Source organism: Quercus robur, chromosome 4, assembly GCF_932294415.1.
Source record: "Quercus robur chromosome 4, dhQueRobu3.1, whole genome shotgun sequence".
Classification (NCBI taxonomy): Eukaryota; Viridiplantae; Streptophyta; class Magnoliopsida; order Fagales; family Fagaceae; genus Quercus; species Quercus robur.
This window is the reverse complement of record NC_065537.1, coordinates 50,558,427-50,630,515: the sequence shown is the minus strand read 5'-3', so window position 1 is coordinate 50,630,515 and position 72,089 is coordinate 50,558,427. Positions and strand designations below refer to the sequence as shown.

The 72,089-nt window shown below is 39.8% G+C and overlaps 5 protein-coding genes and 1 pseudogene across 5 annotated transcripts in view; 5 read left to right on the top strand and 1 right to left on the bottom strand.

Moving 5' to 3' along the window:
• The window catches only part of LOC126722864 (receptor-like protein 13), a 4,284-nt gene extending 2,602 nt beyond the window's left edge, over positions 1-1,682 (top strand). Inside the window, exon 5 of the mRNA XM_050426008.1 lies at positions 1-1,682. This exon is cut by the window's left edge and continues 576 nt beyond it. Coding sequence (XP_050281965.1) covers positions 1-1,571 — 1,571 coding nt within the window. The 3' untranslated portion in view covers positions 1,572-1,682.
• Positions 1,683-21,410: 19,728 nt separating this feature from the next.
• On the top strand, positions 21,411-21,956 carry LOC126722122 (uncharacterized). Its single transcript, XM_050425276.1, has one exon. The coding sequence runs from the start codon at positions 21,411-21,413 to the stop codon at positions 21,954-21,956; it is 546 nt and encodes a 181-aa protein (XP_050281233.1).
• Positions 21,957-45,672: 23,716 nt separating this feature from the next.
• On the top strand, positions 45,673-52,202 carry LOC126722863 (pleiotropic drug resistance protein 2-like; annotated as a pseudogene).
• Positions 52,203-52,715: 513 nt separating this feature from the next.
• Positions 52,716-53,663, bottom strand: LOC126722121 (F-box/kelch-repeat protein At1g57790-like). Its single transcript, XM_050425274.1, has one exon. The coding sequence runs from the start codon at positions 53,661-53,663 to the stop codon at positions 52,716-52,718; it is 948 nt and encodes a 315-aa protein (XP_050281231.1).
• Positions 53,664-55,168: 1,505 nt separating this feature from the next.
• On the top strand, positions 55,169-56,113 carry LOC126722119 (F-box/kelch-repeat protein At1g57790-like). The gene has a single exon (XM_050425272.1). It carries the CDS (start codon positions 55,169-55,171, stop codon positions 56,111-56,113), a length of 945 nt encoding a protein of 314 aa, XP_050281229.1.
• An 11,333-nt stretch (positions 56,114-67,446) lies between these two features.
• Positions 67,447-68,391, top strand: LOC126722118 (F-box/kelch-repeat protein At1g57790-like). Its single transcript, XM_050425271.1, has one exon. It carries the CDS (start codon positions 67,447-67,449, stop codon positions 68,389-68,391), a length of 945 nt encoding a protein of 314 aa, XP_050281228.1.
• Positions 68,392-72,089: the final 3,698 nt, after the last annotated feature.

Below are 72,089 nucleotides of genomic sequence, written 5' to 3'. Positions count from 1 at the left end.
TACATGGTCCAATTCCCACAAACCTTGGTTTAATTTTTCCAAATTTGAAATTTTTAAATATGTCTAGAAATGAATTTGAAGGCAATATTCCTACTTTTGGGAATTTGGTTTTCTTAACCAGTCTAGACTTGTCTGAGAATCATTTTTCAGGAACAATACCAATGCATTTCATAATGGGTTGCTACCGACTAGAATTTCTCATATTATCAAACAATAGCTTCAATGGCCAAATATTTCCTACCAATTTTAATTTGACTAATCTACATTATTTATATTTGGACAACAATCATTTCTCAGGCATACTTCCAACATGGATTGGGAACATTTCATCTTTAGAGGACATTTTCATGGCAAAAAATCATCTTGAAGGTCCTATTCCAATCGAGTTATGCAAACTCGTTCATCTCACATTTCTTGACCTTTCTGACAACAATCTGTTTGGCTTTATTCCATCTTGCTTCAATTCCTCAAGTATCAACTTTTTTCAATTAAATAAAAATTTCTTGAGTGGTCCAATTCCAAGTGCTTTCCAGAACAACTCCAATCTATTTGCACTGAATCTTCGAGATAACCTTCTAACTGGCAACATTCCCAATTGGATTGGCAGCCTCTCATCATTGAGAATTCTCCTCTTGAAAGGAAATCATTTAGGAGATCAAATTCCAGTTCAATTATGCCTTTTGCAACACTTAAACATTTTGGATCTTTCCTACAATAAATTTTCAGGTCCTATACCTCATTGCTTGAGTAACATTACTTTTGATGCATCCACCCAGGATAATTCCTTCGGAGGTTTGTATTCAAGGGAAACTTATTCAAGTAGTTTGTCACTATATTCAACAATTATTGAAGCTCTATACTATGGCATATTTATGCTTGATCCATCTGTGAATGCTGAAGAAGAAGTACAGTTTGCAACAAAAAGTAGAACTTACACCTACAAGGGTTACATCCTCGAGTACATGTTTGGAATTGACCTCTCGTGCAACAATCTAGAAGGTAATATCCCACCGGAACTCGGTAGGATAAACAGCAGCATTCGTGCATTGAACTTGTCACACAACAATCTATCTGGATCAATCCCTGTAACATTCTCAAATCTAAAGCAAATAGAAAGTCTGGATCTTTCCTACAACAATTTGAAGGGTAAAATTCCACCTCAATTGACTGAAATGACCTCTCTAGCAGTCTTTAGTGTGGCACACAACAACTTATCAGGTGCAACACCCGACAGAAAAAATCAATTCATTACTTTTGATGAAAACAGTTATGAGGGGAACCCTCTCTTGTGTGGACCTCCATTAAAGAATGGTTGCACCAGAATCAGACCACCGTTTACAACTCCAGTGGATAATGAGGGGGAAGAAGGTGATAGTTTGATGGACATGGGTGTCTTCTACATAAGCTTTGCGGTGATTTACATAACAGTCTTGTTGGGAATTGTTGCAGTACTCTACATAAATCCATATTGGCGTAGGGCGTGGTTTAACCTCATTGAAGTGTGTATTGACACTTGCTATTGTTTTGTTGTGATTCATTACCGTAAGTTGTTCAATTTCAAGAGTGCATAGCCTTGCATTGCTACTGTTTTGTGGTGTTTCATCACCATAAGTTGTTCAATTTTATGCTTGCATAGCCTTGCATTTTAATGATTATATGTATGTGTGCCTCTTCTTGCTGGATTTTGATTCCAAAGATTGAATCTTAATTAATATTATGGTGTGCAAAATTTGTATTTGATGTGTAATTTTAATGGATTAAGATTGTGTTTTTTTATTGTTTGCTTTAGTTGAATAAGTGAGTTGTGCAAAAATAGAGAAATGAACCTTCCCCGAGGGGCTAGGAGACTAGCCATGAAGTGGTAGGTAATGGCAAGGAAATCGTAAATCTTGCGAATTCTTTCAAAAAAATTTGTTAACTCTCTTTTTCTTGGAAAAATTTTGGCTCCAAACAAATGGAAACAATTCCACTCAATTTCTTTTTATTAAACTAGCCTCTAACCCCATGCATATATATGGATATACTTAAAAGATACACATTAAGGTGTATAGTATAATTTTTACATATATAATTTAAATATTATTGATAGTCATTTATATATATATATATATATATTTAACTCTTAAAAAAGTCTTTTAAGAATATTATTAGGTAGAAAATGTAAATTGTTCATTTTTTTAAAAATATTTTTATGTTTATTAATTCTAGACTTTTTGGTTTTTGTACACAATAACTCACTTGAATGGATATTTATGATATGGTCCCACATTTGATTCCAAAATTAAGAAATAAAACTCTCTCGAAAAATAAATAATATAGAACGCATGACGCAAAATTGGACTTCAATTGAAGAATCTAATTAGATTTTCTCTAAACTTTACCTTTATATATATATATAGATGACTTATAAATTTGAATTGTTTTTAGTTATAAAAAAAAAAAAAACAAAAGTCTCACAAATATAAAATCATTCAAACTCTTTCTTCCTCTAATCTATATATAAAATAATAGGTGAAACAGAGAGAGTGTAAAATTGAATTCCAAATTAGAACTCTAATTTTGTGCCATGTGTCTAGAATCTGAAATTGAAGTTGAATTTTGCATCATGTGGCTAAATGTATGTGGGCTCATTCTCATTAAAACCACTTCTATGTATCGGGTTAAGTGAGTTATTGTGCTAATTAAGTTTTTTCTTGATTTTGTAGTCAAACGCAAAAACCAAAGAGATTAATATCGGTGATAAGAACTTGGTTTGGGTACATTGCATAATTTCCAAAAAGATAGCAAAGCCAGAGTTTGCATCTTTGTTATAAATTGCTTACAAAGTTTGCATCTTTAAATTTGCATTGAGTTTCGGATTAAAGTGCTTTCTTCTTGGTTCTGACATTGAGTTTTGTTTATTATTCACTTACAAAGTTTGCATCTTTACATTTGTTATAAATTGCTAATATGTGATTAGATGCACATTATGCCTAAAATTCACTATCCTTATATTTGGCTTTTTGTTTAGGTTTGGCACCTATAAAATGAAGAAAACACTGCTGTGGACCGATGGATGATACTTTTTGCAGGCTGCAAAGGAACTTAGTGATCAATGGAATCTCATGCGAATTGGAGAGGACCCGACTTTAGATGTCTGGATGGCAGATGTGAGTCACTATGTTTTTAAAATGTTCAATGAAGGTAAAGGTTATGAACAATGTAAATTTTTCGGAGAGAGATTTATTATTCTATATTTACGCAAGTTTGGTCGCCTTCTTGAAGTGGATCACTCTACCCTGTCTTTCTACTGGATTTTTTATTCAGATTGTTACAATTTAATTTGAAATTTAATTTGAATTTTCCTATTGTTGTTACTATTATATATTATCATTCCAATTGTTCAATTAGAATCTGAAATTGGAGTCCAATTTTACTATACACATGTACAATCTAATTATTTTTAATTTTGCTGTCATGTGCAGAAGCCAATGAGATGAAATTAATAACACATTAAACACTCATGCTTTGGGAATCGGTAATACCAATCTAAATCTATTGGACCTGCTTCGTGATAATACAATTATGAAGGATGTATAAAAACACGCACAAACCCCTCTCTCTATAAAAAGAGATTGGAGAGAATTTCTTTTATCAGCCATGGAACTTCAGAGGTTTTTTCCTCACACAAATGCCCATCATGTTACAAAATGACCCATCGTAAAACTACAAAATGAGTACAACTCTGAGGGGTTTTTTTTTTTTTTTTTAATTTTAAATTTTTTAAGCTGAGAAAATTTCAATCACCAATAGAGATTGAAGATTCAAAAGTGTGAATGGATCTTTTGGATAAACATTGTCACCAAGGTTCATCTTTCTGTGTAAAATATATATACTGCTAAATTTTGTTAATGAAATTTTCTGGTTAGTAATATGAATTTAGACTTAACTGAGCCTTTTAAACATGAATAAACTCATGATTAATAATATATCCATTTCCGTGCGGTAGCACGGGGCTACATACTAGTTTTATATATAGTGTTAGATATATGATTATGTTTTTTATGATTTATTTATATTAGACTCCTCATTTTCTACTCTAAATTAACTCATTTGGCACAAAAATTAAGAAACTTCAATTAGATGGGACATGTGCCGTAAAATAAAACTCTAATTAAAACCCAATTTTTACACTAAACTAACTAACTTGGTTCAAAAAAAATTTAAAATTTTAATTAGATGGGACACGTGGTGCAAAATTATACTCTAATTGAATTCCAATTTGAAATCTAATTGAATTTTTTCTCAGTTTTACCTATATGTTTTTATGATTTACTTATATTGGACTCCTCGTTTTTTATACTAAATTAACTCATTTGTTACAAAAATTTAAAAACTTAAATTAGATGGAACACATGTCACAAAATTAAACTCTAATTGAAATCTAATTTTTACATTGAATTAACTCACTTGGCACAAAAATTTAAAAATTTAGATTAGATGAGATACGTGGCGCAAAATTAGACTTTGATTGAATTTCACTTTGAAATCTAATTGGATTTTCTCTCACCTTTACCTATTATTATATATATATATATATATATATAAAACTCTAATTGAAATCCAATTTTTACACTAAACTAACTGTTGAGGTCTAAAAAAGGGTCATAGTGAAATAAGCCCAAAAAGAACAAGTCAAACCCAAAAGGAAAATTCAAGCTAAGCCCAAAGTAATAGATACAAGAGACCCATGAGGGAATAAAAGAAAGGCCCAGAGGATCCTGAAGCCCAGAAAAAAAGAAGCATCCAAAAAAAGAGGACCACGGCAAAGTATAAGAAGCAAGGATCCTCAGGAACCATCAATAAGCGCGGAGCCCTTCAGGCACAAAGAAAAAGGAAGAATGGGACAAATCGATAGAGAGAAGACAGAAGAAGAAAACAAGAAATAAAAGCAAAACGCGAGCGACCTCTCATGGCACAGACAGAAAAGGCCTCGGGGAACCAGGACAGGGAAGAAGAATGATAACAAACGACTTTCAAAAATGGCAGAACAGGATTCCGCCCAAATAGGAAAGAAAAGGGAAAAGTGGAAGATGCCAGAAATGGGGATGCCGAGAAGGGCATACCTCAGCACGTCCCAAAGAAGATGGCCAACCAGAAGCTTTCAAAAGAATCAGAGCTGAAAGAAGGAAAGAATGAGAAAAAACGGAAAAGGGACTTACCAAGACGATGGGAACAGGACATGCTCTGTTTGCAAAAGAGCAAAACAGGGGAACCAACGGTTCCCCGGGAAGCCCAAAAAACTCCATTATAAAAGGAGGGGATGGGTTGTGAAGAAAGCAACGAAAAAAAAGAAAGAAACACAAGAAAGAAGAAATTCTCTAGGAAAAACTATCAGAAAATCTGTGCAGAAAGGAAAATATTAAGGGAAAAACAAGTATTGCTTTCCGGTATCCTGTAAAAGCCACTATTGCACATACTCGGGTTCAACGAGAATCAAACTTTGCAAGTTTTGAAGGCTGAAATAGTCATTCAAGACTGCAATTTTTGAGCTTGATTGAATCTTGTATCACGTCCTAGTGAGCTTTCTGTAATCAAACAGATAATGTATTAATGAAACATTGCTTCATATTTCCCAGGATCCCCACAACACTAATTTTTATCGCTTTGCTAATCCTGTTTCTTTCCTTCTGAATTTACCTTGTTAATTTTTGGCACTCTTCGATATCCTTGTTTGTCATTTTCTTTATATTGTCAGGAGTATTCTCTGCATCCACTTGATTCTTAAACAGCTCGTTAGCTGCGGTGAGTCAAGGCCCGGTCCACCAAATCCTCCTTTTCATTTAGGCCCGGGATCCTTGGGCCTGAGTGTCACGAAAAAGGCACTCTCACATTTTGGCGACTTCACTGGGGACTGGGCAAAGAAGAAGGAAGAAGCAACCCCTTCACAGAGAATGCCTCCAAGACAAAGAAACAGCAAAGGAACTAATGTGCCACCTACGGCCTCTGAACCCTTAGGAGAAAACGAGGTAGCTTCCAGGCAAGGAGGTGGGATACCCTTGGTAGAACAGGAGGTTGTGTCAGAACAAAGACACGCAAGGCAGGAACCAGACCTTATGGCCAGGATGATAGCAATGTTAAAGGATCTGGAGCAAGAAGTTCGTCTTCTCAAAGAGGGCAGGACACAGGAAATCAGAAACAATGTTCCCCCTACTGGCCACCAAGATGGGACGCAGCCAGAAGGAGGGTCAGCAGTGGGAGGAAGAGCCAACCCTCAGTACTTGACACTGGCAGATGTCAATGCCCTCCTGGAGTAAGAAAGGGAAAAACTCTCAGGGATCCCCAAGCAATTCTCTCGGGATCCCCCGTTCCCTCCAGAACTTCTTGGCAAATCATACCCTAAGGGGTACGAACCCCCAAAGTTCCATCCTTTCGATGGGAGGAACGGAAGTGCCGTGGAACATGTGAGTAGGTTTGTTCACACTATGGGCCCCTATGCAGGAGACAGAGAATTATGTCTGAGGGAATTCGCCAAATCCTTAGTGGATAGGGCATACACTTGGTACACCACGCTGAGACCCGGGTCCATCAAAACCTGGGATGAGATGATGGAAAAATTCTGCGCCAAATATTACCATGGTGAAGACAAAATCACTTTCCAGAATCTGCAAATGGTGAGGCAAAGACCTGGAGAAGATCCTGTTCAATTCATTAAAAGATTTGAAGATGTGTCCCTAGACTGCTATGGGGACCATGAAGAAAAGGAGCTCGTGGAAGCCTGTATAGCCAACATGCTTTTTGATTATAGGCTCAACCTTGAAAATCTATGTATCACGCAGTTTGCTGACTTGCTACAGAGAACCAGAAGGACGGCACAAACCATGAGGACAAAAAGGTTGCCCGTATCCCAAGCTATGACAGCATCAGTAGGAGAGAAAAGGAAGAGACCAGATGGGAAGGTGTTCGAGAAACCACCAGTGATCCCATGTACAACTGAGGAGTTAAGCCATGTCCTAGACAAATGGATTGGAGATGGGGTTGTTAGGCCATTCACTGTGTCTAGGCCACCAACTGAAGAAGAAAGGAAGAACCCTTTATTTTGCAGAATCCATAATTATGTCAAGCACTCCACCAAGGATTGCTGGACCCTTCGCAAACTCTTCCACAAAAAGTTGAGAGAAGGAACCCTGGAGCTCACTCAGAAGGAGCCAGAGGTGCAGAGGAACCCCTTGCCTAACCACAAAGGAAAATGGGTGGTAGCAGTAGTAATACATGGGAACCCGGCAGAAGTAGGAGAATCTGAAGGATCCTTCCACCCGAGCACAGTCAGGACCCTTCAGAAGAATCCTAAGTTCAGGTCACTATTCAATCAATTAGGATTCGGACCAGAAGCAAGAAGAGTGGCCACAGAGTCTCTCATGAGCATAGCAGCAGATTCAGGGATGGAATGCATTACAGCTGAGTCACATGCTAGTCGAGCTTTCCTGGAGACAACCAATGCAATAACCTTCACTGATAAAGACATGGAGATTGAGCACCCAGACCATCGTAGACCCCTTTATCTAATGGCCACCATAAACGGCGTTCAAGTCAGAAGAGCACTGGTGGATACGGGGGCATCACTCAATCTCATAGCCTTGAGTACCCTGGAAGTTGTTGGCTTGGTTGACAGAAGGATCCTGGGGGCTCCCATGGAAATAACAGGATTTGGAGGATCGATGGAATCAACAGAAGGATACGTGCAGCTAGCCTTAAGGGTAGGGCCAATAGTAGCTCTGACAAGGTTTCATGTGATTAATGCAGAAGTTTCTTATCATGTGTTGCTGGGACGCCCGTGGCTTCATAAACATCGCCTTATTCCATCCACGTTCCATCAATGCATTAAAGGGAGACTGAATGGGAGGCCCATAAGGATCCCTGCCAACCATAATCCTTTCAGTCAGGGAGAAGTGAACTTTGCAGAAACGATGTTTTATGATGAGTTGGAGCCAGATGATGAGAACCCCGCCCCGGGGACCCCAGGGGCACCTATCCTAGAAGAAGAAGAAGGAGGGAGGGGCACCCGTGACCTGAGGAACCTTCTAGAAAGAAAAAGACAAAAGAGGGAGCCCAGCTCTTCAGGATCTCGAGAATGTGTGGTGGTGCGGGAACCTGGGGGAAGGCTAATCTATCGTTTGTGAAGGTGCGCGGGACCCGAATGCATTGTGCAGGAAGGTCCCGGACCACCAAGCTGCATGATGGCCCAAGAAGAAATCCCAGAAGAACCAGTTAAGGAGGCCCAGATTCAGCCTGAGGAAGAATTAAAGGAAATAGATTTGGGGACAGAACCAGGATCTCGAAAGCCCGTCTTCATTAGCAGTCAATTGGTGGCGCAAGAAAGAGAACAACTGGTAACCTTGCTTCAAAAAATAGAGATGTGTTTGCATGGACCTATGATGAGATGCCTAGTCTAGACCCAGAGTTGGTAGTCCATTCTCTTAATGTGGACCCAGGGATGAGGCCAGTAGTCCAACCAGCTAGGGTCTTCCACATTGAGGTAAAAGCTCAAATAGTTCAAGAGGTCAAAAAATTGCTAACAGCTGGTTTTATCAAACCCATCCAACACCCAAAATGGCTTTCCAACATTGTACCTGTGAAGAAGAAAAATGGTCAAATCCGTTGTTGTGTAGACTTTCGCAACTTGAACAAGGCATGTCCTAAAGATGAATTCCCCTTGCCCAATATCGACCTCCTTGTAGATTCAGCTGCAGGAAACTCAATGTTCTCATTTATGGATGGGTACAGTGGGTACAACCAAATCCGCATGGCAGCCAAAGATGCAGAGAAGACGGCATTCAGAACTCCAATTGGGAACTTTTACTACACTGTAATGCCCTTTGGCCTCAAAAATGCGGGGGCTACGTATCAGCGAACCATGACAGCCATTTTCCATGACATGATGCATGAGGAGATGGAAGATTATGTAGATGATATTGTGGTCAAGTCAAAAACCAGAACAGGACATTTCCAAGTACTTGAGCAAGTCTTTGAAAGATGCAGGAAGTACAAGTTACAAATGAACCCCATGAAGTGTGCCTTTGGAGTGTCTGCTGGAAAGTTCCTTGGGTTCCTGGTACATCACAAAGGCATAAGCGTGGATCCAGCCAAGGTCACAGCTATCGCCACAATGAGAAGACCAACTACTGTTAGGGAACTCAAAAGCTTCCTGGGAAGGGTCTCCTATATTAGGAGATTTGTGCTTGGTTTAGCCTCAACCACGGCAGGCCTATCCAAACTGTTGAAAAAGGGGAATGAATTTACCTGGGGGACAGAGCAGCAGGAAGCTTTTCAAAGAATTCAGGGCATCATGAGTCATCTGCCCACCCTCCAGGCACCAGTACGTGGGCGACTTCTGTTGCTATACTTAGCATCAAACTCTCAGGCAATAGGAGCTTTGCTGGCACAAGAAGATGACCAAGGAAATGAGCAGCCTGTATATTATGTAAGCAGAACACTCAAGGATATCGAGACCAGGTACCCCAGAATAGAGAAAGCCTGCCTAGTGATCATTTATGCATCCCAAAGGTTGAAGAGGTACTTTTCAGCTCACCAAATCCTCTTGGTAACCAAGTCCCACCCCATAAAAGCACTCCTACACCAGCCCCTTCTCACGGGAAGGATAGCACAATGGCTAGTGTTGCTCTCACAATATGATATAGGTATAAGAACTCCCAAGGGTGTCAAAAGCCAGGCCATAGCAGATTTGCTAGCTCAATTCCCAGGAAAGGAGGAAGGCCCACTGAGCGAAGAAATCCCTGGTGAGGTAGCAGTGATGGAGATCTCGGGGAAGAAATGGACCGTGAGGTTTGACGGGTCGGCTACAGCAACTTCAAATGGGGTAGGAATTGTACTAAGCTGTGAAAATGGGGATATCATGCCCCTGTCTTTCAAGCTTGGTTTCTCATGCTCTAATAATGCAGCTGAATATGAGGCATACTTAACTGGGTTGACTATAGCACTCAGCATAGGAGTGAAACATATGAGAGTGTTGGGAGATTCCAATCTTGTAGTCTCCCAAGTGAAAGGTGACTTTGCATTACGGAAACAAAGCTTAGCAGCCTACAGGACTTGGGCACAAAGGCTGGAGATGGAATTTCAGACCTTCAACATAGAGTACACTCAAAGAAGTGAAAACAGGTTTGCTGATGCGCTCGCCACCCTGGGATCCCAAATACCATTTAATGGGAGGGATACGCTGATAAAAATAGGAAGGCAGGAACATTCTATTGTAAGGATCCTCTAAGGGACGTACCCCGGAGAGTCTAAACAGTGGGATTGGAGGGACGAAGTCAAAGAAAAGATGAAAGAGGTAGGTCCTAGAGGGAACATCAAAGAACTAATGGATTACACTCAGATAGAAGGAGAATTGTATAGAAGGCTGCCAGGAGGAATACTGTCCAGATGTATCACCGAGAAGGAAGGAAAGTCGAAACTAGAAGAATTACACGCCCAAGCATGTGGAGTTGCAGAAAAGGTCAGCCTATACAGAAGGATGCAACGCATGGGATATTACTGGCCAGATATGGACAAGGAAGCAGCAATCATACAGGGGAAATGCCAGGAATGTCGTTTGGCAATTGATAAAGAAGAAAGTTACGCGGTGTTTATTGCAGAAGATTGGCGGGTTCCTTTCATAGGATACCTGGCTCAGGGGATCCTGCCAACCGATAGGAAACTGGCCCACAAGCTCAAAAAGCTAGCGTGCAGGTATTTCCTGCAGAATGACATTTTATTCAAAAAGGGATACCATGGGGATCCCCTCAGGTGCCTGGGACCAAAGGAAGCTAGAGAAGTAGTCAAAGAGGTACACTCTGGAGATTGTGGAAGTCACCCAAGGAAGAGAAGGCTGTACAAGCAGTTACTGTTGTTGGGATATTACTGGCCAACGATGAAAAGAGACTTTGAGGAGCTGGTCAAAACATGTCATGCTTGCCAAGTCCTGGGAGATGCAATTCACACTCACCCAAATGTCCTACAGGATATGACGACGCCATGGCCTTTTCATACTTGGGGGCTTGATCTCATAGGGCCTATAAACCCTTCATCCAATGGTTATATATGGATCCTGGCAGCCACGGAGTACTTTACAAAATGGGTAGAGGCCATCCCTTTGAAAAAAGCTATTGGAGCAGCTATAGCAAATTTCATTCGAGACCACATCATTACAAGGTTCGGGATCCCCAGAAGATTGATCAGTGACAATGGAACCCCATTCATAAACAAAGATATGAAGGGGTTAACTGAAGCATACCACATCAAGCATGGAAGATCTACCCCATACTACCCACAAGGAAACGGCCAAGCTGAAGCTACTAATAGGGTAATGTTGAAGATCCTTAAGAAAATGAAACATGAGTATGGAGGGAAATGGAGTGACCATCTGGCAGATGTGCTTTGGGCATGTAGAAGCTCTATAAAGACAGCCATAGGATTCTCCCCATTCTCCCTGGTCTATGGAACAGAAGCCATCAGCCCCGTGGAGTTAGCCATTCCTACACCAAGGGTAGTTCTGGAGGAAAATCAAGGAGAAAGTGAGGACGCAAACAATGAAAAGAGGCTAGCAAATCTGGAAGGGGTAGAAGAAGAAAGAGAGCTGGCCAAGAAAAGGAGCCAGAGATACCAGCAAAGAATGACCAGAGCATATGCACAAGCAGTACGCCCAAGAGTGTTCACTGAAGGGCAATTAGTACTAAGGATGGCGAAGCACGTGAGGAGGAACCTGCCAGGGCCTTCCAAGTTCACCACAAAATGGGAAAGACCCTACATCATCAATGCAGCTCATGAGAGTGGGTATTATTACCTTGCCAAAGAAGATGGGACAGTCCTGACAGAACCCATAAACGGGAAATGGCTGAAGCAATACTATGCATAAGGACAAGGGGATCCCGGTACCTCAGGGTCCTTTTACCAGCTTCACTATCTGCTAAGTTCTTTTTTATTTTTATCTTTTTTATTTTTCAGCCTTTATCATGAATTCTGGTCTAAGATGATTTTGTTCAGGAACATGTGATAGATTGATACTTTGTGGTCAATACTGCACTAAATGATTTTTCTTTGTTCCTTTAAAATGACCATGTTTTAATGAAGTTCCTGTTTTCTTCAACATTTAAGTCTTTCTTTAAATACTGCAAAGACCAAGTTTGGATAGATTTAAGGAAGGATACCTGAGTCAAATAAAAAAAAAAGGTATGTAATACCCTTTTACATATGGCCTAGGATCCACCTCACAAATAACTTCAGATATCCCACAGACAGTTCCAAGTGCATAAGTCTAGGATCACAGATAAAAGTAAAGTATCTAGGATACCTAGCCTAGCACTTGGCAAAAGGGGAACCTGTCAAAGTTCATGAACTGGGACCGTATCTCAAAAATATGTATAGGAAAAGATACCAGTGTACCCAGTTCAATACTTGCATAATAGATTACCGGGTACCTGGACCAGAACTTACAGTGAAGCTTGTGGAAATCATGGTCCAGGACTTAGGAAAAGAAAAAAAAAAGTCATAGGAAAGAAAAGACAATATATCAAAGAAAAAGGCAGATTCACATGCTAAGAAATGAGAAGCAGTTTTTTTTTTTTTTAAAAAAAAGAAACAAAGAGGAAAGCAATGTTCAAAAAAAAAAAAAACTTATACAACCCCAAATTGTTTATGTAAATTTAAAATAAGCTAAGGAATGAGGCCGGCCAACAGGGAGGCATCCAGAGAAATAACAGGCATAGTCAAAATAGAAAGGATCCTCTACCGCTTGACCTTCAAGTCTTGTAAAACCTTGTGAGCATGAGCCAAAGCTTCCTTAGCAGCAGCTATCTCAGTGTCTATGCTCTTGAATGATTGCCTCACAAACAGCATATGAGCTAGCAGACGCAAGTGATCCAGCAGAAAAGACAAATTGAACTTGGCCTCCAGAAGGTCTTGCACCACCCCTCTCCACTCCAGAAGCTTTTCTTCAGACAAAGAATCTACAGAGGAATTCCTTAGGGAAACCAGCACAGCACACAACAACTCCATCAAAATATTGCCCAGAACAACGCCTCCCCTGAAGCCACTGGTGAAATCCCCATGACTCTTGAGTAGACTCTCTAGCAGCGGCAGGCCTTTCATAGGAACAGAGAAGCGCAGGAAACTGCCATAAGAAGACCCAAAAACATGGAAATGGCTGGCAGGAAGACTGTTAAATTCCAAGAGATCAAAGCGAGCCAAGAAGGAGGAAAGCCTTGAATCAAGATCTGAGGCAGCCACTTTCGAGGCGTCCCCCATCACCGTGTCACCACTTGTAGAGACAGGAGGACTTGTAGCCTTTCGCTCTAGATGAAGGTCAGCAACTTGAACAGGTCTCATGATTCCTTCAGGGATAACAGGCTCAGAACCTGCAAAGCCTGCATCAATATTCAAAAAGAAAAGAAAAGGAAGAACAGATTTATTCTTAAAAAAAAAAAAAAAAGGGAAAAAAGGAGGACAAACCAATTCCGGCTTCTTGGGGCAGAGCCTCTTCTTCCTGATCCCCTGACTTCCCCGAGGATTCTGAGAAAGAACATAAAGCAAGTTGAAGAAAAGGTGAAGGACCAATGGCAAAGTGGCTAAAGGAAGGAATAGATGCAGGGGGCTTCGCCATAAAAAATAAAAAGGGGAAAGAGAAGGGCGAAGGGAAGAAAATAGAAGAAAAAGAAACACAATGGGAGCAGCTCGCACTCACCTTCTGAGCTTTCTGATTCTAGAGAAGAGGCAACACTGGGAGCGGATTTCTCACTGGTTTGACCTAAAAGGAGAAAGAAAAGGAGGAACTCAAAAAAAAAAAAAACTGGAAAAGAAAATAAAGATATAATGCTGTTTCAAGGAAACAAGGCTTACCTGTTTGTTTGGATAAAGGAGTGTCTCCTAAAGTGCCTTTATTTGACAAGGATTGAGGAAACACAGTCCTGATAGGACTAGGAGTACGTTCAAGATGGGGACTTTGAGATAAAGGGATCCTAGAGGCTTTGGGATCCTGAGAATCCTGGGAACCTTGCATCGGTTGCCCAGTTTCCTCAGCTAGACCACCAGTAGGGGGCTCCTCCCCCACAGCAGGAAAAACAACAGAAAGAGCTGTGACAGTTTCCTCTCCCAGAGCCTTGCCAGTCATAGGAGGGGATACCTCCACCTAAAGGAAGAAGAAGAGGAAAAGGCAGCGCCAAGTAAAAAAAAAAAAACAACAACGGGAAATGCTAACAACACAATGTCAGAACAAAAGGGAGAGAACAAAAAAAAGGGGAACACACATACCACGTCGTCACCAGAAGATTGGCTTTTACCCTTCTTGTGATCGGACTTGCGCTTGGACTGCAAAGGAAATCATCACTCGTCAGCGAAATAGAAATAAGTGCAACAAAGTGAACAGGTGAAAAAAAAAAAAGAGAGAAGAAGGAAAGAAGTCTTGCCCTTCTCTCTCTCTCTACAGATTCTCTGGAAGTCTTTTGCTTACTACGAGTATGCCCAGAGGGTCCTAAAGGAGGCTGGGATACCAAACCAGAGGATCCTAAAGAACCATGGACTGAAGCAGTCACAGGAACCTAGGAAAAAGAAGACTCTACCTTGGTCTTCTTCCGAGTCCTTGAAACCAAAGGTTCCCTGACATCCTTGCCTTCCTGAGATGCCAAGTGTGCTTGAGATTTCCTAGTTTTTCTTCTTTTCATCTCAGAACCTATCTCCACACCCCCTGTACTTTCATCAACATCAACAGCTTTCATTTTCTTCGGCCTGACATCCTTACCTTTACTCGGAGCAGTGGCAGCACTTATCGTCTCCACTGCACCTTTCTTGATGGGCACTCCAAAGGAAGCGCCAATGATAAGACTATCACCCAGCCAAGTCTCAGGAAAATCCTGTCCATAAGTCACCCAACCTCCCCTGGAGGCATGCCACTCTGGTAACCCAGTCTTGCTACTTGCAGCAGCAGAAACAATCCCAGCAGTAGGAAGGGATAAACGCCTATTGGATGTCGAAGCAGAAACAACGCTAAGATTCGGGGCTTCCCGAACTGTACCAGAGCCAACATAGTCAACAAAAGACTTTTGTATTCTTCTCCAATAACTGGTGTAGCCACTAGAAGCAAAGACTCCTCTCTGGGAGTTAGGCACTGCAAATTGGGGGCTCCTTCGTGACCAATAAGAAAAGGCCTGCAGCCTCAGGAAAGGATCCAAGGAAGGAAGGGATGGCACCACGTCCTTAAAGACTAGAGGAATGTCTTGGTCAAAACCAAATTGTCGGAGCATCTGGTGTGCTGAATAATGAGTATATTTTGGGCCACTTGAAGAAGGCACAGGAAGCCAGGAGGGGCTAATGCAGGTAAGATAAGCCAGACTGCCCTCATCACCACGGCGCAAGTTAAAGGTATTACCTGTAGAAGATAAAAAAGAAGACAACACAGAATCACACGCAAAGCCAGGGCCAAACTCACGAGGGGATCTCCAATGTAAGCTCCCTGCTTGGTCAAATAACTCCACAAGATTAAGGCCACCACCTTTCAAGCTAATCCAACGAAAGATGATGGGAAAGGCATCGGTAGAATTGCCACAAAGACCCTTCACTATGTCGGGGGATCCTTGGAACTTGTCCTTCACAAATTTCAAATTCCTGCACTTGGCCAAAGTAGCTGCAGAACGGTCCCACATGAAAATCTGAAGAATAGCACAGTGAAGAGATGAAGTGATCACATAACAAGAATCACCCTCAGTCTCATCTCCATGAAGTTGGTCCAATTGAGAGTAAACATGACACAAAAACAGAGGGGCCAAAGGATACTGGGTACCTCGAGCCAACTTGATTGCCAACGGAAAAAAGGAAGACTTAACTCCGTACCCAGGGCACTCACTAAACAAGAACTTACTAAGCCAAAAAGCCAGAAAACCGGCCCACCTCACTTCCTTATCCTTCTCATGAGAGAGGGTCATCACCCATCTCCCCATCCTAGCCGGCTTACAACCAGAAGAGGCAGCGTGACCACCAAAATGACCAAACAATTTGTCTTCTACCACGAGATCCTCACCAGAAAGATTAATATCAAAGGGGCTATCTTCACCAAACACCGGGAGGAGGAAGTTATTAACCACATCTTCCAAGGTGATCGTCAATTCACCAGCAGAAAAAAAAAAGTATGAAGGGAAGGGCACCAACAACGTACCAGATGCCTGAGCCCTTTGGCGTCTCTAAAGCCCTCAAGGTTTCTGGAAATAGCCACTGCCTTTAGGATACCGGCACGCTCCAAGCGACCCACAAACTCAGCATCAGACAGTTCCTTGTCTACCCATATAGGCTAGCCCTGAATCTTTCCCGGAACAAAATCAAAGAAAATAGGAACCGCCTCTCGAATTCCTTGCCTAATCTGAAGATCAAAAATCTCTCTAGGGTCAGGAACCTGGGCGGAACCAGCGAAACCCGCTTGGCCAGAAAACATCCAAACATGAGGGGATGGAGGAGTCTCACCATGAGATATATGAGGGAAAAATAAACTGGGAGAATACCAAGGATCCCGTAAAGGGAAGGCCGGACGTTCGGTAACCTCGTGAGAATCACTCGGAGCAGAACCAGAAGAACCTTCACCCTCAGAAGGACTGGGAGTACACTCTCTCCTCTTTCGGGAAAAAGAAGAAGCCATCGGAACAACACGTACTATGAGAAGAAAGGAGATTGAAAGTGTGAAAAGGGGGAAGACCAGAGTAACAGAGAAGAAGAGAAAAGGAAAGAGAAACTCAAAGAGTGAAAGACTCAGAGAAGCAAAGTGATAAGATGAAACGGCTACAATAAAGGCGCAAATAGTAGTTGGGGAAAACAGTTTATGGAAAGACGCGCCAGTTGCAAAAAATTTAATTTGAAGAAGGGATTAATCAGCGGTTATTAATGAGAAGTAACGAGAAACGAGAAAAGTGGGTAGAGGAGTTTTACCTCAAATACTCAACTGCCACGTCCCGTGTAAAGAGGAAGCTGCAAAAAGTAATAATTATAAGGGAACGCGACACGCAAAAAGGAGGTGACCAAAAGCAGCAGAAAAGGGTCGGGATCCCAAGTAAAAAGGAAAGGAACCCAGTAGAAGTTGAGAAAAAGGGGATCCCATGAAAATCTTAGGAAACCTAAATCACTCACGCGTGGGCTTCAGGCAACCCACGAGCTCGGGGGGCTAAATGTTGAGGTCTAAAAAAGGGTCATAATGAAATAAGCCCAAAAAGAACAAGTCAAGCCCAAAAGGAAAATTCAAGCTAAGCCTAAAGTAATAGATACAGGAGACCCATGAGGGAATAAAAGAAAGGCCCAGAGGATCCTGAAGCCCAAAAAAAAAGAAGCATCCAAAAAAAGAGGACCACGGCAAAGTATAAGAAGCAAGGATCCTCAGGAACCATCAATAAGCGCGGAGCCCTTTAGGCACAAAGAAAAAGGAAGAATGGGACAAATCGATAGAAAGAAGACAGAAGAAGAAAACAAGAAATAAAAGCAAAACGTGAGCGACCTCTCATGGCACAGACAGAAAAGGCCTCGGGGAACCAGGACAAGGAAGAAGAATGATAACAAACGACTTTCAAAAATGGCAGAACAGGATTCTGCCCAAATAGGAAAGAAAAGGGAAAAGTGGAAGATGCTAGAAATGGGGATGCCGAGAAGGGCATACCTCAGCACGTCCCAAAAAAGATGGCCAACCAGAAGCTTTCAAAAGAATCAGAGCTGAAAGAAGGAAAGAATGAGAAAAAACGGAAAAGGGACTTACCAAGACGATGGGAACAGGACATGCTCTGTTTGCAAAAGAGCAAAACAGGGGAACCAACGGTTCCCCGGGAAGCCCAAAAAACTCCATTATAAAAGGAGGGGATGGGTTGTGAAGAAAGCAGCGAAAAAAAAAGAAAGAAACACAAGAAAGAAGAAATTCTCCAGGAAAAACTATCAGAAAATCTGTGCAGAAAGGAAAATACTAAGGGAAAAACAAGTATTGCTTCCTGGTATCCTGTAAAAGCCACTATTGCACATACTCGGATTCAACGAGAATCAAACTTTGCAAGTTTTGAAGGCTGAAATAGTCATTCAAGACTGCAATTTTTGAGCTTGATTGAACTTTGTATCACGTCCTAATGAGCTTTCTGTAATCAAACAGATAATGTATTAATGAAACATTGCTTCATATTTCCCAAGATCCCCACAGCACTAATTTTTATCGCTTTGCTAATCCTGTTTCTTTCCTTCTGAATTTACCTTGTTAATTTTTGGCACTCTTCGATATCCTTGTTTGTCATTTTCTTTATATTGTCAGGAGTATTCTCTGCATCCACTTGATTCTTAAACAGCTCGTTAGCTGCGGTGAGTCAAGGCCCGGTCCACCAAATCCTCCTTTTCATTTAGGCCCGGGATCCTTGGGCCTGAGTGTCACGAAAAAGGCACTCTCACACTAACTCACTTGGTTCAAAAAAAATTTAAAATTTTGATTAGATGAGACACGTGATGCAAAATTAAACTCTAATTGGATTTTTTTTTTTTTCAGTTTTACTTATATATATATATATATATAAGGGGGGGTCATAAATATAAAATCATTAAAAAATTATGTTTTTATAATTTACTTATATTGGACTCCTCGTTTTTTACACTAAATTAACTTATTTGGTACAAAAATTAAAAAAACTTAGATTAGATGGAACACATGTTGCAAAATTAAATTCTAATTGAAACCCAATTTTTACATTTAATTAACTCACTTGGTACAAAAATTTAAAAACTTAGATTAGATGAGACACATTGCGCAAAATTAGACTCTAATTGAATTTCAATTTGAAATCTAATTGGATTTTCTCTCAATTTTACTTAGTATTATTATATATAGATGTGAATATTGAGTCTTTGAAAAATCCTACGATAGATTACATTTTCTTTCTATATCCTTCATTCTTGCAAAATTTTCAGAAAATTAAAAATCAATAGCTATATTATTAATGAATAATTAAATTTCAAGTTTTTGTAATATAAAATTATGTATAAAATATAAGTTTATGGATCAAATAATAAATAACATTCAATTGGCATAAAATTGGACGTGTTTTAAGAATATAAAAAACATACAATTCAACGATTATATTTTTAAAATATGTAATCATGTTAATTTTTTTAGTAGGTGTTGTAGCCGTTACATCCAAACATGTTTGGATTCAAACCTTGTTGCCATGAACTCTACCAAATTGCATTTAACATGCTCATGAATTCACAATATTCAAAAGCAGAATAAGGGCACATCCAATCCTATTGCATAAACAAGCACCTGTCAAACCTGATAGCGTGAGAAAAAACCAATTGAATAATGTTTAACTTTCTAAAAGCTTATATAACCATCTATATAGCCAACTCTAAAATTTATTCCACGTGACGTTAGTCATAACATAATACCAAAATGATAGATAAACTGACTTGATGTTCTTGGCAATGGAAAATATTAAAGAAAAATAAATAATATGTACAATAACAACTTCGATATGTTGGATGCAAGTGATCAAATTTGGTCACCCCAAATAATACCTACCATTGTGATTTATAAGGAAAAAATTACATACCCTAGCTTAAAAAAGCACCCCACGCTCTCCAAAAAAAAGAAAAAGACTCGGACAAAAACTACCCAGAGTCACCTACAAAACATATAGAGTGGGTGGGTCTTTAAACAATTGATGCTTTTCCTTCAGTTGCCTTTATCCTTTTTTGCTAAGCTTGACTTTCTATGAATTAGCAAAGAAATAAAGTGTTTTTTTTGTATACATTTACCTAGATGCTTCAGCAGTAGCACGCTTTTCATATTCCCCTTGCTCTTCTTTGGCAACCTCTTCAATCAATTCACATCACCTAGGGGTCAAATTCCTACACTAATCAAGCATTTAATCTACTATGAAAATGAGAGGTTGCAAACACATTTTGTAGTCCACACACTCGATTGAACTGAACCATAAAAATACGTCTGGAGGGTGAAAAACCCTGCAATAACAATGCTAAGAACAAGGAAACCTACGATGGAATGCTGACATTGAGGTGCACATCTTGATCACCAAATGAATAAGAGTTCCTCGTCTTGATCCTTGGAAAAAAACAATGAAGTCTTAGGGAAAACACACAATTTTGAGCAAAAAGTTTTTACTCAAGATTTTTAGAATCTTTACAGAAAAATAAAATAATTTTTTTTTATAAGTAATAAAAATTAATGATATTACACCTAATTACTTGCTTAACTAGGGTAAAATCATCAAGTCCTACATTGAAATGATGATCAACAACAAATTGCATATCTGACACGAACCTTGACCACATTGGGCCTGATCAACCCAAGCCCATGGGCCGACAATAGGTGAGCCCAGGGCCTAGAATGATTCCAGATACTTGTTACCCACGTAGAGTCTCAAAGGAAATCAGAAACCTAGTGCAAAGAGCATTCCAGAAGATATGCGCGTCAATGGAAAATCCTCTCTACAAGGAAATGTCTTGTCCATCACGTTTGGGATTACTCAAGAGGATTCCTATAAGGAAAAGACTTCTACATCAAGGAGGAGAGGCCAACCTACTACTATAAAAGCCCCAATACCCTCACAAATCAAGGTACGCATAATTTCCCCTTCTCTAGCACTCTAGAGTTGAGAATAATTCTAACTTGACCTTCGGAGGGTATGGCCGACACCACACCTGTGCCCTCTGCGAGATCACTTCTTTCTTCTTGCAGGTTGTTAGTTTAAGCAAGCGTGGATCGTGTAGCTCACTAGTGATTTTACGACATCATCAATTGGCGCCGTCTGTGGGAACGCGAAGAGTTTAGCCAGACTATCGCCTCCCGGACATAAGAGTTGCATGGTACTCACTTGCTCGATGGCTACCACCAACAACGTTCAAGAAGACGAGCCGCCAAGATCTACTGCATTAGAGAGACAGGTCCAGACTCTCATGGCAGCAGTAGAACGACTCACAAAGCAGAACCATGATCTGGAGGAGCAGCTACGCCAAAGGGATGCAGGACCTAACGTTCAGGAGGAAAACCAAGAAGGTAACAGTGCCGAACGAAGGGACCAAGAGAAGCCAGAGGGCAGCAACGCCCCAAGCAGACCAGAGCAGCAAAACATAAGCCTTCCATCTCTCATGAATTTTGCCCCTCCGTCTATTATCGCAGAGATGCAGGCGATGAAGGAGCAGATAGAGGTCATGATGAATGCCCTAAAGGGACAAGTATCCACTGATCTTGATGACTTAGTAAACAGAACTGACTCACCATTCACTACGTCCGTCAACTCATTCCCCCTGCCACCGAAATTTCGCATGCCCTAGATCGAAAGCTACGACGGGGTCAAGGACCCCCTCAATCATCTAAAGACTTTCAAGATCCTAATGCACCTTCAAGGGTACCAGACGAGATCATGTGTAGGGCATTCTTGATGACATTGAAGGGCCCTGCGAGGGTTTGGTTTAATAGATTGACACCAAGCTCCATCAATACTTTCAAGGAGTTGAGCGCCCAGTTCACCTCGCACTTCATAGGCGGACATCGGTACAAAAGGTCCACTGCGTGCTTAATGAGCATCAAGCAGCGAGAAAACGAGACGCTGCGGGCCTACATAACTCGTTTCAACAAGGAAGCCCTTTCAATTGACGAAGCTGATGATAAGATACTCGTAGCTGCATTTTCTAGCGGGCTACGGAAGGGTAAGTTTTTGTTTTCTTTATACAAGAATGACCCGAAGACCATGACGGACGTGCTCTATAGAGCTACCAAATACATGAATGCAGAAGATGCATTGCTAGCCCGCGAAGAGAAGCCTAAGAAGAGGGAGAGACAGGAGGACACGCGACAAGACAGGGGGCGAAAGGTTGCTAGAACCGGAGATCAACGAGATGAAAAGCGCCCTAGACCCCCCATTGGAAGGTTCACCAATTTCACCCCCATTAACCACCCCGGTCGATAAAGTCTTGATGCAAATCAAAGATGAAGGAGCACTGACGTTCCCTGGTAAATTAAAGGGAGATCCCAACAAAAGGCTAAGGGACAAGTATTGTCGCTTTTACCGAGACCACGGGCACGACACAGCCAACTGCTACGACCTAAAACAGCAGATTAAGGCCCTTATCAGACAAGGGAAGCTACTGAGGTTCGTCAGCAGGGAAAGAACCGATCCGCCGCAGGAACAGGCCCCACGACGGGAGAACGAGCGCCCTAGACCACCTATAGGGGACATAAGAATGATCGTAAGGGGCACAACCACAGCCAGATCTTCCAAAAAAGCCCACAAAACCTACCTCAGGATGGTCCATAGCGTCCAACTTACAGGATCCATACCCAAGATGGCGCGAATAGATAACCCTGTTATCGGATTTTCAGAGGATGACGCTCAGAGACTTCACCATCCTCATGATGACGCACTTGTGGTCAGCTTGCAAATTGGGGATTATAACATGCATCGGGTCCTCGTCGACAACAGTAACTCAGTAGACATCTTGTACTATCCAGCATTCCAGCAAATGAGAATTGACAAGGAACGGTTAACCCCAACGAATGCCCCACTCGTGGGATTTTGGAGAACGAAGGTGTTCCCTTTGGGCGCAATAACACTAGCTGTGACGGCAGGTGACTATCCTCAGCAGATCACTAAGGAGGTAACTTTTCTCGTGGTCAACTACTCGTCCGCCTACAATGCCATCCTCAGGTGACCCACTCTCAATTCCTGGAAGGCGGTAACTTCAACATACCACCTAATGATTAAATTCCCGACGGAGTATGGGGTGGGAGAACTGTGGGGAAATCAAATAGCAACGCGGGAATGCTATATGGCCATGTTAGAAATAGAGGATCAACAACAAAAAATGTGTATCGGAAAGCAGCGAGCATTAGCAGAGCCAATTGAAAAGCTAGAAGAGGTGAGACTTGATGACATGCGGCCTGAACGGATGACTAAAATTGGCACACTAGCCAGTTGGCCAGTGCCCCAAACGATCACGACTTTCCTCAGAGATAACCAAGACGTGTTCACCTGGAGTTATGAAGACATGCCAGGAATCGACCCTTCAGTCATGGTCCATAAGTTAAATGTGTCGCCCTCATTCCCTCCAATTCGGCAAAAGAAACGAGTCTTCGCCTAGGAGCGGGACAAGGCCATAGCCGAGGAGGTTCGAAAATTACTAGAGGCAGGTTTCGTCCGGGAAGTATACTACCCCGACTGGTTGGCAAACGTTGTTATGGTTAAAAAGGCCAACGGAAACTGAAGGATGTGCATAGATTTCACGGACCTCAACAAGGTTTGCCCTAAAGACAGCTACCCGCTCCCACGGATAGATACCTTGGTGGATTCAACTGCAAGACACCAGCTCCCAAGCTTTATGGACGCTTTCTCCGGCTACAACCAGATCAGGATGGACGAATCTGATCAAGAGAAGACCTCCTTCGTCACAAGCCAGGGATTATTCTACTACAAGGTGATGCCTTTCGAACTCAAAAATGCTGGGGCAACATACCAAAGGCTAATGAACAAGATGTTTGCATATTAGATCGGCAGGAACATACAGGTTTATGTTGATGACATGTTGGTAAAAAGCCTGCATGAAGTTGATCACTTAGACGACCTCAGGGAGACATTTGATACGCTTCGATCATTCAACATGAAGCTGAATCCAAACAAGTGCGCATTCAGAGTGACAGCTGGGAAGTTCTTGGGTTTCATGGTGTCCCAAAGAGGAATAGAGGTCAATCCAGAGAAGGTGCGGGCCATAATGGAGTTGGAACCACCAAGGACGGTTAAGAAGGTCCAAAGTTTGAACGGGAAGATCGCAGCCCTAAACAGGTTCGTCTCAAGGGCGACGAATAGGTGTTTACCATTCTTCCGCATTCTAAGGAAATCATTTGAGTGGACGGATGAATGCCAGACGGCATTCAACGACTTGAAGGCATATCTCTCATCTCCACCGTTGCTCAGTCCATCCATGCTGGGCGAAGAACTCTACTTATATTTAGTCGTTTAACAAGCTGCAGTAAGCGCAGCTTTGGTGAGAGAGAAGGATGGATCCTAGAAACCAGTCTACTTTACCAACCGAGCACTCTGAGGAGCAGAAGAGAGGTACCCTTAGATGGAGAAGTTGGCTTTCGCGTTGGTAATCACCGCGCGAAGACTTAAGCCATACTTCGAAGCGCATACAATCGTTATCTTAATGGACAAGCCATTGAGAAAAGCCATGAGTAGCCCAGAAGCAGCAGGAAGAATGGCTTTGTGGGTAGTAGAGCTGAGCGAGTTTGACATCCAATACCGCCCGCGGACAGCCATAAAAGGACAGGTAGTAGCTGACTTCATCGACGAGTTCACTCTCGGGGAAGGCCAGGTGGAGGAAGAGAAAGAACAATGGAATATCTATACAGAAGAATCTTCAAATAGACAAGCCGGGGGAGCCGGCATAGTGATCCAAACTCCACAGGGGGACAAGATCCAATGTATGATCCGACTGGATTTCCCCACAACCAACAACGAGGCAGAGTATGAAGCCTTGGTGGCAGGGCTAGATCTTGCAAAGGCCGCGGGAGCAGAAAACATAGTCGTACACTGCGATTCACAGGTGGTAATGAGTTAGATCAATGGCGGTTACGAGTGCAAGAACGATAGAATGAAGAGGTATTTAGAAGAAGTAAAATACCGAATCAGCGACCTCAAAGCCAAATTCATTCAAATCCCAAGGGAAGAAAACAAATACGCCGACCATCTAGCAAAAGCTGCGTCAGCCGAATTTATGCTGGTTCCCGAACAGGTATTATCATTCATTCAAATCTCCTCACTTATCGATGACGGAACAAATATGCAGGTAGTAAACTTTGAATGCAACTGGACTATGCCATTGATATCCTATCTAAAAACTGGGGTGTTACCAGACGAGAAGGGCGCCGCAAGAAAGTTAAAGGTCCAAGCATCACGGTTCGTACTGATAAAGGACGTCTTATATAAAAGAGATTTCTCTCGACCGTACCTGAGGTGTTTAGGCCAAGAGGAAGCAGATTACGTGATAAGAGAAGTACACGAGGGTATTTGCGGAAACCACTCGGGTGCGCGATCACTAGTACACAAGTTGATCCGAGCAGGATACTATTGTTCTACAATGATGAAGGATGCGCAAGCTTATGTCCAGTCCTGCGACAAATGCCAGAGATTCAACAATTTCATCAGGCAGTCGTTCGAAGAACTGACACCTATGACGGCACCCTGGCCGTTTGCACAATGGGGACTTGATATCATGGGCCCATTCCCGACGGCGATTCGACAGCTAAAATTCCTGATAGTTGGCATAGACTACTTCACTAAGTGGGTAGAGGCAGAAGCCTTAGCCTCCATCACGGAGAAGAACATCTGAAGTTTTGTCTGGAGGAATATCATATGCAAGTACGGGATACCCAGAGTACTGGTCTCTGACAACGGTAAGCAATTCGACAACAGCGCATTCAGAGACTTCTGCTCGGAGCTAGGGATCAAGAATCACTACTCGTCACCTGCACACCTACAGGCAAACGGGCAAGCCAAAGTCACTAATTGGTCTTTGCTCAAGATAATCAAGACCCAGCTTGAGGGGGTAAAGGGTATCTGGCCGGACGAACTACCAAGCGTCCTATGGGCATACCGGACCACGGCAAGAACACCCACTGGAGAAACACCATTTCGACTTGCATATGGAACCAAAGTTGTCATTCCCGTAGAAGTGGGGCTCACGAGCTACCGGGTGGAGAGCTACGACGAAGATAAGAACAAAGAGGCCATACGCCTCCAGCTCGACCTAGTAGACAAAGTTAGAGCGGCAACAGAGTAAAGGTTGGCGCGTTATCAGAATCTCATGGCAAAATACTACAACACCAAAGTGAGGCATAGGGACTTCTAGGTCGGTCATCTTGTACTACGGAAAGTAATGGGTGCCGCTAGAGATCCTTCACAAGGAAAACTCGGCCCCAACTAGGAAGGACCCTACAGGATCGCATCATGGCAAAGGAAGGGGACCTACCACCTCGAGACAATGGACGGACAAAAGCTGCAGCACCCTCGGAACACGGAGCATCTACGGAAATACTACCAGTAAAGAGAATATGAACAAATCCCCAATTTCCCAGTTTATTTAATCTTTAGCTACAATTTACTAGTTTTTCTTTAACTATTCTTGCTACAATCTTTTTGTACCTTTTTAAGCCCAATGGGGCAGGTACTTTTTTCTACAAACGCATTTTCTTTAAAGAAGAATATTCAGATACAGCTTTGATTTTCCACATGGATTTTTATTATGAATAGATAGGCTACACAATGTCCACAAAGTAGACGGATATATAACAAGTCCACAGAGTGGACTGATCATCCAAAGAGAATGAGAATTTTGAAGTCCGACATGGACAAACCCACAAAGTGGACGGATCACCCAAAGGGCGAAAATAATTTACAATGTCCACAAAGTGGACGGATCACCCAAAGGGTGAGTAATTTAAAAAGACCACAAAGTGGACGGATCACCCATAGGGTGAATTATTTAAAAATTCCACAAAGTGGACGGATCACCCATATGGTGAAAATGTTTAGTCCACAAAGTGGACGGATCATCAATATGGTGAAAATATTTATAGAAGTCCACAAAGTGGACGGATCACCCATAGGGTGAAAACATCTACAAAGTCCATAAAGTGGACGGATCACCCATATGGTGAAAATACTTATAGTAGTCCACAAAGTGGACGGATCACCCATGTGGTGAAAATATTTACAAAGACCACAAAGTGGACGGATCACTGATAATATGAAAATAGTTAATCCACAAAGTGGATGGATCACACAGTAGGTAGAAATACCTGCCAAGACCACAAAAGTGGACGGATCACACGTGGGTTGGAAATATTTACAAGTTTGAAAAAATGGACGGTAAAAACAAAATCCACCAAACTGACGGGTAGTCCCAGACAAATGGTGTTTAAAATGCAATAAATTCGAATTGGACGGACACCAGCCCGTCAACTACTCGGATTGCCCCGTTAGGTGAAAATTTCCAAGTCCACAATAAAGGACGGGATAAGATTACCTAAACCATTCAAGTAGGACGGATCGTCCTGAAACAAGAACTACACAAGTCCATAAAAATGGCCAGTTCTATAATGAACAACTTGGAGAGGACAGATATTTATGCATCGTTCAAAAAATAATAAAGATTGATATATAGCAAGCATAAAATTTTAAGATAAAGCAATAATGACGGATAAAACCCTTAGAGGGTAATTGTTTAATACACAAAATAAAGGACGGATCGTTCTCAAATAAAATAATAATAATAATAATAATCTACATTTTTGGATCGGCATTTTGGACATTTTTTGCTGGAACTGATTCTCCGTCACCCTGAACTACATCCTCACCAAAGAGGTCGTCTGTGTTCTCTGAAGCGACTGGCAAAGCAGACGTTTGATCTTGGTTGTTGACATTTATCATTGACACGTCTAGTTCAGGGTAGGCTCTTTGAACTTGACGGAGCGCGTCATCAAAACCTTGAAGGAACGAGCCCCCCAGCTCGCCTAATAAGGCGTCGGAATCACGGTATTCTCGGAGCGCTACCTCCTTAGCCTGACGGAGCGTTTCCTTCAAGTCTTGGATTTCCTTTTCTTTGATCTTCAGGGCCTTCCCTGCCTCATCCGTCTTCTGCTCAAGTTCTTTCCTTGCCTGCTCTAAAAGGTCAAACTTCTTCTCCATAGTGGACTTCCACTTGTGAAGTTGACCAAGCTCATCCTCCGTTTGCTCTGCCTTTGCTCGCACACGTTCTACAGCCACTTCACGGTTAAGACACCGATCCATTAAGCCCTTCATCATGACCAAGGACTGGAACAAGAAAGTTAAAAAGTGTTAAACAAAAAACTAAGTAGACGGACTTAAGTACGGAAAAAGATTACCTGAGCAACAGCAAAGAGACCCATCTCCCCCATTGCCTCCGTCGAGTGATTGCCCAGATCCTTGTAGTCCTCCAATGAGATAATAGATGAAAGCTTCTCCAAGGCAAATTTGGAGTCGTCACGGAGGAGAGGAGGAGGTTTCTCTTGGTTTGTGGATGGAGCCTTCATTAGGCCCTTGCCGAACTTGTGCTTTACTAGGGTGACGGTCTTCACACCCTCAGCCATCAACCCTACGACGGGTTCCAGAGAGACCTTTGGCTGCTTATGTGGACGGTGAGATTTGGACAACGGTTTCCTCTTTGTCGACGGAGCCGTCCCCTTAGGAACCACCTCGCCGGACTCCTTTTTCTTGATGGCCTGAGATTTTATCAGCGCCCTCCTCTTAGCATCGTCCATCTCTGTAAAACAGGACGGATGAAGTTATTTACATATAGTTGGAGCCATTTATTCGAAGTAAAGGTTGACGGACTTACGTCTGTGAATTCTTTCGTCGTATCTGACGGCTTCAGGGGTAGGTTTAGGACCGTCATAATACCAATGGATAGTGTTCGGATTTACCAACTTCGCCCAAGTCCTTTCTTCCGACTTGGTCTTTTGAAAAATCCTCTCGAGAAAGCTAAACTCCTCAATACTAACTTGTGGGTGTTGTCTACTTGCAGAGAAAATGGACGGTTAGAAGAAGAATTATAACTGACGGCTATGAAAAGAATTACAAATTAGGACGGGTGCATACGAGATGAATGTAACACTCCCTAAGTTGTGTCGACGGGCATATACTCTGTCTTCCTTGGACGGCTCATCCATTCGTTACCCTCTAGGAAGAAGTAACGACTCTTCCAATCTCTATTTGAGTCAGGAGTTTCAAAAATGACCTTCAACAAGGGGCTCCTACTGGCAAAACTATACATTCCTCTTGATCTATCTATTTCATCTGGACGGTAGCACTGAAGGAATTCACGCACCGTCAACCTCCTAACGTCGTCTGTCATAGCACCATAGAGAATCTCCATTGCTATGAAGACCCTCCAGGTGTTTGGGGATATCTGGGTGACGGACAGACCCAAATATTTTAAAAGTTCTCTATGTAGGGTACTTAGCAGAAACCGAAGTCCTGCCTTCAGCATCTGCTCGTACACTCCAACACCTTCTACCCCGTCGTAATAACATTTCTCCGATACATAGGGTAGACAGATTGGAATGTAGTTCGGAATTTGGAAGTTAGCCCTAAATGTGCTGAAGTGTTTCTCCTTAATGACGGAAGTGAATTTATGCACTGTCCACTCTGGTAGCATGATGAACTCTCTAAGTCCATCAACATCGATGACGGATCCCAATGCTTGATCCTTGCCGTCATCAGAAGCATCTTCTGGCTCAACCATCTCTGTATCCTCATTTGTTGAGGACGAGGAAGAGGCAGACGGACTCCTCTCTTCGCCGGGACTGTCTGGGTCTCTATGACCGGACGGGTATACTTCCTCGTATTCTGTCCCGTCACGAACCACTGACTGATTACTTGACGCACTAGACATTGCCTACAATTGACGATAAAACCTAAGACTGACGGATCTAAGAGTATTGATGGGTGTGTAGCTCTAGCTAAATATAATTACAAACGCAAGACTTGTAAGTAAAAATAGTGATACTCACCGTTCTCTGAAGTAACTGAAGGTCGACGGTTGTGTAGTCGACGGGTATGGACGTATGACAGGAGTGCTCTGACAAGGTTGATGGTGGCGTTCTGACAATGTGTTTTAGCTGTAAAGTTTAGAAATGAGGATCGAGAAGAGTGTTATATACATACCTAAAGTGCATGGAAGACGAAGCGACGCTTCGATCCGATACAAAATCCAATCGAAAAGCGACACGTGGCATGCTCATAAATACTTGACAACCTGTCATCAAATAGTCGCAATTCGTGTCCTCCTAGAGAACCGTCAACTTCAGGGATCTTAAGCCGGCGTCCTAAATATTCTTGGACCGTCAACCCCAAATAACATCAAACTGTCGCCCTAAGGGTCCATCCATCTAAGTCATGACAGACCTATAAGGTGAAGGGGGCAACTGAAGGGGCAAAAATTAGCATGACGAACCTTGACCACATTGGGCCTAACGGATCCAAGCCCATGGGCCGGCAATAGGTGAGCCCAGGGCCTAGAATGATTCCAGATACTTGTTACCCACGTAGAGTCTCAAAGGAAATCAGAAACCTAGTGCAAAGAGCATTCCGGAAGATACGCGCGTTAATGGAAAATCCTCTCTACAAGGAAATGTCTTGTCCATCACGTTTGTGATTACTCAAGAGGATTCTTATAAGGAAAAGACTTCTACATCAAGGAGGAGAAGCCAACCTACTACTATAAAAGCCCCAATACCCTCACAAATCAAGGTACGCATAATTTCCCTTTCTCTAGCACTCTAGAGTTGAGAATAATTCTAACTTGACCTTCGGAGGGTATTTGGCCGACACCACACCGGTGCCCTCTGCGAGATCACTTCTTTCTTCTTGCAGGTTGTTAATTTAAGCGAGCATAGATCGTGTAGCTCATTGGTGATTTTACGGCATCATCATAAATAAAAAATTAAGGACATAATAATTCTACTTTTTTTGTCATTTCAACCCAATACACATTGTAAAAAACACAAATACTACATTTTTTGTCCTTTTAATTTTTCATCCTTTAATTATGGGTAATAATAATTTCACTTTCACTTTTATTTTTAAATATAGAGATTTCATTTTCGCCTTTTAAAGAGTGTATATCAAGCCATCAATTGATGTATGATATAGCGGCGGTAAAATAAGTATAATGGAATATTTTCCTAAGAGAATCTATATATATTCTGTACTATTTAATCCGACAACGATTCCTAGGAAACGACGACTCAAATCGGAAATATTCGAATTCTTGTCTTTTTTATTTATTTTTTATTTATGTATATATATATATATATATATATTTGTTTTTTACAAAATAGAAATTTTATTCTATTTTAATTTAAGCGCGTATATGTGTGTGAACAGAAGCTCCTTCTTGGTGGGAATTGCGCCATCATGCCTTCTCAAACTACATAATTACAACATTTGAGGAGATGTATATTGTGAAAAAGGTGATGTATATTTTGATATTAAATAACTCCTTTTATATATATATATATATATATTAAAAGGTTTTTTTTTTTTTTTTGAGAAAGTATATATTAAAAGTTGTTTGGTCACTGGTGACCAATTTTAGATATTCTCAAAATTACATTTGGGATACGCGGTAGTATTTGGATTCTTGTCTTACTTCTCTTTGGTCTTGGAAAAGTTAAATACTCAGCCTCGGACCAAAACCTAGACAAAACTTAGGATAATGTCATGCAAACTCTTTTGATAGGCCACAAACTGAATGACCCATTGTGATAGAAATTAATTAATTAATTAGTCAAGTTATTAATTAATCAATTTATCATGCAAACGCGTGGTAGTACAAACAAATCACCAATAAACTAAAATTGCAGCAGAAATTAAAAGACACAGTGATTTGTTTACGAATGGGGAAAAACCTGACGGCAAAAACCCCACTAGGTGATTTTCAGGTCACCACTCCTGAAACTCCACTATTATCACAACAAGTGGTTACAAGCAAGGAATCCCAAGTACCTTACCAACCTACAGTTGAACCCTTACCCCAATACCCAATCAGACTTGTTCTGTAGTGACAGTTCCCCTTTCTGATGCATGGCTCCCAAGTACATGACTAACCAATTGCGTGGATCCCAGTACGCGACTTTAATCACCAATCTGAAAAGATTGTTGGCTGCAAAGTTCTTCAGTTCATCCATACGATGAAGATCAGGAAGATGCTTGGTCACAAAACCCTATGGTGCAAATACACAGCAACTTCTCCAAGAAAGAGATGAACTAGGTCAAGAACTTTGTCTCCGGTTACAATTTGTTTGAACAAAGTTTGCTCAATACTTGTGCAACTTGTGTACCGTTTGACGGCTCTTAAAACAATCCTTTTATATGTCTAGGGTTAAGAGAAAAGAAGGCCCATAGACAGATTCACGGATCCCAAGAAAATCAAAGTTGAAATTTGAAATTCGTAAACCTTGACAGATAGGAGGTGTTGAGAAGGTATCAACCAGCTGTCGAGCTTTAATGATTTTGCACTCCTTGCTTGATTTCTTGAATAGACTTAAAGGCTTCAACACTAGATCTTGAAACGTGGTTTCTTGAAGTAGTTTAATACATCCTAAGTCTACCCAAATACAAGTAAAGTGCGTTTTGTCAAAGGATAAGCCAATTACATAAAATCATGACATATGTTCTATAACATGAGAAACACATATGTCCTAACATCTTTAATACCCATTTCTGTCAGTACCATGCTCTTCCAACTCACCATCCTCTCCTACATAAACTGATGATGCTAGAAAATCAACAGTGAGCTACACGGTCAACACGTGCTCACAATGACACCTGCACAACACAAAAAGAGAGGACCTAACAGAGAGCACTGGTGTGGTGTCGGCCTAATACCCTCCGAAGGTTAAGTTAGAACTTCTCATAACTCTAGAGTGTTAGAGAGGGGTAAATTATGCGTACTTTGGTTGGTGATGGTATTGGGGTTTTTATAGTAGTAGAGTGTTGACTTCTCCTTATTGGATTAGAAGTCTTTTCCTTTTAGGAGTCTCTTTGGGCGTATTTTATGGGATCCTTTCTTATAGGAATCCCTTTGGGTATTACCAAGCGTGGAGAGCAAGTTATTTCCTTATATACATGATACGTGGGTGGCAAGCAACCCTTTATCAGGGTCGTCAGCTTACACTGCCCCTTCAGCCTTAATGCCGTCAGCTTCATGGAGGCGTCAGCCTTTGAGTGCCTTGTAAAGTGTTTCTTAACTTCCTCTTCGTCAATGAGTATTAATGAAAGTTGACGGGTGCAAAAGAGGTCGTCAGCACACGTCGTTGCCATAAACCGTCGGCTTGTTCTTACTGTGAGTACCTTCTATTTTCTTCCACATCAGTTGCCCCCTACTCCATAATCTCGTTGTTTTAGACTAACGGGTTGTGGAGTTTGGTTAATTACTTTTTTGGGTCCAGAGAAGCGGGAAGATTATTTGGAGAATTCCTCGAGCCGGATACATTTAATGCCCTAGACATGTGTCGCGCTTCCGTTGGCCCCGTTTTTTACGAAGGCGTCGCTTCGTCTCCCACGCATTTTTCTCTCTATATATATAGCGCATCCTCCTCATTCTCTCCATTTCATCTTTGCTGATTTTCGAGAGAGAAAGCCCGTCGCTTTTGATTTCATCAATTCATCCTTTACTTCCATCACTTTATCCGTCGTCAGTCTTAAGGCCTTTCTTTAGAAAGTTAACTTACCAGTAAGTTTCTATTTCCTTCTTTTTCACGTTATTTACTTATAGCTGAATAATTCCCTAGTGAGGACGTCAACTTAGGTACTTAGATTGGATCCGTCACTTGCAGGTAGTCAGATGTCAAATGTCGCGTCGAGTGAGGAGTCGTAAGTCCGCGAAGGAACGGGCTACGATGAGACCTTTGGTTCGGGTGATGAGTCCGAGGACTCCTCACCTTCGTCAGAGAGAAAGACGTCGGCCCAATCTCCCGACGGCGAGGATGAGAGTTATGCTGAGGGGAGTGAGAAGATAGAAAGAGTTGACAAAGTAGGAAAAGTGGGAAGTGGGAGTGACGGTGATGATGATGGTGACAAGGAGGATGGTGACGGTGATGAGGAGTCTTGTGAAGGGACCTCAGTAGATCCTGGAGATAACCGTCCCTTCATTCTCCCCAAGGAATGGGCCGTCAACAAGTTTTTACCTTTGATGAGTGACAAAGTTTTTAAGGAGTTGCATACCCAGTACCAAATCCCAGAACATATCCCGATCCGTCTCCCTAGGGAGAGTGAAAGATGCTACTCGAGGAGGACAGCTGACGTCGGCATGTATGACGCCATGTTTGGCGCGGGGCTTAGATTGCCGCTGACGGCATTGCACCGTCAACTGGCCGACTTTTTGGGTCTATCCGTCAGCCAGATTGCTCCAAATGCTTGGAGGACTTTTATAGGTGCTGAAATATTATGGGGATGTCTGAGTGGGGGAAACCATCAGCTTACATTGGACGAGTTCTTTTACTACTACAAACCCCACCATATTGCTTCTTCCAAAGGGACGTATCACTTTACCGTCAGGGAAAAGGACTTAAAATTAGTGTTTGATACGCCAGATTCCAATAGAACCTGGAAAAATAGGTATTTTTTTTGTTGAAGGGACAGATTGGGTGTACCGTCAGGAAGAATGGGTGACGATGCCTCGTGGTTACTTCGACAACATGTGGGCTTTTGTTAGAGATTCAAGTTGAACCCGCCAGCTGCTCTTTTCTTTGTTTTATTGTAGCGCTTCTAATATCGTCCATTTTTCTTGATTTCAACTAGTGCGCGTCCCCATATATCTAACGAGCAAGAGGAGTTCATCCAACAGGTCCTCGAAATTCCCCTAGAACAGAGAAAGTGCAAGGACTTAATCACCCTTGACACTCTCCATTTGTATTGCGGGGGTCCTGAGCCGACGCCAGAAGCTCAGAAATTAGGCGAATACTCCCGTCGCCGTAAGTAAACCTTTCACATAACTCGTCAGTCTAATTTTACCGTCTGCTTTTCCTAACGCACGTCTATCATTTTTGTAGAAATGGATGTTGCTAAGCAAAGAATAAGGGCGGCTGTAGCCCGTAAGAAAGAGGAGGTGAAATTGGCAAAAGGGACAGGGGAGGGAACCTCGTCAGCCCCCAAGGCCGACAGTAAGGTTTCAAAAAGGAAACCTGACGGAGATGATGACCGTCCGTCAAAAAGGACTGCCGTCATTCCCGGTGACACCTCTCCGAAGAGGAAGTCACCCCTTAAGCCAAGCCATGGCGCGGGCAAAGGGGTAATGACTTCCTCTGGTCCCGTCATCGAGGGCCCATGTTGCCTCCTGACCCACAAAGACTATGTCGTCGAGGAAGTGGGGTCCTTTGTAAAGCCGACGGATATAGGGCCTTGTGATTTGTTAGGGACAGAGGATTTGGGGGCGTCAGCTCTTTTTGACCTTACTAGGGTATGTTCGCTCTCTCAGGTTAAGTTGGTTTTATTTCTTTCTGATTCATTTGACTGACGCTTGTGCTTTTTTCAGGCCTTGATTTGCGTCAAGGCCCTTTAGGATCGTTATGTTGTAAAGGAGGGGGTCGTCGACCGTGTTAGGAAGCACAATGCCACTTTGATGAACGAACAAGGGCAATACAAGGAGGCCATCCGCACGTTCAATCAGGAGGTGAAGGAGTTGAAGGGGAAATTGGAGGAGGCAGACCGTCAGAAGCAGAAACTTCAAGAGGAGGTGACAGCCTTGCGCGAAAAGGTGGAGACGGCTGGGACTGACATTGTCCAGAAGTTTAAGACGTCGCAATTGTTCATTGACTCTTGTGCTGACTACTACGGCACTAGGTTTGACGATTGCCTTAAACAGGTCGGGTCAACTTTCCCAGAGCTGGACTTGTCGGAGATTACAATGGATGCGCCTGAGCCAATGACGCTTGTTGGGAATTTTGTCACTGACGATGATGACGGTACCCCTAAGTTGCAGCTTCCTCCCAAGGATGACGGCGGCGTCGTTCTAGCCCAACCTGCTGTCAATCCTCCTCCTGCTCCCATTTCCAAGATTCTAGTGGTAGCCGTAGACGTTGACGACCCTCAACCCCAAAAAGACGATGGAAACCTTGTTGACGCCCCTAACACATGATTTTGTTTTATGTATATTCCATTTATTTTGAGAACAATGTTTAAGTGCCCCTTTGCTTTTGGGCCTTTGTTTGTAAACAAATTATTTTGTGTATGGTATGTTATTTCTGTTTCTTCCTGCTTTTGACTTGTTGGTATGTTGTATGTTGGGGGCTGAGAATAATTACGTCGGCATGTAGTATCCGTCAGCTTTACGGGTTTATTTGCTTAGTCGTTGTATCTTATTTATGAAAAACTCGTCGGTTTCTTGACTTTTATAGGCCTGATGAACACGCCACCTAACGCATGATTTTGTTTTATGTATATTCCATTTATTTTGAGAACAATGTTTAAGTGCCCCTTTGCTTTTGGGCCTTTGTTTGTAGACAACTTATTTTGTGTATGGTATGTTATTTCTGTTTCTTCCTGCTTTTGACTTGTTGGTATGTTGTATGTTAGGGGCCGAGAATAATTACGTCGGCCTGTAGTATCCGTCAACTTTACGGGTTTATCTGCTTACTCGTTGTATCTTATTTATGAAAAACTCATCGGTTTCCTGACTTTTATAGGCCTGATAAACACGCCACCTACAAGTCTGTTGGCAATGGATAATGACCCGTTTTTATTTCTGTTTATTTGTGGAGCCGTCAGCTTTACTGCTTTGGCCGTGTTATGGACTTAACGAGTTTGTTCCCTCTGTCGGCTTTATACCCTCGTCCATTTATGGAGTCATCCTATCATTTTTGTAAGGCCGTCGGCTTTATAGCCCTGTCCATTTATGGACTTCACGAACTCGTCACTTTTTAGTAGGGCCGTCAGCTTTATAGCCTTGCCCATTTATGGACTTCACGAACCCGTCACTTTTTTGTAAGGCTGTCGACTTTATAGCCCTGTCCATTTATGGACTTCACGAACCCGTCCCTTTTTGGTAGGTCCGTCAGCTTTATAGCCTTGCCCATTTATGGACTTCACGAACCCGTCACTTTTTTGTAGGACCGTCGGCTTCATAGCCTCGTCCATGTTATAGACTTAATGAACTTGTCACTTTTTTGTAGGACCGTCGGCTTTATAGCCTCGTCCCTGTTATAGACTTAGTGAACTTGTCACTTTTTTGTAGGACCGTCAACTTTATAGCCTTGTCCCTGTTATAGACTTAGTGAACTTGTCACTTTTTGTAGGACCGTCGGCTTTATAGCCTCGTCCCTGTTATAGACTTAGTGAACTTGTCACTTTTTTGTAGGATCATCGGTTTTATAGCCTTGTCCCTGTTATAAACTTAGTGAACTTTGTCACCTTTTATGATCTCATTCATTTGATGAGGTCATCAGCTTTATAGCCTTGTTTATACTATGGACTTTAAGTCGTCCACTTTTTGTGTACTATGAATTTGTGAATAAAAACTTCAGCTATTTTTGAATAAACTCCTCTTATTGCCATGCATTTGTAGAAAAAAGTAGTTCTTTAAAAAGAAAACAAAAACCTGCACTTTGGGCTTTGAAAAAGTTATTGTAGCAAAATTTAAAGTAAATAGAGAAACTGAGGAGTATAGCTAAAATTAAACTAGAAATAAAGGGGTGTTGTTCTTCATGTCATCCTTTTTACTGGTAGTACTTCTACAAGTGCTTGATATTCCATGGGTGTGGTAGCTTCTGTCCGTCTATCGTCTCCAGGTGGTAAGTGTCCTTCCTCTGCCATGACGTGATTCGGAAAGGTCCTTCCCAGTTGGGGCCGAGTTTCCCTTGGGTGGGGTCTCTAGTAACGCCCATGACTTTCCTTAGGACGAGATCTCCAACCTTGAAGTCTCTATGTCGGACCCGGGAATTGTAGTGCTTCGCCATGCGATCCTGGTACCGTACGAGCCTTTGTTCTGCTGTCGCCCTGACTTCGTCTACCAGATCGAGCTGTAGACGTATGGCCTCGTCGTTCCTGCTTGCATCATGGTTGTGTACCCTGTAGCTTGTAAGTCCGACCTTGGCTGGGATGACTACCTCATTTCTGTACGTTAGTCGGAATGGTGTCTCTCCTGTGGGTGTTCTCGCCGTCGTTCTGTATGCCCATAGTATGCTCGGCAATTCTTCAAGCCATATGCCCTTTGCCCCCTCGAGCCGAGTCTTGATAATCTTAAGCAAGGATCGGTTCGTAACTTCGACCTGTCCATTAGCTTGGGGGTGGGCGAGGGAGAAGTAGTGGTTCCTTATCCCTAACTGCGAGCAAAAGTCTCGGAAGGAGTCGTTGTCGAATTGCTTCCCATTATCCGAGACTAAGACCCTAGGAATGCCAAATATGCATATGATGCATCTCCAGACGAAACCCTGTATGTTCTTCTCTATAATGGTGGCTAAAGCTTCAGCTTCCACCCACTTTGTAAAGTAGTCAATGCCTACTACTAGGAACTTCAGCTGTCGTACTGCTGTAGGGAATGGTTCCATAATGTCTAACCCCCACTGAGCAAACGGCCATGGGGCCGTCATCGGAGTCAGTTCTTTGGTTGGTTGTCTAATAATATTGCTGAACCTCTGGCATTTGTCGCATGTCTTGACATAAGCCTCGGTGTCCTTCTGCATGATAGGCCAATAGTATCCTGCTTGCACAAGCTTGTGTACTAGTGATCTTGACCCCGAATGGTTTCCGCAAATCCCTTCGTGTACCTCTCTCATGACGTAGTCCGCCTCTTCATTGCCTAAGCACCTTAGATATGGATAGGAGAAGCCTCTTTTATACAGGACATCTTTTATCAAGACGAACCTTGCTGCCTGGACCTTCAACTTTCTTGCAGCCTCTTTCTCGTCTGGCAAAACGCCATTCTTCAAGTATGAAGCTATTGGTGTTGTCCAGTTGCTTTCACAACCTATCTCCTGTACGTCGTCGGAATCTATTAGTGGAGAAAGTTGAACGAAAGAGAGTACATTACCATGGGTGATCATGTGTTCTGCTGAAGCGGCCTTGGTAAGGCGGTCGGCTTACTCATTTTCTCCTTTAGGGATTTGGATGATTTTGGCCTTTAGGTCGTCTACTCTTCTTTTTACTTGATCCAGGTATCTTTTCATCCTTTCGCCCTTGCACTCGTAGTCCCCATTTACTTGGTTAGTAACGACCTGAGAGTCACAGTAAATGACTACGCTCGTGGCTTCTGCTGCTTTGGCGAGGTCGAGACCCACTACTAGTGCTTCGTATTCCACTTCATTATTAGTGGTGGGGAAGTCGAGACGGACCATGCATTCAACCGTATCTCCTTCAGGTGACAATAGTACGACGCCGGCCCCTACAGCCTGCCTATTAGATGATCCATCTGTATGTACACTCCATTGAGGAGATTCTTCTGCCCCCTTGTCCTTGTCATAAGTGAATTCTGCTATGAAGTCTGCGACGACCTGCCCTTTGATGGCGGTTCGCGGGCGGTATTAGATGTCTAACTCGCTTAATTCTATGGCCCAAAGTGCTAACCGTCCAGTAGCGTCAGGGTTGCTCATTGCTTGCCGTAGGGGCTTGTCGGTCAGGACGACTACCGTATGGGCTTGAAAGTATGGCTTGAGTTTGCGAGCTGTCGTAACTAACGCAAAGGCGAGTTTCTCCATGGGCAAGTATCTTTCTTCGGCTCCGCAAAGCACACAGTTGGCGTAATACACAGGTTTCTGCACTCTTTCTTCCTCCCTGATCAAGGCTGCGTTGACAACGGCAGGGGAGACGGCTAGATAGAGGAAAAGCTCTTCACCCGGTTGTGATGGGCTTAGTAGTGGCGGGGCGGAGAGGTAGGCTTTCAACTCCTCAAATGTCTGCTGACACTCGGCAGTCCACTCGAAAGACTTCTTAAGCGTGCGGAAGAAGGGTAAACACTTGTCCGTTGCCCTCGACACGAACCTATTCAACGCCGCTATTTTTCCATTGAGGCTTTGCACTTCCTTCACATTTCTTAGGGGTGCCATCTCCATTATGGCCCGAATCTTATCCAGGTTAGCTTTAATGCCCCTTTGAGACACCATGAACCCTAGGAATTTTCCCGCCGTCACTCCGAAGGCGCATTTTACTGGGTTGAGCTTCATATTGTAAGCACGAAGGGTGTCGAATGTCTCTCTGAGGTCTTCCAAGTGATCTTCTTCCCTTCGACTTTTCACCAACATGTCATCCACGTACACTTGGTCATTTCTCCCAATTTGTTGCGCGAACATTTTGTTTATGAGCCTCTGGTATGTCGCGCCCGCATTCTTCAGGCCAAAGGGCATCACTTTATAGCAGAAGAGGCCTTGACTAGTTACAAATGAAGTTTTCTCCTGATCGGCTTCATGCATTTAGATTTAGTTGTAACCCGAGAAAGCGTCCATAAAACTTAACAACTGATGCCTGGCTGTAGAGTCTACTAGTACGTCGACCCGTGGGAGGGGGTAGTTGTCCTTGGGGTAGGCTTTGTTAAGGTCGGTGAAGTCCACACACATCCTCCACTTTCCGCTAGCTTTCTTGACCATTACTACGTTCGCCAGCCAGTCGGGGTAGTAAACCTCCCTGATGAAGCTCGCTTCTTGTAGTTTACGGACCTTTTTTGCTATGGCTCAGTCTCGCTACGGGGCGAACATTCGCTTCTTCTGTCGGATGGGCGGAAAGGAAGGTGACACATTTAGCCTATGTACCATGACTGAAGAATCTATCCCAGGCATGTCCTCGTGGCTCCAGGCAAATACGTCTCGAATGCTTCTGAGAAAAGTCGTGAGTGCTTGGCGGACTGCGGGACTGGTAAGGGTTCGAAACTTGGTTGTCTGTTCAAGGTTCGAGTCGTCAAGAAACACCTCTTTAAGTTTTTCTACGGGCTCCATTGTCATTCGGTGTTCTTCTATGCTCATGGCTTGGAGGTGGTCATCCATTTCCATCATGGCCACGTAGCATTCGCGTGCAGCCACTTAATTCCCCCTAGCTCTCCCATTCCGTAATCGGTAGGAAACTTAATCATTAGGTGGTAGGTTGAGGTTACAGCCTTCCACGAATTGAGGGTGGGTCGTCCGAGGATAGCATTGTAGGCGGATGAGCAGTCGACCACTAGGAATGTCACATCCTTGGTAATCTGCTCTGGGTAGTCACCTACCACTACGAATAATGTGACTGTGCCTAAGGGGAGCACCCTCGTGCCTCCAAAATCGACGAGTGGAGCGTTCATCGGGATCAATCGTTCTCTGCTGATCCCCATTTGCTGGAACGCTGGATAATATAGGATATCTGCCAAGCTACCATTGTCGACCAACACCCTGTGCATGTTGTAATCCCCTACTTGTATGCTGACGACCAGCGCGTCGTCGTGTGGGTGGTAAAGACGTCGTGCATCTTCCTCCGAGAATCCGATTATGGGGCTTTCTCTCCGTGCTATCTTCAGTACAGAGCCTGTCAACTGAACATTCTGGACCATCCTAAGGTAAGTTTTACAGGCCTTTTTGGATGACCTAGTGGTTGCCGTTCCCTCTACGATCATTCTCATGTCCCTTATGGGGAGTCTTGGTCATTCATTATCCCAGGTTCTGCTCTTGAGGGGGTAGATTCACTCTCTCCTTCCTGACGAATTTCTGCAACTTCCCTTGTTTAATAAGGGCTTCAATCTGCTATTTCAAGTCGTAACAATCGGCCGTGTCATGACCGTGGTCTTAGTGAAATCGACAATACTTGTCCCTCGAGCGCCTTTCAGCTTTCCGGGGAAAGTGAAGGCCTCTTCGTCTTTGATTTGCATCAAAACTTGATTTATCAGGGTAGTTAACGGGGTGAAGCTCGTGAACCTTCCCCCTTGGGGCTTGGGGCGCCTTTCATCACTTCGATCTCCTGTTCTTGCCTTCTTGCGCCCTTGGTCTTGTCATGTGTCTTCCTGCCTTTCCCTTTTCTTGGGGTTTTCCTCCCGGGCCAACAACGCGTCTCCAACATTCATGTATTTGGTGGCCCTGTAAAGTACTTCTGACATGGTCTTCGGGTCATTCTTGTATAGGGAGAACAAAAACTTACCCTTCCGCAGCCCGTTTGTGAAGGCCGCTACAAGTATCTTATAGTCGGCTTCATCGATCGAGAGCGCTTCCTTATTGAAGCGAGATATGTAGGATCTTAACGTCTCGTCCTCTCGCTGTTTGATGCTCATCAAGCAAGCCGTAGACTTCTTATACCTATGTCCCCCAATGAAGTACGTGGTAAATTAAGCGCTTAACTCCTTAAAAGTGCTGATGGAGTTGGGCGTTAATCGGCTGAACCAGATTCTTACTGCACCCTTCAGCATCGTAGGAAAGACCTTACACATGATTTCATCTACAACTCCTTGAAGGTGCATCAAGGTCTTGAAGGTCTCCAGGTGATCTAGAGGGTCCTTGACCCCGTCGTAGCTATCTATCTGCGGCATGTGAAACTTGTGCAATAGGGGGAAGGAGTTGATGGAGGCAGTGAACGGGGAATCAGTATGGTTAACAAGATTGTCAAGATCGTTGGACACTCGTCCCTTGAGAGCGTTCATCATTACCTCCATCTGTTCCTTTATCACCTGTATCTTTGCGACAACAAGGGGTGGAGTTGCATCCGTGAGGGATGGGAGGCTTACATTTTGCCGCTCCAGTCTGCTCAGGGCGTTACTGCCCTCCGGTCCTTCTCGGTCTCGTCGCTCAGCACTGGTATCTTCCAGGTCTTCTTCTAGAATATCATGTCCTGTCTTCCGACGTAGTTGCTTTTCCAAAACCTAGTTTTGCTTAGTGAGGCGTTCAACGGCCGCTGTTAGAATCTGCACTTGTTTCTCGAGAGCAATCGGTCGCGGCTCGTCTTCCTGAACGTTGTTAGTGGTCGCCATTGATCAAGTACCATGCAACTCTTTGTCAGGGAAGCGTTAGCTGTGACTTACAACACTACTTACAGATTTCCCACAGACGGCGCCAACTGATGATGCTAGAAAATCAACAGTAAGCTACACGGTCAACACGTGCTCGCAATGACACCTGCACAACACAAAAAGAGAGGACCTAACAGAGAGCACCAGTGTGGTGCCGGCCTAATACCCGCTGAACGTCAAGTTAGAACTTCTCACAACTCTAGAGTGTTAGAGAGGGGTAAATTATGCGTACCTTGGTTGGTGAGGGTATTGAGGTTTTTATAGTAGTAGAGTGTTGACTTCTCCATATTGGATTAGAAGTCTTTTCCTTTTAGGAGTCTCTTTGGGCATATTTTATGGGATCTTTTCCTTATAGGAATCCCTTTGGGTATTAGCAAGCGTGGAGAGCAAGTTATTTCCTTATATACACGATATGCGGGTGGCAAGCAACCCTTTATCAGGGTCATCAACTTACACTGCCCCTTCAGCCTTAACGCCATCAGCTTCATGGAAGCGTCAGCCTTTGAGTGCCTTGTAAAGTGTTTCTTAACTTCCTCTTCGTTGATGAGTATTAATGAAAGCTGACGGGTGCAAAAGAGGCCGTTAGCACACGTCGTCGCCATAAACCGTCGGCTTGTTCTTACTGTGAGTACCTTCTATTTTCTTCCACATCATAAAACAAGTCCAAACCACCTCCAAATTCACCAAGCCTCACATTCTTTCACACCTGTCTCTCCAAATTTAGCTCAAACTTTCCACGTTGTTATTCAAGATTTACATGTCCATAAGCTTATTCAAACTTCTTTGAACTTTTCATACACTATTTTTTAGTTCTATTTTGAATTTTTATGGCAACATAAGTTTTGTAGTGCATTAAATAAGTACTAAGTATAGTATTACACATATATGGGGCTGCCATGGCTAGAGATGAACTTGTAAGGTCCATGAGCAGCAAGAGGATGAGTTTCCGGTCATCTAGCAGCAAGAGAAGCTGGGCCTCGTCAAGCATGCGTGAGGCTTGGACAGTGCAAGGTGATGTGTTTCAGAAGAGTGGGAGGGAAGATGATGAAGAGGAGCTGATGTGGGCGGCATTAGAGCGGCTTCCAACGTATGATAGGTTGAGGAAGGGAATGTTGAAGCAAGTTTTGGATAATGGGAGGGTTGCTTACAGTGGCGGAGCCACTTGATGACCAAGGGGGGCCTGGGCCCCCCCCAAAATTTTTGAAAAAATTGATTAATTTATTTGAAAATATCTTAAATAATTTGATAATTTTCAAATAACCTTATTATTTTGGCTCCTCATACCTAATAATATACATACGTATTTAAGAAAGTCTAAAAGTAAATATAATTTTCATTTAAATAAAAATTTAGTTATGAAGTATTGTATATTACTATTTTACATTTCATACAAAAAAAAAAATATATATATATATGGCCCTCCAAAGATAAATTTCTGGCTCCGCCACTGGTTGGTTATGAAGAGATTGATGTTACCAATCTTGGAGTGCAGGATAAGAAACATCTCATTGAGAGTGTACTTAAGGTTGCTGAAGAAGATAACGAGAAGCTCCTTCGTAGGCTAAGGGACAGGACTGACAGGTAAGATTCATTTTAGTGTATGGTATTGTTTTAGTATGTACCTTTCTTAATTGGTTTTATCCAAGTTCTATTATTAATTTTGATTTTATATCATTGTTTACTTTCAGGGTGAGAATTGACATTAGATTGAAGTCCGGTTTGAGCATTTATCAATTGAAGGAGATGCATATGTTGGAACGAGGGCTCTCCCAACTCTGCTGAATTCAACTTTGAATTCAATCGAGGTATTTGTCTCTACATATATATATATATATATATATATTTCCAATTATATGTATGCTTTCTATTTTTATTTTTTATTATATGTATGCTTTCTACCACAACAGGAATTTCATAACAGAGTTTTATATTTTTTCATGGTCCAATTTTACTGCTTCTGTCATCTCTTTATAACTTAGCTTAGAAATCTAGTGTAAATCCACAGGGGATTTTGGTATGTGGTAGGGTAGTCAAAGTTTCAAAGGCTTATAATAGTTTCTTGAATTTTAAGAAAAAATAGTACCTCTCTCTCTCTCTCATGTTAATTGGTTTCTAAGACTGATTTCATAGCCTGGTTTGCAAAATGACAAAAGATAATCCTGCTCTTTTTTTTCTTTTTCTTTTTCAAGTATGTCAGAATGAAAATTCCAAGTAGATTTTAATTTTAGATTTTTTATGTACATATTGACAGTGATAGTCTGAGACTGAGATATAAATTCAGTCAAGTTGTCAATGCATCACTGAGAAAGTAAAAAAATTTTGTCATCGAAGCATCATAGTAGAAATGTTACTTCTATTTGTTTTACAGATTGGTATATGTACTGATAAATGTTTTGTTGTGATCATTTAGGCGGTTCTTGGGTTAATCAAGCTTTTGCCATTGAAGAAAAGGGCTGTCAAGATTCTATGTGACGTGAGTGGAATAGTGAAGCCATCAAGGTATTGGATTGTTGTAAAACTTATGGTGTAGTTTGTCTCCCTGACCTATTTGATGAAACAATATGTAACAGAAAGACCTTTTTTTTTTTTTTTTGAGAATTAGAATTAACTATTTAGTTTTCCTTCTCATGTGCAGTGCCAAGGCTATTTTATATACATTATTTACCTTTTGAATTTCTTGTACATGTTTTGTTGATTAATTTGGTGGTTTTTCTCCAGAATGACACTGCTTCTGGGACCTCTGGGATCAGGGAAAACATCATTGCTGCAGACACTTGCTAGGAATAAGGACAAGGATCTCAAGGTGTGTGTCATTTCCTGCTCTCTCTCACTAGGACAATGTCTATGGCTTTGTTGTATGAAAGAAAAAATAATAAAATAAAAATTCTATGGTTTTGCTAAATTCTGTTTGAATAGTGCAATGAGCAGGTAATGCTGGAAATTTTAGTTTATAAAATGTTCATGAAGTCTTGTTTGATTGTTCTTTATGTCTGCTTTCTTTGACGTATTCCTTAAAATGTTTCTTAATATGAAATATGATAGATTTGCCAGCTATTTCACAATGACTTCCAAAAATAATTGCTGAATTCTTGGTACTTCTAGTAATGATGACCACTCTTATGTTGTGCTATTCTAACTTTTTCATTAACAACTTCTACGAAACAGGAATCAGGGAGAGTCAGTTACTGTGGTCATGAATTATCAGAATTTGTTCCTCAGAGAACTTGTGCATACATTAGCCAACATGATCTTCATCATGGGGAAATGACAGTCAGAGAGACGTTGGACTTTTCAGGACGTTGTTTGGGAGTTGGAGCAGCTTATGAACTGTTGGCAGAATTGTCAAGATGAGAAAAAGAAGCAGGAATAAAACCAGATTCTGAAATGGATGCATTCATGAAAGCCACAGCAATGGCAGGCCAAGAAACAAGTCTTGTTACGGACTATGTTCTCAAGGTATGTTGACATTATGTCTTGATGGTAATTGACCTTGTATTTATTAGGCAAATTTTTTTGTCTAACTTTTCAAAGTATGCATAACAGACTCTTGGATTGGATATTTGTGCTGACATTATGGTGGGTGATGAGATGACAAGAGGCATATCCGGCGGACAAAAGAAGCGTGTAACTACAGGTATGTAAAAATAGGAAAAAAGGACTACATATAAAAGTTCAGTGGCGGTGTTTTTTTTAGTACAATTTTTGGACTTTACTGAAGTCTAATAGGAATGATTATACTGAATCCAGGAGAGATGCTGGTTGGACCAGCAAAAGCTCTTTTCATGGATGAAATATCAACTGGTCTGGACAGTTCAACTACTTTCCAGATAGTCAAGTTCATGAGGCAGATGGTTCATATAATGGATGTGACAATGATAATTTCTCTTCTGCAACCTGCGCCAGAAACCTTTGATCTTTTTGATGACATTATTTTACTTTCAGAGGGTCAGATTGTCTACCAAGGTCCACATGAGAATGTACTTGAATTTTTTGAAAATGTGGGCTTCAAGTGCCCTGAAAGGAAATGAGTTGCAGACTTTTTGCAAGAGGTTACTTCCAAAAAGGATCAGGAGCAGTATTGGTGCAAAAAGAATGAACCTTACCGATATACCAGTGTTCCTGAATTTGTAGGTCACTTCAATAATTTTCACATTAGCCAGAAACTTTCTGAAGAGCTTGGAATTCCATATGATAGATCTAAAGCCCATCCTGCAGCATTAGTAAAAGAGAAGTATGGAATTTCCAATTGGGAACTCTTCATGGCATGCTTTGCAAGAGAGTGGCTATTGATGAAGTGCAACTCTTTTATATATATATTCAAGACAACCCAGATTACCATAATGTCAATTATTGCCATGACAGTGTTCTTAAGAACTAAAATGACAGTGAAAACACCTAATTCCCTCTCCTTGTTTAGATGACATTGCACCATGGATATTATGGGGCTACTACATTTCTCCCATGATGTATGGACAGAATGCCATAGCCATCAATGAATTTCTTGACAAAAGATGGAGTGCAGTAAGATCTTCAAGCAAACTTGCAAACAGTCATTTTGTTCCTTTAAAATACTTTCATTTAATTGTCTTCACTTTTGCCTTTTTACAGCCCAATCCTGACCCAAGTATTCCTGAACCCATCGTTGGAAAGGCTCTTCTCAGGAACAGGGGCATGTTTAAGGAAGACCATTGGTACTGGATTTGTGTTGGGGCACTCCTTGGGTTTTCTGTGCTTTTTAACATCTGTTTTATCATAGCACTCACTTTTCTAAATCGTAAGCAATCATTTACCATACTAATCTCCAGTTCAGTTACAAAAAAAGATTTTTGAGGTGACATTGCTTTGAAAATCAAACGCAGCTTTAGGTGATTCTAAATCCGTTATTGTTGAGGAGGATGACGATAAAAAGAGTGGAAAGCAGTCCTCTGATGGACAGCTTCAGATGAGGGGCATAGAAATGAGTAAATCTTTAACCGCTCCATTATTTCAAGGTTCCATAATTTGCAGTTCTATCTCTTTATGAAATCATCTATATAGTTGCTCTAAGGAAATAAATGGTGCCTGCTGTTAATAGTGATAACATGTGAATGAGTACAGGCGTTGATGCAATGAAGAACACTCCAGACAACTCAATTCGTACTGCGGCAGAGAATGCACCTACTAGAAGAGGAATGGTGTTGTCATTCCAGCCCTTGTCACTTGTATTTAATCATGTAAATTACTATGTTGATATGCCAGCTGTAAGTCCTATTTCTCATTTATCTCTTTCCATTTTGCAGAATCGCTTTACAGTTGGAAGAAAATGAAAAAAAAGAGAAACTGATTCCATAAATAGTCAATATAAAAGGTTAATTTACCCAATAGACTGATCATTTATACCTTTTAATCATTCTTCGTAGAGTGCATCATAAGTGGACTGCTAGACTATTAATTGAATGATAGTGATATCTTGAATGTCTAGAAGGTGCTCATCAACTTAAGTTGTCAAGATATTTCAAATGCTACATAAGATCAAACGACTCTATAGTGAGGTTGTCCTAATAATTTGGCTCATAATATTTTGTGTCACATGAAGCTAACATCTTGAAATAATTTCCAATTCAAAAGTTTAAACCTTTGAGTTTTTGAAATCTATATGCTGAACACTAGTTTCTTCATCAGGAAATGAAGAGCGAAGGAATTGAAGAAAGTCGTCTCCAACTGTTACGAGATGTTAGTGGTGCTTTCAGGCCTGGTATTTTAACAGCATTGGTTGATGTAAGTGGTGCTGGAAAGACCACATTGATGGATGTTCTAGCAGGAAGAAAAACTGGCGTGTACATTGAAGGAAGTATCAGCATATCTGGTTACCTGAAGAACCAAGCAACTTTTGCTCGGGTTAGCGGTTATTGTGAACAGAATGATATCCATTCACCCAATGTTACTATCTATGAATCTCTTGTGTACTCTGCCTGGCTGCGTCTTGCTAAGGAAGTTAAGCAAGAAACTTGAAAGGCATGTTTTTTTGTCCAAAATCTAATTTAATTTTCCAAGCAAGTCATTTCTATATGAGCTTATTCTATTTTATCTTTCAATTTAATAGGTTATTTATCCTTCCTAAGAAAAAAGACAAACTTGTGCCTCAGGCCATATATTTATGGGTCATGTAGGTAGAAAAAAACTTCACAAAATCATTAATTGTACAACTTGGAGCCATTTTCATGATTCATTTTTGCCATTTAGATTTATTTCAACTTTCTTTTTCTAAATTCAGCTTACAATATTTTGGTGTCAGGACAAGAACAAAATTGGAGTTTCTTAACCCATCCAAACTTTGTTTCTTGACATGAATAACTGTCTATTAATAGTATATATGTAACTCATAATATGTAGCTCCCAATTTTCCATTTATCATATATGTCTAGGAACTAAAAGTTTTTCCAATGGTATTACTGAACATAGTTTCATTTTTTGTGCTATAGATGTTTGTTGAGGAAGTCATGGACTTAGTTGAGCTAAATCCATTGAGGAATTCTATAGTTGGTCTTCCAGGAGTAGATGGCCTGTCAACTGAGCAGAGAAAGAGACTCACAATAGCTGTAGAATTGGTTGCTAATCCCTCCATCATATTCATGGATGAGCCGACATCAGGCCTTGATGCTAGAGCTGCAGCAATTGTAATGCGTACAGTGAGAAACACAGTGGACACAGGGAGAACTGTTGTCTGCACAATTCACCAGCCAAGCATAGACATTTTTGAAGCTTTCGATGAGGTATATGGGATGGATCAATATCGTCATTTTTGCATTTGAGACCTGTGTGTCTGACTGTCCTATAGCCACATAACACTTCTAAATATATCAAATTGTCCACAGCTGCTGCTGATGAAGAGAGGTGGACAAGTCATTTTTGCTGGACCCCTCGGTTGCCATTCTCACAAGCTCGTAGAATACTTTGAGGTGAATAGCACATTTTTTTCTCAATGCTTGGAGAATCAATAGCAATTTATAGCAGTAACTCTGAAGTTTTTATCACAAACTAATGTGTATGGCCACTGCAGGATATCAATGCGGTAACTCTTAGGTATTTTAGTCACAAACTAATATATGACAATTGCAGGCTATCCCAAATGTTTTTAAGATCAAAGATGGATATAATCCTGCAACATGGATGCTAGAAATCAGTTCTCCAGCAGTTGAGGGTCAACTTGATGTGGATTTTGCAGAAATTTATGCCAATTCTGAACCGTTCAAGTAAGGAGAACATAAGATATTCTCAAAAAATTCCAGCCCATTATTTCCTCTTACAATTTTCAAATTCTTTTTCAACTATACTAAGATTTTCTACATTGATGTCTTCTACAGGAGGAATCAAGAACTCATCAAAGAGCTAAGCACACCGGCACCAGGATCAAACAAACTTTACTTCCCAACCAAATATTCCCAATCATTTGTGATTCAATGTAAAGCTTGCTTTTGGAAGCAATATTGGTCTTATTGGAGAAACCCACGATATAATGCCATTCAGTTCCTCATGACAATAGTCATTGGTGTTATATTTGGACTAATTTTCTGGAAAAAAGGAGATAAGACGTAAGTCTTATGAGTCTGATTTTCCTATCTTTATCCAGATAATTTTATTCAACTACCAGGGTATGGTTATGACTCTTACAGTAAATTGTAGTCCACTTGCACAGGATCATTAACCCATAGGGTATGATCAGTTAAACAACGCATTTATATTATCTAATTTTAAGCATGCACTTAGGAAAGATTATGGTCAAAGAAAGTTATTAACTTGAGCTTAGCTAGTCATGTTGTAGAATTCTGCATAGTTACACAAGCAATAAAAAATATATATATATACTTCTTTTTAGTTGGAAAATCATACCATTGACCTGTTAGAGTCTTAAAACAAATGTAACTATAATTAAGTATACTATTTCTGTGCTTGTTTAATGGTGAAATTATCATGTCAACAGGCAGAGGGAACAAGACCTGCTGAATTTGATGGGGGTTATGCATGTTGCTATTCTTTTCCTTGGAAGCACCAACACTGCTGCAGTGCAGTCTGTTGTGGCAATCGAAAGGACAGTTTTCTACTGCGAAAGAGCAGCGGGAATGTATTCAGCCTTGCCTTATGCACTTTCTCAGGTAAAGAAAATAATTGAGAGAAAAAAAAAATAATAAAAGAATAATACTGTGACTTGCAACAAAAATAATTCGCATTTATATCTTATGCCCTGCAGGTGGCTGTAGAGATAATTTATGTTGCTATCCAAACTTTTGCCTACACTCTTATCCTTTACTCAATGATTGGATTCCATTGGCGACTTGAAAAGTTCTTGTGGTTTTACATATTTATCTTGATGTGCTTTATGTACTTCACATTGTATGGGATGATGGTTATAGCTCTGACTCCTGGCCCCCAAATTGCTGCCATTGTTATGTCCTTCTTCCTAAGCTTCTGGAACCTCTTCTCTGGTTTTCTCATCCCAAGGCCGGTAAGTAATATCTAAACAATAACACAGAATATAGTATGATATATCCTCCTAAGGAGTATAGTACACAGAAGCATTTTCTAAAGTGATTTAAACGTGCATGTGAGTGTCGGTCAGATAAATTTTGCCCCCTCGGGGGTCAAATCCTGGCTTCACTTATGTCACAATTAATAGAGTGTAGAAAACCTTAATGAACTGAAGTTTCCATCAGGGGCTGAATGATGATTTGCATATCTTGATAGGGAGTTGGGAAACCTTGTCGGAGTCAAATGAATACATTTTTTTTTTATTATTCCAATAGCTTCAACAATACATTATTGATCAAGATAAAGCATGCATTGAAATTGCCTAAAGCATTTTCAAATGGAGAGGATCTTAATACTTCTATGAATCGTTTTTAGCATTGAACATTTATATAAACAAAAGCAGCTTATTCAAAAGCAATGGGAAATCATGTCTTATGCATACATTCCACGTGGTAGGAAAAAGTATGGTTTGGTAATATTTATGTGATTGTGCTACCAATATAGGAAAGGATCCCATCCCATGTAAATCCCCAAATTCAATTTTTTAGCTAGTTGAGAGATATGTGACTAAAAAATCTCCAAGAAAACCATACAAATCAAATAAATAATGTGTCACAAATCTGACTACAAAATTAGAGGGAATGAGAGGATTTAAATGAAAGAGATGTTCTCCCAATGCAAAATTCACCATTCAAGATTATAATACAAATTTGCATAAAAGAAAGTAGATTATGATACAATTTTCAAGTCCATTACATTAAAATAAAATTGAATTTCTAAATTCTAATGATTGACATGTGCAGATAATTCCAATATGGTGGAGGTGGTATTACTGGTGTTCTCTAGTGTCTTGGACACTCAATGGGCTTGTTACCTCTCAAGTGGGTGAACAGACTACTCCAATTGAGGTACTGGATAAGGTTATCTGACAGTGAAATATTACCTAAAGTCCCGTTTTGGCTTTGAATATGACTTCCTTGGAGCTGTTGTTGTGGCCCATATTGGCTTTGTCCTCCTTTTCTTCTTTGTCTTTGTCTATGGCATCAAGTTCCTCAACTTCCAAAGGAGATAATAAAGGACTCAAGCTTTGACAATGATAAGATTTTGCCTGACCAACTGATCTAGCTAAAAGATATGATTGGCATTGTATTTTATTTTTACCAACTTTGTAGATCAACACCCAATAAACGACTCATTATTTTAATCTTCATTTTCAATAATTTTTTTCACAAATTCAAGTCCTTGTATATAGAAGTTTGTGTGTGTTAAATTGAGTTGTGGTCATAAGAAGTAAGAATTCACTGCTTATTGCACAGTTATTTAAAATTAACATTCAAAAGTTTGGTTTTGTTATCAAAATCTAATCCGTCAAATGTTTTTTTTTTTTTTTTTTTTCGATGATGAATTTTCTGTAAAGTCTAATAATCTGTACAAAGTCAATGCAAAACACATTTTTATCCAGGCAAGAAATATCACTTTAAGAATATATTGATAAAATCAAAAGTTAACACCTTAACAGTAACCACTATAGATTTTGTCCAGAACTCCAAATAAGAGAAATCATTTCAGTAACTAAAAGAACTTGGGTTAAAACCAATAGGGAAGTAAAAAAGAGAAGCAACACTAGTACATCTTAGTCTATTAATTCTCTATAATCAATTATAAATCTCTAGCGCGAGAGAGAGGAATTCTCTTAATCACCATTCAAAGTCTTTGTTTAAAGTCAGTTTTGGCCTGCCCTGAATCCAACAACAATTCATCGGTAGTTGTAATCTATGAATGTTTTTGGCAGAATAATCATCGAATATGAAATGATACTTGCCAGTACTGAGAGAGTAGTATATGTTTTTCTTGTCTTGGATAATTGGCAAGTAAATCTTGTCGCCCAATCCTCTTGGCACAACAGGTTCTAAGAAAGACCCTCCAAGACTGATATATAGGATTCTATTTCCCAAACTTCTCACAATACGACAGACAATCTTGCGAGGTTTCATCATGTTTTTATTTACTTGTAACTTAGGTAGTTCAAAAACATGAATTGGTGTCTTAGTGTCACCCTCCTCAACCATGAATATTGCTAAAAGCTTCCCTTCATCACTTTCCACCAAGTAACTTCGATGAACTGAATCGAGCTTTTCTTGAATAGGGGGAATTTTATCATTATGATAAATAATCCAATTACTTGGGTTGTCGTTTGGATCAAATACTCCTAATCCTCCATTCTCACCCAAACAATAGCACAATCCTTTGTGTAAGATTGGATTGCAATATGTTGATGGCGTAAATTCTGGCCTTTTAATAATTTTATGGGAAGTCCAACGTTTTTCTCCACGTTTAATGAAGCCAAAATCATCCCACCCACAAATTCCAATAACAAAACAGTCAGAAGAAGTAGGCGGAGAAGAAAAACTCATGGTAACGAATGATTCTCTATTTGTGTATTTAGGGAGTTCTACTTTTTCCTTTGTGAAAGGATTGAAGAAAAAGACACTAAAATTGTCATATCCATATCCAGTCAAGAGCAACCAACCATACTTTGAGAAGCGAATACGTGCATCCAATAATTCTGGAATGTCGATCTCACATGCATCGTGCTTTTGGTACGCAGGGTGAAAGAATGAGCATTTATGCGAGCCAACGGACATTAAACATGGAGACAGAGACCATGGAGAATCAGTTAAGGTTGAGACCGCTGGTCGAGGAAGAGAAGTGCTTGATCGCCATGATTTGCATATAACACGAAAGGTTCTAAAGTCCCCAGCTAAAAGATATGAGGAAACTAAACATAGAAGCTCAGGTGGAAGATGAGACCAGGATCTATATAATCCCTTTTTATTTTCTTGATTTTCTTGATCTTCGGTAGAATATCTAACAATTTGTTTGGCCATGTGTAGTTCCACTCCCGCCGATTTCGTCCTTCTTTACGTAAAGGCTATATACTGAAAGAGAAACAGTATCACTCTTTATTGCTTTTCCTTATTGAAGGAATTGTTTCTGTCGTCAACCTGAGACTTCTAATGCACTATTCGACTTTTATAAGCTATTTATTTAGACTCCTAATGCACTTGGAACTTAGTTCTATTCAGGCGGTGGCTTTCCTTGTCCTTGTGGAACAAGGAATAATAATAAGACTCCTAATAATGCACTTAAACAGTTAAACTTATTAGTTCTCTGTTTAGACTCCTAATAATGCACTTAGAAGTTAGAACAGGCGGTGGCTTTCCTTTGAATAATAGTAATACGAATTGCACTTGGACTAGGAATACGAAGTTTATTATATATACAAAGTTTCTTCAATTTAAAACTATTCCACCACCAAATAAGAGAAAAACCTCAAAAGGCAAACGCCAAACAAATATTTTGTCTCTCAAGTAGTAGTGCATCTGCCTGAGTTTGCTCTTCCTCGTTCGAGGACTTCCCTCGGATCCAGGTTTTGATCTATTTTTGTATTTGCTTTGAACTCTAATGAATTTATGTTCTTTTAACACTTATCATCTCTTTTTGCTTATATTGAATTTGATTTATGATACCTGATTCTTATCATGCCTAAGATTGATAACTAGTGCACTGATTTTGTGTTCTTGCTAGAACAAATCTTACTTTCCAATACTTTCTGCCTCCATAATCGGTGCTTTTAATAAACCTTTGTTCCATTTAAACACCCTTAGGTTTTTATGTGTTTTTTGTACTTCATTATATAAACAATATAACCATTTAGGGTTTTACACTGTCCAGGTTGTTGGGCCTCATGTATTTTTTTTGTTATCTTTTTCTCTTTTTCTTGCTCCTGCTCTCTTTACTATATTTTTTTCTCCTTTAACTTTAACATATTCCTTTTTCATATTTGCAACTATTTGGGATCCTTACTCTCCTGATTTTTGGGTTTGATCGACATTGGTGGCCAAAGTTCTATTTTTTTTTTTTTTTTTTTTTTTTTGGTCTCATTTTAAATTTTATCTATTTGTCTCACATTTAACAAATAAGTTATTAGAAACTACGAGATACCAAACTTTAGTATTGTGCTTTGTAATGTGACCGTAGTAGCTTAGTTGGTTTTTATTTTGTATCCCATGTACTCAATTAATGTGGTTTATTTTATTTTGTATCCCATATACTAATTGTGATTTTAATTGGTGACAGCGCAAACAAAATGGAAGTAGAAAAAGTAGAGAATCAAAATACGCATTCCTATCCTTTCATTGCCTCTCGATTGTATCCTTGGCTTGTAATCCTTGATGTTAAGCAAGGACAGAGGCAAACTTTCTTCGACGTATCAAAAAATCATTATCAGACAAAAAATATTCCTGAGATGTGCAACAAACTAATATACGCTTGTTCTCATGGATGGTTGGTTTTGGTTGATCCTGATTCAATGGATTGTTATCTTTGGAATCCCATCTCTTTAGAAAAGGCTCTGCTCCCATCATTGAAATCCATTAATTACAGCTGCTGCATTCTATCATCGTCTCCAAGTGATCCTGAATGTCATATCTTGTTCTTCAATAGATTGGAAAACTCTCTTTTGGTTTGTCAGAAGGGTGACTTTGAATTTAACGAACAAGTTGATATATTTGCTGAAGATGTTAATTTAAAGAACGTTGCAATGGTTGGAAAAACAATCTATTGTTTGGCGTCAAGATATACTTTGTATACAGCTGAAGTTGTGGGTCGAACAGTCCAGTTTACACGAATTATAATGGAGGAACTTCCTTGGCCATCACCTTTGGACCTTCCAAGATTTGATGCTTTTATCGTTGAATCTTGTGGTGAACTCTTTCTAGTTCACATGATGTTTTTTGGATTTCGCATGGAAGAGGTCTATGGATTCTTTGTCTTCCGAATGGATTTTGAAGAGAAGAGGTGGGTTAAAGTGAAAAGTATAGGAGATCGAACTATTTTCTTATGCCAGCATAATAACACTGGTTGCATGCATTCTTTGGCAACAGAGTTGGGAATTAAAACAAACTCAATCTACTTTACGATGAACTGCCAGAGACTTCTTTACGTGTTTGACTTGGAAAGTCTATGTATTTCAAAGTCTTTACCTTGTTCTACTGTAAGCCGTGATTTAGTACAATATTGGGTAATGATTTAGTCTTTTGGACCTACTGTAAGGCAGTATGTTGAACCTAAAGTATACATGTCTTGTTGTGGTTAATAGTTTTAATTATGAGTTGTAATATATGAATTTTTGTTATGCATGAAAAGTTATTTACATTGTCAGCAATAATTTTAGGACAATGACCTATTTGACCTGCCTTTCTTGGACTCCTCATTGTCATTGTTCATATTGGATCATAAGAATGAATTAGTGTTTTCAAAGACTACTGCTAGGGATACCATCTCCTTCTATTACAAGTTTTTAACAAAATGATGTGCTAGTTTATGTGTTAATAACCTCTGGCAATTAAATTAAAATAAATAATAATAATAAAAACTCATATCACATTACAATTACTTAAAAACCAATAAACCATCAACACAATAACATCTGAAACAAATCAAAAAAAGAACACAAATTTGGACGGAAGGTTTAGGTAATTAAGTCTTGTTAGTGTTAAATCGATCTTGATTAGTTGATTGGCTTTATTTTTGTTTTTTAAACACAATAATGAAAATTTTCAATATCACCATATGACAATTAAATTATTAAATAGCTATGTTACCCTCTATGTAGCAGCTTGTCACATTAAATAGGGTTTTTTAAATGTCTTGGACACTCTATAAGCTTGTGACCTTCCAAGTGGGCGACAAGACCATTCTTATTGAGATACCTAAAGGCCCATTTGGGCTTTGATTTGCTTGTAGCTGTTGTTGTGGACTAAAAACTCAAGTACATTTTAGCATTAAAAATTTGGTTTTTTTTATTTACAAAAAAATTCATGTATATTTTAGCATAAATTTTTTTTTCCTATTTTACATACTTGCTTTCCAAAATACACAACATTAGCCCTGTGTGTGCAATATAAGATAAATACCTTAGGGAGACTCCTTAAGTAGTTAATATAAAATATTAAAATACACTTAACCTAAAAGGCCTAAGCCCAATGTAAATGAGCTCAGCTATGTTATATTAGTATTATTCACTCATTCTCCTCATCATTAATCAATGTGGAACTTTACAAACACTTGTACACACAACATTAGAAAGGACATACGTGCATCCATTAGCCTCTCTATAGAAATGATTAAGCCTGCTTTATTCACATTCCTATTAGACACACACACTCATCTATAAAAAGTCTCAAAAAAATATTAATGATCTTGCTTGGTCAAATAATATCAATAGTGGTCAAAGAGTCAAGTTCAATTTCTAGGTAAGTAGTACCCATCTTTGAGAGCCCTCAACTCAAGCTTGAAGGTTGTTAGAATTATTGGTTAAATAATTAAATTTACCATATCCCAAAAGTTTTGGAACAATCGGTAATTTAACATAGTATCTGAGCATAAGATCCTGAGTTCGATCTCTGTCTCCTCCACTCTACGCCTCATTTAAATTCTCACAATCTCTATCTCCTCCACTCTACATCTCATTTAAATTTTCACGTGTTAGTCCTCACCTATTAAAATGTAGTTTTGGCTCACACATAAGTGGGAGTGTTAGAAATATTGGTTAAATAATTAAATTTACCATATACCAAAAGTTCAATCGGTAATTTAACTAAGGCTTTGTCACACCATTGCTCATGAAGACACTTTTAATCACATATCTCTATCACCTCTTTAGGTATCCCCTCCTCCCGCAACATTGTGAGTCCTAATAGAGAAGTTGATTTTATTTGGAGGGGAGAAGGGGGTCTGTTGAACCTAACCAAAATTTCTTAATTTTATTTATTTTTTATTTTTTATAATTCAATAATTAAAAAGGAAGGGGGGATTTGAACAATAAGCATCTCTATTGAAAACACCACAATGTATTAGTTAAGTTACAATATTTTTAGCTTATTTTCAATATATATACAATAAACATTCCAGGTTTTAGAGAGAGGAAAAAAAATAAAAAAAGACAACGCCCAAGTTTTAGTGGTTCACAATAGAAGGGAAAATGTTGAATAACTTCTCCTCACAACAATCATGTATATTAAGGTCTAGACCGTGCGATTTGAATTTATGTTACAGAGTCATATCTATGTAAAAACGATTTGAATTTATGGTATCATATGAAGCTCTTCTTGTCCAATGTAGCCTAATCATTAAAAGCAAAACATATTTATGTAAAGGAAACAATGTTTCAAGTCAATATCTGTTCACAGAATCACATTCATAAAAAAAGAAAAAGAGAGACAATATCTGTTTACATAAGGAGTACTAAACCACTAAGATAAACTTCTGGGTAAATTTCACTAACCTATCCTGAGGTTTGGGCTAATGCCAAGGAACAAAGTTTCTCTCCAAACTAGTTTGGAGAAAAACCCTACAAACTCATTATATATCTTTATATTGAGTGTGAATTTTGAAAATCTAACCGTTAGATTACATGTTCTTATTACATTTTTAATGCTTACAAATTTCAAGAAGATCAAAAATCAATTATTATGTCATTTAATAAATGTTATAATTTTAAGTTTTTGTAATCTAAAGTTATATATAAAAAATAAGTTAAATGATCAAATAGTAAATAACATCCAATTTAAACGAAATTTGATACGTATGTTAAGAACATAAAGAACATGAAATTCAGATCAAATCCCTCAAAATATCATGGTTATTTCTAGCAGGCCATAGCTGCCACGAACTATCACTACGATGGTTATCTCTCTCTCAAACTTAGCCATAGCTCCATGAAGCCCACACCACCACAGATGGTAGCTAAGCTCAATGATGCCACCATAACCACTAATTGTTGCCTTCTCCTCTCCATCTTTCTTATACTCTTCTTTATTTCCTCCAGTCATTTATGGCCAAAATCTCCTTTTGTCTTTGGTTTTGTGATTGGTTAATTTAGGGATTGGGTTTTCTATTGGCTTTAGGGATTTAGTGATTTTGATTTTGGTTTGTAAACTGGAGAACTAGGTGTTTTAGGGTTTGGAAAAAGAGATTTTGGGGTAGATTTTGAAATGGCTTTGGATGTACAGCTCATATAACGCATGCTCCATGTATATGAATGTGTCTAAGTAAGTGTGTGTAAGATTTGTTTGCGGTAGTGGGCTTTGTAACAATTTTGTGGTGAGGTAGTGATTTTGTAAAAAATAAGCTTCTATTTCTACTAGAAGACGATGGGAAATCTACACCTCCACCACCATTGAACACATTCCAGCCCCACATTCTAGCCTGTTCATATCAGTCGGCTACTTGAGAAATATAGGTACGACATAATTTTAGATCTTAATTTTTTTGTAAAATTGACAATTTCCCTCACTCAAGCTTTTTATTTTTGGCATAGGATTTTCATGAATTCAAAACTAAATCTCAGGATTTTTGCGTTGGTTTCATGTGGTTTTGTACAAGAGAATAATTTTTTGTTTTGGCTGTCTTGAATCTCTGTATATGAATAATTGAGATGAGAGAAAGAGAAGAGAGGGATGACTGACAAAGGAGCGAATTAGAGAGAGGAGAGGGAGAATATGGCACAAACTAACGGGTCTAACGGTGGTTAGGGGCTAACTCAAGTTTAGGGACTAATTTGGTCTGTTTTGAAATATCTTGGACCTAGTTGACATTAGCCCAAATCTCATGGTAGGTTAGTGAAATTTGCCACAAACTTTTTTTTACCAAAAAAAAAAAAAAAAAAGCATGCTATGATTCGCAAAATTGTAGCACCATCCGTAATAAAGTGTTTCATGGACAGCTACCTCTCATCAGGCCTAAGAGGAGCATTTGCCAGATCCTGTATCTCCATCTTACTCTTGATCACACATGACTTTCTAGTGTTATAATCTACTTTGTCCAAGTCCTCTACGATACCCATGTACCCATACAGAATATGTTCCTCCACCTTTTCTCCTTGGTTTCCTGCATCCCAGCTTTTGCTGCTTTTACCATTGTTGGATGTTATTCTCTCAAAATCTACTCTATCGCACTTATTTTCATCAAAATACTTATGAAGCTTCTTTGCATCTCCTAGGCCAGTGAAAGTGCCCAAGAACTTTATGACCATAACACATTTATCTGAGGGCCTCCCAAAGCACACTTTGATTCTTCCCCTTATAAAACCTTTCTCTGCCATAACAAGGCAAACCATTATAATGCAGTATATGGCATTGTAATTAATTGTTTAATTTTTTGCTCAATTTTCACTATTCACAGGCAAGCTGATTATTGTGACTGATTCAAATATTGCATATCATGAACATAAGCAATTAATACAAAATAAACTTTGTCCTTATTATGTTGTGGTTATCAAGATTAGAAGAAACTTCTAACAAGTATAGCTTTATGCCTACTCAAATTTAATTTTCAACCAATTGTGTTATATAGAACAAGTCATTCAAAGTGACTTACCTCTTAGAAAAGCCTCAACCTCTTCGACTTTAACAAACTTCCATTTTCGTGGATTACTGTCTGACATAGAAATGTTGTGGAAGACAATGAGAGGAGGCCAGAGTATCAAATCCTCTTTCTGAGCAAGGCTTCTGCATTGGGCAAGAACTCAGGAGACCATGTTATTGGATCATGTGGGACAACAGTATTCCATCCAACAAAACACATATTGCTTTGTGAAGACCTAAGTGTTGTGATCTCAACCCAATCTTGTGAGACATGAAGGCATGTGTTACCAAGCGTTGAGTATCCATGAGCTCCTTTAAATGGTTGAAAAATGTGCATTGTTAATTAATACAGTTTCTAGAGAAACATGATTGACCAAACATGTGTACATCAGAACGAAGGTGGTTCCTAGATCCCCATTCCAATTGGTCGCTGAGTCCTTCTACTGAGGGTGGATATAAGATGAGGTGGTGTTTGGGGTTTAAGGGGGATTTTGATATAAAATCCTTTTATGGTGCATTGAGCAGATCTAGCTCTATTAATTTTCCTTGGAAGAGTATTTGGGGTGTGAAGGCTCCACGTCGTGTGTCTTTTTTTGTTTGGACAGCTGCGTGGGGGAAGGTTCTCACAATGGACCACTTGAGGAAAAGATGCTTTACTATTATGGATTGGTGTTGCCTTTGTAGATGTAATGGGGAGAAAGTGGATCATCTACTCCTACATTGTGGTGAGGTATCTCAGTTATGGAGCTTTGCCCATAGATCTTTTGGTGTTTCTTGGTTTCTACCTGTGAGGGTTATCAACTTACTAGCCAGTTGGACAAATTGTTTGGAGAAGCATTCTTCAAATGTTTGGAATTTGGTACCACATTTTGTGATGTGGATTATTTGGAGGGAGAGAAATAATCGCATATTTGAAGATTCAGTGATTTTTAAGGATAAGCTCTTAGCTTTGTTTGCAACCATGTTTTTTGGTTTGATTGTGTGTGGAGATTTACTTCTTCAAAATCCATTCCGCTTTTTTTAGATTCACTTTCTTTTTGTACTTTTTTTTTGGTAAGGAAGAATGATATATATATATATACACACACACACACGAAAGGCTACTCTATGCAAGAAAAGCACAGAGCAAACCAAAATATTACAAGAAGGAAAAAATAAAACATAGAAAATACATAAAAGAAAACCAAACAACAGATTAATTACAAAAGAGAAAGAGAGCTAAGAAAAAAAGGGAGAGAATCACTAGTCGTGAGTCCCCAAGCCCGAGACCAATTAAAAAGAGTTCCACTAAAAGAAGCAAGCATCTGATTATCGGAACTATCCAAATCCTTAAAAGTCCGTCGATTTCGTTTCTTCCAAAATCACCATAGTATGCACAACGGAACTAAATTCCAAATCTGAGATGAATGCTTCCCCAACCAATTCCACCAGCCAAAAAGTAAATCTAGAATCAATCTAGGTATGACCCATGACACTCCAAAAGTTATAAAAACAAAGCTCCATAACCGATAAGTCATCTCGCAATGAAAAAGTAACTGGTCCACCGTCTCCCCATAGTGTCAACACTTAATGCACCAATCCACAAAATCCAAGCCTCTCAATCTTAGGTTATCACCAGTTAGGATCTTATTCCAAACTACACACCAAACAAAGAAAGAAACACATCTAGGGACCTTAACTCTCCATATACCTTTCCAAGGAAAGACAACTGAGGGAGAATCCCCTAACTTGTTATAATATGACCGGATGTCAAAATCCCCATTAGGTTTCAACTTCCATCTCAACCAGTCTCCAACATCCATTGAAGGAATATTGGCTCCGAAGATACGAAGAAAATGTAGCCCTTCATCCAGCAGCCTTTCATCCATCTCCCAATCATTAAATTCCTGAATAAAACAAACATCCCAAATTCTTCTATCCTCCGCCCCTTGCCTTGACAAAGAAGCTTCTATAGAGACCTCCCTGTCAATAGTAATACCATACAGCCTAAGGAAAGCCACTTGGAAAGGTGGATCTCCATACCACCTATCTTGCCAAAATCTCACTCTATTCCCCAACCCAACCCAACAACAAACTGAGCATTTTTGCTAAAATTCTCTCAACCCATACGAATACCTCTCCACAAACCACACCCATAAACTCCCCTACCTAACTTAGAAGTTCATCCCCCCCACTCTTCCCTAAACTTTGAAGCTATCACCTTCCTCCACAGCGAATTCTTCTTCTTCCCAAACTACCACAACCATTTCCCCAATAATTCCTTATTGAAAGTAGTAAGTTTCCTTATACCTAAACCACTGTTGGCTATGGGTGCACAAACTTTATCCCATCCTACCAGAGGAGTCTTGCTATCACTCCATAGAAAATCCCTTTACAATTTTTCAATTCTATTAGCCACATAAATAGGAATGGTGAATAGCGATAGAAAATAGGTAGGAAGACTAGATAACTTACTCTTAAGTAACATCAATCTACCCCCCTTAAACAAATACAAGTTCTTCCACTCGGCCAACTTCCGCTTAATTTTTTCCAAGATAGGATTCCAAATTGAAGGAGAGTTATGTGAAGTCCTCAATGGCATGCAAAGATAAGACATGGGTAAAGTTCCAACTCTGCAGCCCAAAATTTCAGCCAAAGCATGCACATCATCTACCTCCCCTATTGGAACCATTTCACTCTTCTGTACATTAACCTTCAAACTTGTCACAGCCTGAAAACAAAGTAACAACAACCAAATGTGAAGAATTTGCTCCACATCTGCATTACAAAAAAGAATAGTATCATCTGCAAACAATAGATGTGAAACACATTCCCCATCACCCCTCCTACCCTTAGCTTTAAAACCACGGATTAACCCAACTCCCTCCACTCTTCTCAACATCCTACTGAAAACCTCCATCATAATCAAAAACATAATAGGAGATAGCGGATCCCCTTGTCTTAAGACCTTTGAGCTACCAAAAAAATCAGCTGGAGATACATTAATCAAGACAAAGAACTGAACTGTGGATATACAAATACGAATCCACTTACACCACTTCACCCCAAAACCCATCCTATTCAACAAATCCAGAAGAGCCTCCCAATTCACATAATCGTAGGCTTTCTCAACATCAAGTTTACATATGACCCCAGGAACCCGACTCTTCACTCGGCTATTAACATATTCATTAGCAATAAGAACCGAATTAAGGATTTTTCTCCCACCCACAAAGCTATTCTGAGTTTCAGAGATCAACTAATCTAAAACCATTCTTATACGATTTGCCAAAACCTTAGCAAAAATTTTATACACACTTCCCACCAAGCCAATAGGCCAGAAATCTCTAATATTAGAGGTATCATTCTTTCTTGGAATTAAAGCAATGAAAATAGCATTAAGAGATTTTTCAAACTTACAATATTAAAAAAAACTCATCAAAGACCGCTAAGACGTCTTTTTCCACTACTCTCCAACAATGATGATAAAAAGTCATAGTAAACCCATTCAGACTTGGAGCTTTGTCTCTTTCCAAGTCTCTAACAACTTGAAAAATCTCCTCTCTCTCAAACTTTTTTTCAAGCCAAACCCTCTCCATATCCCTAATACAATCAAACTCCAAGCCTTCCACAAAAGGCCTCCACCCCTCAAACTCCTTATACAGGTTTTTATAAAAATGTACTACCTGAGTAGTTTCCTTAGATTTCTCCTCAAAAACCACCCTACCCACCTCCAAAATCCTCAGGTTCTTATGCCTTCTTTGGGAGTTTTCCATCTTGTATAAGAATTTGGCATTGTTATCCCTTTCCTTAATACATAACATCCTAGATTTTTGTCTCCAAGAAATTTCTTCCAAAGAAAGAAGATGCTCCATCTTGGACCTCAAATCTGCCCTATAACATTTCTCCCATTAGTGAGTCCAAGCTCCTCTTCCTTAGCATCTAAAATCTTCAACTCCTCCAGCAATTGTTTCTTTTGACGATCTACATTACCAAACTCTCAACGATTCCACTGAATTATGTCCTCCTTCAATGCCTTTAGTTTCTTGGCAAGCACAAAACTAGGTGTACCTACAAATGAATGCCGATTCCACTAGAATTAAACTTTATCCACAAACCCATTTGTCTTCAACCACATGTTTTCAAACCTAAAAGGACTCTTCTCCCTTGCCATTCCCTCCGCCTCCAAAAGAATTGGACTGTGATCTGAAATGGGATGATTGTAACTAAAAAGCTATATCTACACCCTTAGAATCTCAAATCCAAGGTCCTAAGACCAAAGAGAGGAAAAAGAGAGCAAGAACACTACCTCTTGATTGTTGAGAAAAGAGAGGAATCAAAGGTTTTTGGATGTGTTTGGGAGAGAATTTAAGAGGTAAAGAGAAAGAACCTTACCCAGAAAAGTGCTCCAAAATGCCCAAAATCATTGTTTTTTTTTTTTTTTTTTTTTGAAATCTGGGGGTATTTATAAACATTTAATGACTATTCAGCTTCTAGTGCCCATTAGTGGCCAGGTCTAATGCTGACATTAGTAATCCCAACTCCTTCCCTACTTTGGTTTCGGATGCATATTTAAAGACCTTCTCAAACTCTAATTAAGCTGATCTTGATATTCCTAGAAAGGTCTAGATGCCTAGTTTCCAGAACACTAAAGAAATTGAAATTCTGACAATTGGATCAAAAGTTATGGCCTCGGGAAGCGAGCTGATGCGATTTATACGGTTTTCGGGATATCTCAACCATTTTAACTCCGATTTCGACCTATGAATAATCATTGGAAAATAAATTCAATAATTTTTACAACGACACTAGTTTCAACCCGTTCTGATAGTCTAATCAAAATTAGGGTTTTTGAAGCCCTAAAGAGTCAATCTCAGGTCAAACTTGGTTAAAGTGAACGAAAATCATCAAGCAACTCGAGTTTGATGTAGAAACATGAAAAAATGTTGTATTAGGATGATTTTGACTAATTTTGATTTTTGGTCAACTCAGGGTTGACTAGGCATTTTGGTCAATTTGACCTGAAATGGCATTTTGAGTGCTTGATGCCCGAGTGGGTTGCACCATGTTAATTTAGATGTTTCCGCGGCCCCATGGAAGAAAATTAATATATTTGGAATTTTTGGGGTCCGACATGCAAATCGAGGGTGGAAAAAAATACAATATCTACATTATGTTTCTGGGTTAGGGTTTTAGGGCATGTATGTGTATGCATGTTTTTTGCATGCGCACGCATACTCGAAATATGTGTACGCATACAATTGGGTTGCGCACATAGACCCTATGTATCTGCACGCATACTCATGCCTAGAAACCCTAATCTAAACATTTTTTTTTTTTTTTTGCTTATTTGTTTCACTTATATAATATGCCTCTACCTTGTCTTATTTTATGCTTTTGAGTCTTTGCTTCCATTTTGTTTGCTTTGATTGTTCTTAACATGCTAGATTAGGGTTTTATCTTCCAATTTTGTTGTTTTTCCATGAACATGCATATGATATGACCATGCATTGACGCATAGGTATTGTGATGCAGTGAGGTAAGTCATGCATTCATATGAACATGCATTTCCTTTTATTGATGAGTACAAACATGCTTGGTTAAATGATGTGTTCTTGATGTTTAGATGCCTATAACATGTTTGATTGCTGCCATGTCTATGTTTCTGCCTTGAATATTATATGATGCCATGTGTAATAGATGTATGCTAGAGTTTGAGATGTGATTAGATGCATGATAGATGTAAGTTAGGATTTTGGGGTGAAACTACTATGTTGTATGATTAAATGTATACTAGTGTGTGTGTGAGTCTAGAATGGTGAAAGTTGAATGTACCTTTAATGAGATTAAGACGTAAGACATAATGAGTGGAAGTTAACCTATAGGTCGGGTGGGGTTGGGTGCTTAATACCTTCCCATCCCCATATCTAGACTCTGGACACATGCTCTAGTAGTAGATTAGTCCTTCCACGAAAGGTGCTGTATTTATGGTTCATAGGCCTAATCTAGGTTGCAACTCCATTTTTCTTTCTCCGCCCCGATCCACTTGGCCAAGGCGTACCCCTCTGAAACCCGTTGCACCCAAAGTTGGGAGGACCACTAAAGTAGTCCTCCCAATGGATCTAATAATTTCTAATTCTTTGGACTAAATGCACGTAGGCATAAAGCATAATTGAGGATGGATTTTAGTACATTTTATTTATTTATGTCTTTATTTATTTTCACAACTCAATTGTTAAATTTGAATTGGAGCAATAGAGGGGTGATGACCACCATTGAAGTTCAATCATAGCAAATTGCGAAATAAATTTATGAAAAAATTGGATTGATAGTTGCTTCTTCATTTAAACCTTAGACCAATAAGTGACACCAAAAATCCACAAAGAGAGAGAGAGAGAGAGAGAGAGAGAGGACAAAAATGCATTACTAGGTTCAAGCTTCTTCTTCTTATTTCGGTGGCACTTTGCCGCTAAAGCCTATATTCAAAAAAAAAAAAAAAAAAAAAAAAAAAAAAAAATTTTTCCATTTAAACACCCTTAGGTTTTTATGTGTTTTTTGTACTTCATTATATAAACAATATAACCATTTAGGGTTTTACACTGTCCAGGTTGTTGGGCCTCATGTATTTTTTTTGTTATCTTTTTCTCTTTTTCTTGCTCCTGCTCTCTTTACTATATTTTTTTCTCCTTTAACTTTAACATATTCCTTTTTCATATTTGCAACTATTTGGGATCCTTACTCTCCTGATTTTTGGGTTTGATCGACATTGGTGGCCAAAGTTCTATTTGTTTTTTTTTTTTTTTTTTTTTGTCTCATTTTAAATTTTTTCTATTTGTCTCACATTTAACAAATAAGTTATTAGAAACTACGAGATACCAAACTTTAGTATTGTGCTTTGTAATGTGACCGTAGTAGCTTAGTTGGTTTTTATTTTGTATCCCATGTACTCAATTAATGTGGTTTATTTTATTTTGTATCCCATATACTAATTGTGATTTTAATTGGTGACAGCGCAAACAAAATGGAAGTAGCAAAAGTAGAGAATCAAAATACGCATTCCTATCCTTTCATTGCCTCTCGATTGTATCCTTGGCTTGTAATCCTTGATGTTAAGCAAGGACAGAGGCAAACTTTCTTCGACGTATCAAAAAATCATTATCAGACAAAAAATATTCCTGAGATGTGCAACAAACTAATATACGCTTGTTCTCATGGATGGTTGGTTTTGGTTGATCCTGATTCAAAGGATTGTTATCTTTGGAATCCCATCTCTTTAGAAAAGGCTCTGCTCCCATCATTGAAATCCATTAATTACAGCTGCTGCATTCTATCATCGTCTCCAAGTGATCCTGAATGTCATATCTTGTTCTTCAATAGATTGGAAAACTCTCTTTTAGTTTGTCAGAAGGGTGACTTTGAATTTAACGAACAAGTTGTTATATTTGCTGAAGATGTTAATTTAAAGAACGTTGCAATGGTTGGAAAAACAATCTATTGTTTGGCGTCAAGATATACTTTGTATACAGCTGAAGTTGTGGGTCGAACAGTCCAGTTTACACGAATTATAATGGAGGAACTTCCTTGGCCATCACCTTTGGACCTTCCAAGATTTGATGCTTTTATCGTTGAATCTTGTGGTGAACTCTTTCTAGTTCACATGATGTTTTTTGGATTTCGCATGGAAGAGGTCTATGGATTCTTTGTCTTCCGAATGGATTTTGAAGAGAAGAGGTGGGTTAAAGTGAAAAGTATAGGAGATCGAACTATTTTCTTATGCCAGCATAATAACACTGGTTGCATGTATTCTTTGGCAACAGAGTTGGGAATTAAAACAAACTCAATCTACTTTACGATGAACTACCAGAGACTTCTTTACGTGTTTGACTTGGAAAATCTATGTATTTCAAAGTCTTTACCTTGTTCTACTGTAAGCCGTGATTTAACACAATATTGGGTAATGATTTAGTCTTTTGGACCTGTTGAAAGGCCATATGTTGAACCTAAAGTTTACATGTTTTGTTGTGGTTAATAGTTTTAATTGTGAGTTGTAATATATGAATTTTTGTTATGCATGAATAGTTATTAACATTGTTAGCAATAATTTTGGAACAATGACATATTTGATCTACCTTTCCTGATGGACTCCTCACTGTCATTGTTCATATTGGATCATAAGAATGAATTAGTGTTTTCAAAGACTACTACCAGGGATACCATCTCCTTCTATTACAAGTTTTTAACAAAATGATGTGCTAGTTTATGTGTTAATAACCTCTGGCAATTAAATTATAAAAAAATAAAAAATAAAAAAACCTCATATCACATTACAATCAATTAAAAAGCAATATACCATCCACACAATAACATCAAAAACAAATCAAAACAAGAACACAAATTTGGACGGAAGGTTTAGGTAATTAAGTCTTGTTAATGTTAAATCTATCTTGTTTAGTTGATTGGCTTTATTTTTGTTTTTTAAACACAATAATGAAAATTTTCAATATCACCATATGACAATTAAATTATTAAATAGCTATGTTACCCTCTATGTAGCAGCTTGTCACATTAAATAGGGTTTTTTAAATGTCTTGGACACTCTATAAGCTTGTGACCTTCCAAGTGGGCGACAAGACCATTCTTATTGAGATACCTAAAGGCCCATTCGGGCTTTGATTTGCTTGTAGCTGTTGTTGCGGACTAAAAACTCAAGTACATTTTAGCATTAAAATTTTGGTTTTTTTTATTTTACAAAAAAATTCATGTATATTTTAGCATAAAATTTTTTTTCCTATTTTACATACTTGCTTTCCAAAATACACAACATTAGCCCTGTGTGTGCAATATAAGATAAATACCTTAGGGAGACTCCTTAAGTAGTTAATATAAAATATTGAAATACACTTAACCTAAAAGGCCTAAGCCCAATGTAAATGAGCTCAGCTATGTTATATTATTATTATTCACTCATTCTCCTCATCATTAATCAATGTGGAACTTTACAAACACTTGTACACACAACATTAGAAAGGACATACGTGCATCCATTAGCCTCTCTATAGAAATGATTAAGCCTGCTTTATTCACATTCCTATTAGACACACACACTCATCTATAAAAAGTCTCAAAAAAATATTAATGATCTTGCTTGGTCAAATAATATCAATAGTGGTCAAAGAGTCAAGTTCAATTTCTAGGTAAGTAGTACCCATCTTTGAGAGCCCTCAACTCAAGCTTGAAGGTTGTTAGAATTATTGGTTAAATAATTAAATTTACCATATCCCAAAAGTTTTGGAACAATCGGTAATTTAACATAGTATCTGAGCATAAGATCCTGAGTTCGATCTCTGTCTCTTCCACTCTACGCCTCATTTAAATTCTCACAATCTCTATCTCCTCCACTCTACATCTCATTTAAATTTTCACGTGTTAGTCCTCACCTATTAAAATGTAGTTTTGGCTCACACATAAGTGGGAGTGTTAGAAATATTGGTTAAATAATTAAATTTACCATATACCAAAAGTTCAATCGGTAATTTAACTAAGGCTTTGTCACACCATTGCTCATGAAGACACTTTTAATCACATATCTCTATCACCTCTTTAGGTATCCCCTCCTCCCGCAACATCGTGAGTCCTAATAGAGAAGTTGATTTTATTTGGAGGGGAGAAGGGGGTCTGTTGAACCTAACCAAAATTTCTTAATTTTATTTATTTTTTATTTTTTATAATTCAATAATTAAAAAGGAAGGGGGATTTGGGCTAACCTATCCTATCCTGAGGTTTGGGCTAATGCCAAGGAACAAAGTTTCTCTCCAAACTAGTTTGGAGAAAAACCCTACAAACTCATTATATATCTTTATATTGAGTGTGAATTTTGAAAATCTAACCGTTAGATTACATGTTCTTATTACATTTTTAATGCTTACAAATTTCAAGAAGATCAAAAATCAATTATTATGTCATTTAATAAATGTTATAATTTTAAGTTTTTGTAATCTAAAGTTATATATAAAAAATAAGTTAAATGATCAAATAGTAAATAACATCCAATTTAAACGAAATTTGATACGTATGTTAAGAACATAAAGAACATGAAATTCAGATCAAATCCCTCAAAATATCATGGTTATTTCTAGCAGGCCATAGCTGCCACGAACTATCACTACGATGGTTATCTCTCTCTCAAACTTAGCCATAGCTCCATGAAGCCCACACCACCACAGATGGTAGCTAAGCTCAATGATGCCACCATAACCACTAATTGTTGCCTTCTCCTCTCCATCTTTCTTATACTCTTCTTTATTTCCTCCAGTCATTTATGGCCAAAATCTCCTTTTGTCTTTGGTTTTGTGATTGGTTAATTTAGGGATTGGGTTTTCTATTGGCTTTAGGGATTTAGTGATTTTGATTTTGGTTTGTAAACTGGAGAACTAGGTGTTTTAGGGTTTGGAAAAAGAGATTTTGGGGTAGATTTTGAAATGGCTTTGGATGTACAGCTCATATAACGCATGCTCCATGTATATGAATGTGTCTAAGTAAGTGTGTGTAAGATTTGTTTGCGGTAGTGGGCTTTGTAACAATTTTGTGGTGAGGTAGTGATTTTGTAAAAAATAAGCTTCTATTTCTACTAGAAGACGATGGGAAATCTACACCTCCACCACCATTGAACACATTCCAGCCCCACATTCTAGCCTGTTCATATCAGTCGGCTACTTGAGAAATATAGGTACGACATAATTTTAGATCTTAATTTTTTTGTAAAATTGACACTTTCCCTCACTCAAGCTTTTTATTTTTGGCATAGGATTTTCATGAATTCAAAACTAAATCTCAGGATTTTTGTGTTGGTTTCATGTGGTTTTGTACAAGAGAATAATTTTTTTGTTTTGGCTGTCTTGAATCTCTGTATATGAATAATTGAGATGAGAGAAAGAGAAGAGAGGGATGACTGACAAAGGAGCGAATTAGAGAGAGGAGAGGGAGAATATGGCACAAACTAACGGGTCTAACGGTGGTTAGGGGCTAACTCAAGTTTAGGGACTAATTTGGTCTGTTTTGAAATATCTTGGACCTAGTTGACATTAGCCCAAATCTCATGGTAGGTTAGTGAAATTTGCCACAAACTTTTTTTTACCAAAAAAAAAAAAAAAAAAAAGCATGCTATGATTCGCAAAATTGTAGCACCATCCGTAATAAAGTGTTTCATGGACAGCTACCTCTCATCAGGCCTAAGAGGAGCATTTGCCAGATCCTGTATCTCCATCTTACTCTTGATCACACATGACTTTCTAGTGTTATAATCTACTTTGTCCAAGTCCTCTACGATACCCATGTACCCATACAGAATATGTTCCTCCACCTTTTCTCCTTGGTTTCCTGCATCCCAGCTTTTGCTGCTTTTACCATTGTTGGATGTTATTCTCTCAAAATCTACTCTACCGCACTTATTTTCATCAAAATACTTATGAAGCTTCTCTGCATCTCCTAGGCCAGTGAAAGTGCCCAAGAACTTTATGACCATAACACTTTTATCTGAGGGCCTCCCCAAGCACACTTTGATTCTTCCCCTTATAAAACCTTTCTCTGCCATAACAAGGCAAACCATTATAATGCAGTATATGGCATTGTAATTAATTGTTTAATTTTTTGCTCAATTTTCACTAT

Excerpts from the sequence above, each read along its gene's own strand:
- LOC126722122 (XM_050425276.1), top strand. The coding sequence starts at position 21,411 with ATGTGTAGGGCATTCTTGATGACATTGAAGGGCCCTGCGAGGGTTTGG.
- LOC126722121 (XM_050425274.1), bottom strand. The coding sequence starts at position 53,663 with ATGTCCGTTGGCTCGCATAAATGCTCATTCTTTCACCCTGCGTACCAA.
- LOC126722119 (XM_050425272.1), top strand. The coding sequence starts at position 55,169 with ATGGAAGTAGAAAAAGTAGAGAATCAAAATACGCATTCCTATCCTTTC.
- LOC126722118 (XM_050425271.1), top strand. The coding sequence starts at position 67,447 with ATGGAAGTAGCAAAAGTAGAGAATCAAAATACGCATTCCTATCCTTTC.